The 72,089-nt window shown below is 39.3% G+C and overlaps 1 protein-coding gene and 2 long non-coding RNA genes across 6 annotated transcripts; 1 reads left to right on the top strand and 2 right to left on the bottom strand.

Annotated features, from left to right (window-relative positions):
• Positions 1-26,762: 26,762 nt before the first annotated feature.
• LOC110873896 (PH, RCC1 and FYVE domains-containing protein 1) lies at positions 26,763-32,888 on the top strand. 4 transcript variants are annotated; one of them, XM_022122955.2, is made up of 5 exons: positions 26,763-26,980; positions 28,118-30,106; positions 30,953-31,099; positions 31,176-31,477; positions 32,562-32,888. In XM_022122955.2, exons 2-5 carry the CDS (start codon positions 28,139-28,141, stop codon positions 32,713-32,715), a joined length of 2,571 nt encoding a protein of 856 aa, XP_021978647.1. In that variant the 5' UTR covers positions 26,763-26,980; positions 28,118-28,138; the 3' UTR covers positions 32,716-32,888. The 4 variants fall into 4 exon arrangements, with proteins under 4 accessions (XP_021978647.1, XP_021978617.1, XP_021978623.1 ...); XM_022122925.2 differs by having other exon boundaries at positions 28,110-30,106; XM_022122931.2 differs by having other exon boundaries at positions 26,763-26,985.
• A 2,948-nt stretch (positions 32,889-35,836) lies between these two features.
• LOC118479515 lies at positions 35,837-37,898 on the bottom strand. The gene is made up of 3 exons (XR_004859715.1): positions 37,501-37,898; positions 36,923-36,989; positions 35,837-36,269 (listed from the first exon to the last, which is right to left on the bottom strand). It is a non-coding gene; the product is annotated as an uncharacterized LOC118479515 (long non-coding RNA).
• A 160-nt stretch (positions 37,899-38,058) lies between these two features.
• On the bottom strand, positions 38,059-39,331 carry LOC110938695. Its single transcript, XR_002591603.1, has 2 exons — positions 38,523-39,331; positions 38,059-38,313 (listed from the first exon to the last, which is right to left on the bottom strand). It is a non-coding gene; the product is annotated as an uncharacterized LOC110938695 (long non-coding RNA).
• Between the last annotated feature and the right edge of the window lie 32,758 nt (positions 39,332-72,089).

Below are 72,089 nucleotides of genomic sequence, written 5' to 3'. Positions count from 1 at the left end.
GGCATGTTGAGTGCCTACAAAAGGACCAAATCAACCTTGTCTAACACATATTGAGAAAAATAAAATGTCAAAACAGTCCTAATCATAAGTAATGTGAGATCTGAACTAAAACATGCTCAAACATGGTCAGAATTCTTAAAACATTGCTTCAAAGTGATTATGGACAAGGTATGTTCAAAATAAAATCTCCTAGTGAGTATTTCTGAACATATGAATAAAAAGGGTAAAAAGGGAAAAGGGAAATAAAAATCTCAAAGTGTGGCTATCTCAAAACTTTTGAAATCAAAAGAAAAGAGTATTAGCATAAAACACTTGTGAGGTTAGAATTAGATCTTCAGTGGTCATCATACAACTGTGTGCATTCATCAATACAAAAATTGTTCTGGTAACAATGGCATATTGTAACGCCCCAAAACCCGAATGTTTATATTGTCGTATGTTCCTATAGGACATAACATGAGATAAATAACTAGGCTATTGAACCTAGTTAAAAGGGGTAGCTAAGAATAATAAAGGAATGAATCCTTAGGGGGCAAACATGTTAAAAATAGAACTTGAATGGTTAATTAGGGTTAAAACACAAACACACACACACATTCAGGTGTGTGTGTCGCGTGGATCAGGAAGGAGAAAAAGGGGAAATGTAACACCCCCAAAATACCACCTGCGGAAACCCCGCGAGGCGTGTTACACATCAGAGTCTGAGCCACCAATCACATTGAACCAATAGTAAATACTTAAATAAAACATGTCATTAATCGTCAAGATTAAATGTCAAACACAATATTAATTTCCAAGAGTTATGTAGCGGAAGCATATGATACGTCGTTTAGTAATTGTTTCAAAATAAACTTAAAACCAAGGTAACAATTATAATTATTCCAGTAGCTTCGATGCATGACCACTCCAGCACGCCCAGATAGCAAGTCCATGTTCCAAAGTTAACGACCTACAAGCATGCAAACAAGTGTGTCAGACTACGCTGGTGAGTTCAAGGTGTTGCTTACATGTGAAGTGACCAGATATTAGTTAAATCAACTCGTTGTTTGGTTCAAATGTCGTTGTTAACTTGATTATTGTACTGTATGCAGCGTCAATGATGGGAATGCCTAACCCCAATGCCCTACAGGCATTGGTCAAAGTCAAGGTATCAAACAACCTTGACAAGTTGTAGGAGGTCTTATATCCGCGTTACAAGTTGTCCCAGTAATTAGTTCACGCCCGTCCTTTCGGCCCGGTGTGAGGGTGCCAAACCTAATAGCGCTATCAACTAATTACCCCATTGCCTTACAGGCAATCCGGTAAATGATTGTTTCTATGTTTCAGTTATTTACCCCAAGTTCCCTTCCAAATGTTTACCAGTTGTCCCAAACCACCGGGACGCATGCTTGAGAGAATGCAATGAACTCACCTGGGATTGCTCGGCAGGTTATACCAAAGTTACTTGAATTAAAAGTGATCAAACACGTCCTAACAGGATTACCGTACAAGTCAGGTTGGGTTCAAGTAGAGCACGTATGTTTACACATAGACTAACAAATCATAAGCACGTAAAGTTCATGGCAACACGTTTGATACGTTAACGGTCAAGAGCATATCATATTCATACTTGAACGATTTAAATAACCAAGCCCAAGATAAAGGTCTCGGTCCAATTAACATGGGCAGTCCAATTAGCAGATATGTAAACAAGTCCAATTACTTGGCCCAATCAATTGGGCCCGTGATAGTGTAGGGTCCAAACAGTGTACGTGCATAACTGGTCTCGAGTCGCAACCGGCGATCTCGAGTCGCAACAGGGGGTTACGAGTCGCAACAGCTGGTTACGAGTCGCAACAGGGGTCTCGACTCGTCATGGTCCGGTTACGAGTCGCAACAGGACTCGCAACCTCGGTTGCGACTTGTGCTGCTTGTGCTAGTGTTGTGGTTTCGAGTCGCAACTGGAGGTATCGACTCGCAACCGTGTTGGTCTAACAATTGTAACCATTTTCCTGATTTCATGCAGATCGGTTACAAGCATTTATGCAAATCAATTAACATATTCGGTTTCCATGATTATCAAATCAATTAACAGTTTTCACAAATTAGTTAACCAAAATATCGATCAACGGGCAGTAACAACATGAATCGTATGAACCCTAATCTAATTAAAAATCAACAAGAATAACATATAACATTCAAACTATCCGGTCCAAATCTTTGTGCAATAATCTGAAACTTAACATAATAGTCAATCTAACAAGCATCACCAAACAATCCGAATCAACACATGGCAGCCGATTGACATCTTCATACACATAAACATCATGGTAGCCGATTATCAATTCACAAGAACATCACACAATGCATACAAGTGGGCCGATTATTAGCACATAATTCATTTAACAACATAAACAGTCAATCATGAAACAATGTTAAGCACACTAACCGGTTAATGATGGCAAGAGAGTGATCCGAACAAGAATGTTCCTTGGTGCCGTCGGGTTTCAAGCAAACGAGAGAGAGAGAGAAGTCTAGGGTTTCTTGTGTGAGAATGATTTTGCCAAAGTGTGTAAAGTTTACTAACATCCTAGTGTTATGTGTGTAAGGTATGTGGGCCGAACCCATACATGGGCCGCCCTTATGGTCCGATCACAAAAGAATGCGGCCCCCTCTCTAATGGGCTTGTGCGGTTGTGAGAGGGTTGTGTTGGTTGGTTCATGTTGTGCGGTTTGAGTGATATAAACACATAATGCAAAGCATTCACGTAACATGTGACACATATACACATAATAACGTAACATTCACACAAAATTCACTTTCATAAAAGTCACATATCGTTCACATACGTTACATAAATCACAAAAATAGGTTCTAGATACGAGTTGTCACAGGAAACCCCTAATCATCATAAATTTAGCAAATTCAAGCCCTAGATGTGATCTTGAGTCGATGCATGTCTCGATTTTGGATCATCTATGCATTCTTGAACACAAGGTAAGTAGAATTTTGGTGTTTGATGACTTTGAATGTGATGGGTTATGTTGTAAATCGTGAATTGGTATGAAATTGAGTATGAGTAGGTGTTAATGTCATGATATAGAACCAAGATTATACATGGTTTGGGCTAAATTGATTATTAGAGGTGAAACCCATTTGTTTTGGTAAGAATGGTGACTTGAATGATCATCCATGTTTAATTAATCATGATTGTTGATGTATTATGATGGATAGGATGGATTCTTACTAGAGGAATTGAAAGAAATATGATGATAATATGTTTGAATGTTTATGTGGGAATGATATATGTTATTAGTAGGAGGATTTGATGAGTTATGTATGAAACTAGGAAGAATGTGCTTTAATTAGTTGTACATTATGCTTAGATAGTAGTACGCACGCCAAGTGTTTGAAGAAATGCCTAGTATAAGTTAGTATGTAAAATTACATGATAACAATGGATGAATAAGGATATATGGTGGAAATTATGTGATTTTTAGTAAACCTACATGAAGAAGATGTGTTAGATTGATTCCATGTGGAGATTTTGTTGATTTCATGCCCGGGTAGAAGGGTGCACTAGTGGCTTGTACTATGTGTTTAAATGATGTGATGCACACCATGTGGTTGTTTGATCCGCTAGTTGTGAACTAGAAGTATATGTGAAGCATATGAGATTCCTAAAAAGAATCAATGTTGGCATAGTATAAGGCTAGCTAAATACGTGTTATAGTGTTAGTTGTGGAGTTATAGAAATACTAGCATAAATGGAATGGATTACGTATATGTGCGTGTACGTAGGTAAGTAATTATATGGTTGTATGTGTGCAAGAATATGATTACAAAATGCATAGGATGTCGTTAGTATGGTCCACTACATCAATATGGACATATGTTCTTGAGTTGGAAATTTGTATGCTTGATTGTTGACTTTCTGAAAAGTCAACGAATATGCGAATGGTATGGTTCGACTTATGAATGCTACTGTAAGGTTTAGGAATAATTATGTGTCATGAGTTAGGCTAATGACGTGTTAGACGTGAGTATGTTTAATACGATGAAACGATAGATTACATGAGTTTGAAATGACATGAACTTGGTTGCATGTATTATGCTTGTTAGAAGTGACAAATGAAAGTTAAATGTGAATTATGCGATCGATATGATCGTTAACATGTACAATTACGTATGCTAATATGAATGTGATTTCGATGACATGGAAGTATAGGAATCATGTCGAGACGGGATCAAGCACGGAAGGCTAACGGGTCAAGAAGTGGCAAGAAAACGGATATGAGCATGGATGCATAAGGTAAGTGATTTCCGTAATCACTTCTTAGTTCAAGTAAGTAATAAAGTGTTTTGATTAATTAAACATGATGTTTGAGGTCAAATATGTGTTAAAGTCTTTCGTCGTAAATGATAGGATTAAAGTTGACCAAAATGCCCCCGATGGGTATTTTGGGGTGAACGATCTTAAAAGTAGTTTAGAAACAAGTTATTCGATTAGTGTAATGTTTTGGACAAGTATGCATGTGGGGATGATGGGTTGGTTAGTCATAGACCAATTAATGCGCGAATACCCTTAACGGGTCAAAATAAGCCTTTGAGCGAAAATGGGTTAAGAGGATGCAAGACGTCCGAGAATTTAATCTTTTATGATAGGTACTAATGAAATTATTAAAGTTCATATGAGATTGAGGTCAAATAAACAGATTATGTTGATAAATGCACGAACGGGTCAAATAGTTAGAAAATGATAATATGTCGAATGCTTGTGAGTTAAGAATTTCCTTAATCCAGAGGTGGGATTTTAAGTTAATATGATAGAATGTGAATTTACAAGCATGTAGGAAGAAACGGGAGGTTAAACGGGTAAAAGGTTCAAAAGTTATGCGAATTTTAGTGTGTTCGAACGATAAAAACAACACAGCAGGAAAATCAGCTTTTGAGAGGCCGTCGCCGACGCCCCTTAGGGCCGTCGCCGACGCCTCATGCAAAACCAGTTTTCTCCGACGCCTTATTTCGCTGTCTACGGGGAGTTTGGGCTACGTGTAAATCCAAAGGCCGTCGCCGACGCCCCCTAGGGCCGACGCCGACGCCCTTCCCATGTCCTAAATGCTGAAATTTGTTATTTAAGTCAATTTTTGGGACGTAGGTTTCGGTATGTTAACCGTGGACTACGGTGGATCTCCCAATCATGGTTTTGATCGTACTTGAATGTTTTTGGGCTATAAACCTAAGCTTAGGTCCCATGTAATTAATATATGTGCATGTAGTGATATGTAAGATCTTGAATGTGTATGTAGGGATGTAGGTGCGTATGTGAAGGTGTATATATGTATGTATAAAGGTATGAATAAGCGTACGCATGTACGTAGAAATATAGGAAGGTGTGTATGTATGCAGATGTGTATGTGTGTTTGTATGTAAGTACGTATGTATGCATGAATTGATATGTTAGAACTTTAACATTACTAATTATGCGTTTGAGGTCGGTATGTAATGCAGGAATGAGTACATCGGATTCTTATGAAATTTAAGCCGAATCCGGAACAAGAGAAGGAGAAGGGTTATTCGAATGGATCAAGTTACATTATCGAACGTTATTCAAACTTTAATATATGAGATTAATATTATATGATGTTGTCATCGACTAATTGTTAAGTTGTATGTGATGCCCACAGGTACTACACGGACTTCTTCTTCTGCTGCTAAGGAAGTGAAGCGGACGTAAATCGAGTCAAAAGCAAGATTGTACGGATAGATCGGCCACATAGTTGAAGTATATAATGTCTAGAAAATCTAAATTTTAGTATGAATGTTGCGAATTCTTTTGTAGAACGTTTAACGTTTTTAGAATTTGGAACCTTTGTGAAGGTAGTGTCGTTAATAAGAAAAGAAATTTTAAAGTTCTTTTTCCGCTGCGTCATTTTCTAAGGTCAAACGTGTTAGGGTGTAACAAGTTGGTATCAGAGCCCTGGTTTGAGAGAATCAAGTAACAGGAGGTAAATACTTGAACTCAAACCGGTGTGCTCTCGTGACCAAGAACCCGTGCAATCCAAGACTCGATCGAGGCCTAAAGGCAAAAGCGAATGTAAGTATGTATTAGATTATGTATTCGAAGGAAACTAATAGTATGTTTTGTGAAGGTTAAGCGCAATTGTTGGGAGAGATGATCCGTGAATGCGGTCTAGGACCGGCATCGAGGCGAGTAATGAAACGAATTGACCCCAGGTACATAAACCTAACGTATGGGCGTATGAAATGGTATGGTTAAGCAAGTGAAAGAAAAATTTTGAAAAAATTATGATAACGACATGGTAAATAAGTTTTGAAAATGTGACACGAGCCAAAACTAAATTCTTCGGACATAAGGTGGCGATTATGCGAAGACACGAAACTAGTACGTGGAATGTGTACCTGGCCAGTACACAAGAAACGTATGACGTTCGTGAGACCATGATAATTATTACATGTATGTCCGATAGAGTTTGGTAGCAGCTAGGCGTGTGGGTAATATGGGTAGTAAGAGCCTCGGGGGATTGAGAGTACTTTGTAGGAATGAAAGATGTGAATGCAATGCTTGAATCCGCGAGACGGATTCAAGGAATGAAATATGCGAATGCAATGCTTGAATCCGCGAGACGGATTCAAGGAATGAAATATGCGAATGCGATGCTTGAATCCGCAAGACGGATTCAAGGAATGAAAGATACGAATGCGATGCTTGAATTCGCGAGACGGATTCAAGGAATGAAAGGCATGAATGCAATGTTCAAATCCGCGAAGCGGACTTAAGGTATAAAAAGGCCAAAACTAGTCTACATAAGAGGGGTCAATAGTTTGACCATGATTACGTCAAACAAGACATATAAGTAAATGTAATGCAAATGAACAAAGGAATGAAAAGAAGGAAGATATTCGAATGTGAAGTGATTACATATCAAAACAAATAAATATTCCTTAAGAGATATTATCCAAATTATGTTTAAACTTTTTGTATATATATACATGATTATATTTATGTAAATATGTTGTAGGCAAGAATGGTAGAAGGGATAAATGGGACATACGGGTCAGATGGCGACCGCCATTTGAACTCGGTAGTTAATGATTTGATTTGTCAAGTTTCATGCTCATAAGTGAGCTTGAAGAATGGAGACGCAATGTCACTAACCAGAAAGGAATGATCATCGTAAGGTATGGATAACGAATCAATGGAATTTACTTCCGTCAGATGTGTATAAAAAGAGTCATAACTTAAATAGGAGGTTATGACTCGACTAAAGACTGATGTGTTAGAATAGAATGTATATATACAAACCGTAATGCAAAGATGTAGAATGAATTTCAAAATGTTCGTAATGATCGTCAAGTGGTGTAGAACTTGAATGGCTGTAACTGTGGAAATTCTGATAGAATGTAAGTGATGACAAGTACCGTTAAGAAATACCAACCTTGATGCTTGGCTTGTTGGCCATGTTCATTTGAACAAGACATTGTAGGAAAGATACGCATGGCATAAATAACGATAGTAACCATGGAAATAATGCTTGGTCTTCGTGAATTAAGTACGGATAATTAAGTTTAAGAAGGGTGATTTTAGTTGTAATAATAAGTCCTTGAATGATTATAGTATGCGCATGGTAATATAACGACCCCTCCTATGAGCTTAAAGGTAATCGGAAGTAATGATAGTAATGGGATGTTTAGGATGACTCATAGTGAACAAAATGAAAGATAGCATATGATGCATGAGTAGTATGAAATAAATCGATTTATTTCGAATAGCATATGCTTAAATAGAAAGTTAGAAACAAACCACAGACTTAGGTTTGTACGATTAATAATTATATACAATTGGAATAAATTCGATAAATGAAACGTTAGTGATGATATGTGTTAAGAGCTAGTATTATAAAGTAAAAGACACTAATAAGAGCTCTGGAGCAGAATCTGACATAAGTATAACTATGAAAGTAAATTACTTAATATAAGGGCATAGGAACGATGTGTACAATTACGTTCTTGCATGAATAAAACATTTGCCAAGATCCCGAATGCGTTTAGGTTGTAGTAAGTATTGTGGATGAACAACTTGAAAGGGGTAAGGGTAGGATTGGTCTAGTTTGAATGAAGAAGGTTTCGGGGACGAAACCTTATTTAAGGGGGGTAGACTTGTAACGCCCCAAAACCCGAATGTTTATATTGTCGTATGTTCCTATAGGACATAACATGAGATAAATAACTAGGCTATTGAACCTAGTTAAAAGGGGTAGCTAAGAATAATAAAGGAATGAATCCTTAGGGGCAAACATGTTAAAAATAGAACTTGAATGGTTAATTAGGGTTAAAACACAAACACACACACATTCAGGTGTGTGTGTCGCGTGGATCAGGAAGGAGAAAAAGGGGAAACCCCTAATCATCATAAATTTAGCAAATTCAAGCCCTAGATGTGATCTTGAGTCGATGCATGTCTCGATTTTGGATCATCTATGCATTCTTGAACACAAGGTAAGTAGAATTTTGGTGTTTGATGACTTTGAATGTGATGGGTTATGTTGTAAATCGTGAATTGGTATGAAATTGAGTATGAGTAGGTGTTAATGTCATGATATAGAACCAAGATTATACATGGTTTGGGCTAAATTGATGATTAGAGGTGAAACCCATTTGTTTTGGTAAGAATGGTGACTTGAATGATCATCCATGTTTAATTAATCATGATTGTTGATGTATTATGATGGATAGGATGGATTCTTACTAGAGGAATTGAAAGAAATATGATGATAATATGTTTGAATGTTTATGTAGGAATGATATATGTTATTAGTAGGAGGATTTGATGAGTTATGTATGAAACTAGGAAGAATGTGCTTTAATTAGTTGTACATTATGCTTAGATAGTAGTACGCACGCCAAGTGTTTGAAGAAATGCCTAGTATAAGTTAGTATGTAAAATTACATGATAACAATGGATGAATAAGGATATATGGTGGAAATTATGTGATTTTTAGTAAACCTACATGAAGAAGATGTGTTAGATTGATTCCATGTGGAGATTTTGTTGATTTCATGCCCGGGTAGAAGGGTGCACTAGTGGCTTGTACTATGTGTTTAAATGATGTGATGCACACCATGTGGTTGTTTGATCCGCTAGTTGTGAACTAGAAGTATATGTGAAGCATATGAGATTCCTAAAAAGAATCAATGTTGGAATAGTATAAGGCTAGCTAAATACGTGTTATAGTGTTAGTTGTGGAGTTATAGAAATACTAGCATAAATGGAATGGATTACGTATATGTGCGTGTACGTAGGTAAGTAATTATATGGTTGTATGTGTGCAAGAATATGATTACAAAATGCATAGGATGTCGTTAGTATGGTCCACTACATCAATATGGACATATGTTCTTGAGTTGGAAATTTGTATGCTTGATTGTTGACTTTCTGAAAAGTCAACGAATATGCGAATGGTATGGTTCGACTTATGAATGCTACTGTAAGGTTTAGGAATAATTATGTGTCATGAGTTAGGCTAATGACGTGTTAGACGTGAGTATGTTTAATACGATGAAACGATAGATTACATGAGTTTGAAATGACATGAACTTGGTTGCATGTATTATGCTTGTTAGAAGTGACAAATGAAAGTTAAATGTGAATTATGCGATCGATATGATCGTTAACATGTACAATTGCGTATGCTAATATGAATGTGATTTCGATGACATGGAAGTATAGGAATCATGTCGAGACGGGATCAAGCACGGAAGGCTAACGGGTCAAGAAGTGGCAAGAAAACGGATATGAGCATGGATGCATAAGGTAAGTGATTTCCGTAATCACTTCTTAGTTCAAGTAAGTAATAAAGTGTTTTGATTAATTAAACATGATGTTTGAGGTCAAATATGTGTTAAAGTCTTTCGTCGTAAATGATAGGATTAAAGTTGACCAAAATGCCCCCGATGGGTATTTTGGGGTGAACGATCTTAAAAGTAGTTTAGAAACAAGTTATTCGATTAGTGTAATGTTTTGGACAAGTATGCATGTGGGGATGATGGGTTGGTTAGTCATAGACCAATTAATGCGCGAATACCCTTAACGGGTCAAAATAAGCCTTTGAGCGAAAATGGGTTAAGAGGATGCAAGACGTCCGAGAATTTAATCTTTTATGATAGGTACCAATGAAATTATTAAAGTTCATATGAGATTGAGGTCAAATAAACAGATTATGTTGATAAATGCACGAACGGGTCAAATAGTTAGAAAATGATAATATGTCGAATGCTTGTGAGTTAAGAATTTCCTTAATCCGGAGGTGGGATTTTAAGTTAATATGATAGAATGTGAATTTACAAGCATGTAGGAAGAAACGGGAGGTTAAACGGGTAAAAGGTTCAAAAGTTATGCGAATTTTAGTGTGTTCGAACGATAAAAACAACACAGCAGGAAAATCAGCTTTTGAGAGGCCGTCGCCGACGCCCCTTAGGGCCGTCGCCGACGCCCCTTAGGGCCGTCGCCGACGCCTCATGCAAAACCAGTTTTCTCCGACGCCTTATTTCACTGTCTACGGGGAGTTTGGGCTACGTGTAAATCCAAAGGCCGTCGCCGACGCCCTTCCCATGTCCTAAATGCTGAAATTTGTTATTTAAGTCAATTTTTGGGACGTAGGTTTCGGTATGTTAACCGTGGACTACGGTGGATCTCCCAATCATGGTTTTGATCGTACTTGAATGTTTTTGGGCTATAAACCTAAGCTTAGGTCCCATGTAATTAATATATGTGCATGTAGTGATATGTAAGATCTTGAATGTGTATGTAGGGATGTAGGTGCGTATGTGAAGGTGTATATATGTATGTATAAAGGTATGAATAAGCGTACGCATGTACGTAGAAATATAGGAAGGTGTGTATGTATGCAGATGTGTATGTGTGTTTGTATGTAAGTACGTATGTATGCATGAATTGATATGTTAGAACTTTAACATTACTAATTATGCGTTTGAGGTCGGTATGTAATGCAGGAATGAGTACATCGGATTCTTATGAAATTTAAGCCGAATCCGGAACAAGAGAAGGAGAAGGGTTATTCGAATGGATCAAGTTACATTATCGAACGTTATTCAAACTTTAATATATGAGATTAATGTTATATGATGTTGTCATCGACTAATGGTTAAGTTGTATGTGATGCCCACAGGTACTACACGGACTTCTTCTTCTGCTGCTAAGGAAGTGAAGCGGACGTAAATCGAGTCAAAAGCAAGATTGTACGGATAGATCGGCCACATAGTTGAAGTATATAATGTCTAGAAAATCTAAATTTTAGTATGAATGTTGCGAATTCTTTTGTAGAACGTTTAACGTTTTTAGAATTTGGAACCTTTGTGAAGGTAGTGTCGTTAATAAGAAAAGAAATTTTAAAGTTCTTTTTCCGCTGCGTCATTTTCTAAGGTCAAACGTGTTAGGGTGTAACACATATCCAGTGATTGTGCGTAAAAGAAATTTACAATCAATTAACAAGAAAATGATCCAAATAATGGTCAGAATAACTTGAGAATAATTTGATCATTTACTTGAAAAGAGTGTCAGATCCTTTTGATTATCTCCAAAACATCCTTGAATTTTTTTTAAGGTGTTTTCCTTTTAATAAAACCAGATGCATTTTAATTTCTATAAAATGTATTTTGAACTTTTACTCATTTTTAATAGTGAAAGTTCATCTCTGGTCAGGATGTAATCTCCTTATTTTTTTGTGTGAAATTACTATCCTTAAAACTGGTCAAAAGGAAATGACTCACACGTCAAGGTCATGTTGAGCTCAAGTTTAGTCTGTCACAGATCAGAAATTGATTGTAAATTCATTTTTTTGAACTACTAAGACACTCATGTTCTAGTAATTAGACATAAAATGAGTTGTTCTAAGTAGAGCAAGACTTCATCATCTGGGATGCTAAACCACTGTCTGAAAAATAGACAGATGGCAAAACCTTGAACAAAATTTCTGAAAATGACTGCTGACAACTTAATCTTGATATGATACATCTAAAATGTATCTTGTTAAGAATAGCATTACTGTAAACAACAGATGATAGATAAGATATTGTGTTTTCACAAAGACAAAAATCAATATCTACATCTAAACCAACAGATGCTAAAATTATTTGTTAAATGTCAAAACACTGATGCACAAGGAGTTGCTAAAAATGATTTCTATCCACTGCTGTTCTTTAAATGCTGTTGTGCTTTAACATCTGCTCTCTAAAGTCTGTCCACTGCTAAAGTGTCAACCTCTGTTCTTCAAAAAAAAAAACACTGATGTTTAAAATCATTGTTTCATCCACTGTTACAACCACTGCTTCATTTTATTACCGTTGTAACTACTGATGCTTGATTCATCAGTAGTTGTCAAAACAACTGTCTTCCATCATTTTCCATTTCATCAGATGTTTGACACGTGTTCAGTTTTTAGCCTTCAGATCAAAATAACCGCTGCCACATCAGCAATCACTTTTTCCCTAAATAAAACCCTGATTAAATCCAAACAGAGGATTACACTGTCGAATTGAGTTCCAAACATTCTCTTCACAAAACAGTTTCCCTCTCATAACTCCAAAAATCTTCTTCGATATTCATCATCAAAAATGACGAAGCCAAAATCGAAATCAAAAACAAAACCTTCATCATCTTCATCCAAAACAGCAGAAGCCACTGAAATGGCCGCTGAAACCATGGAGATACGCTACAAAGCTCCACACAATTATGTGGGTATACTCATAAAACCCACCGATAACCACACATTCGACTCCATCCTTGACATTCTCTCTGCATCAAAGTACAAAACTTTGATAACAGCAGACGCTCCGATTTACCTTGATACCCAGAGAGAGTTCTGGAAAAATGCCACCCGTGAAAAACAAGGAGATATCACCGCCGCCATCAACTCCTCGATACAGGGTAAGAAGGTAAAAATCTCTCCAAAATCCATCTCTGAAACCTTTAAACTCGATGATTTAAATGGAAAAACTTCTTTTACAAAAGACGAGTTGGTAAAGGATTTCATGAACAGGGGTTATGCAGAACAACCAAAGGTAGATACCCTACAAAAGGGTTACTTCCCTTCTGCACCCAGATTTTTATTTCACACACTGCTCATGTGTGTTTCAAATAAAACAACGTCCTTCAATGAGATACCAACAAAAATCCAATGCCTGGGGTATGCAATTTTAAACGACAAAAACTTTAACTACTCCCAGGTAATATTTGATGATTTGGTAAAGAACGTTGATAATAAAGCTTTTCTGCTCTTTCTGAGATTTCTAAGCTATTATTTTGAACAAACATTTGTAGAGAAAGAAGCAGAACTGCCCAAACAAGGTGTCTCATTCAAAATAAACTTTTTAACAAAAGAAACTTTTTCAAGAATGATGGCACCAATAAAATCAAAAACAAAAGAGGCAGAGCAGGTTTTAGAAACTGCCACTGACCCTGAAGCAACCACTGCTGAGCCCACTGCTCCAGGTGATCAAAGTAGCACACCCACTGCTTTGAAACCAACACCTGCCACCAAAAAGACCAAAAGAAAAACATCCAGAAAACCCACCAAACCCACACCAAAGGCAACTCTGGAAGATGAGATCCCAGAGTTAATGCCAGTGACAACACAAAAGTCACAAGAAACCACTGCTGCTACTTCCTCACAGCAGTTGGAAGAAAGATCTCATCCCCAGCCTAAAACTCCTCCTGCATCCTCACAAAAGGGTCAGTTTGTAAGCACAGGGACACCACATTATGAAGCTCTGTATCCACTCGGATCCATCTTCCACAGTCCTGATCCCAAGGACATGTCTCTTTCTACCCCCACACCCTCACCAATAATATTACCACAATCAATAATGCCCCTGTTGCATGCAGTTGATATGGCACAGACACAAACCAGTTCCTCTCAATCACCTATTACTGAGAGTATACCTCCACAAGTGACTGGGTCTGATGTGCATACCTCTGCTATCCCAGCAACAGTTGAGGAGGTTACACCCCTTGAGTTACAAGTAACTCTTGGTGGTAGTTCAAGTGGAGCAGCAACTACAACTGATGGATCAACAGATCTTCAGTTGGACAGTTGTTTCATTAGTAAGACTCCCTTGAAGGCAATTTCTTCCATAGCACCAATGAAAGCCACCAGTGAGTATGTTTTACCTACTGGTATTTTCCAAAGGCTAACAAGTGCTGAAGAAAGAAGTCCCCAGTACCAAGAACAAGGGGCATCAATGGATGATATTTGGGATTCACTTCCTAAGTCAAACATTGATACAACCACTGCTGGTGGGGATTCAGATGATCCTGTTAATTCAGGTGATGATTCAAGATATAATGAATTGACGGCCAGAGTTGAAAACCTGGAATCTTCAGTTGCAGAAATAAAAGATATGGTGCAGCAGCTGTTACAAGCTCAAATAGCCCAATCATCTGCTCCTCCTGCTCAAGCACCTGCTCCACAAGCATTTGCTGCAAATGAGCTCTGGAACATCCTCCAACCACTGCTTGAACAACAACAACAAATGGCTGCTAAAAAGCATGCTCTTCAAGTGCAAATGTTGACCAACATGGTTGAATCTCGGTTTAAAGATACTCAAGCTGATATCAAGGCTATAAAGGCCAGCATTCAACAGAATGCTCAAAGTGAGAAAGCTCCATCTGCCATTTTCTTCATGGATACACCCCTGGCAGATAATGCCAAAAAGGGGGAGAAAAACAGGTTGAAAAAGAAAGGTATAGAAGATGGGATGCACATTGAACCTGAGAAACCCAAAACAGCTGATACACTAGCAGTTACAAAAACTGCTGCAAGTAGCCAAACAGCTGCCATCTCATCAACACACACACCTCCAACACACACCACCTCACCACACACCATCACAACTACTGTTCCACCACCACCTGTGTCTACAACACAAAAATCCTCATCAAAACCAAAAACCACCAAACCACCATCATCCAAAGTCACACCACCATTGCCTCCTGCCATAAAGCAGAAGACAGCAGATGTTACAACATCTGCTGTAGTGACAACAGTGATTGAAGCACCAGTTGTTTCAACCACTGTTAGTCAATCACAATCCACTACCATCCAATCTCAAACCACTGATCCACCCAAAACATCATCAGCCTCTTCTTCAAAAAGGAGAAGGGTCTTCATTCCTGATGATGAGTCACCACCACCATCACCACCTTCAAATATCATTTCCCATTCTCCATCCCCTGCTCAAAAGCAGAAGACAACAACTGATACATCAGTAGTTGTAATAACAACAGCAGTTGAGACACCAGTTGTTTCAACCACTGTTAGTCAGACATCCACAACTGCCCTAATTCTTCCTATATCACAACCACAGCTCCTAAAAAGAAAAAGAAAGCCAATCACTGCTGATGAAGGTAGTCATGATCCAAATGCTGCAAAGTATCCACTGGAACTAGAAGCCATCAAAGATGAGATGAGGCAGTTTTACACAGAAGCAGACCTATCAAAAAGAAAATTCTCCTCACTCATCGGCTATATAGCTCCAAAAGATATAAATGATTATCTCAAGATAAAGGCAAGGCAAGCTAAAGTTAAAGCCAAGGTTGACAGTGAGAAAGATAGGCTAAGCGAAGAAGGCATTGCGAATAGACTGGAGTTCTACCTTGCAAAGGTTAAGCAGATGGAAGAATATGCACAAGAGCTTGACAAAGAAAAGGCTGATCAAAAGAAGAGATTGAGAGATCAACTTCTAGCCTTCATCATGAAAGAAAAATTCTATTCTGCTGAAGAATCCCAGCTTAAAGAATGGCCTTTAGTAGCTTTGAAGCATGAGGCTGAAAGGATCCAAAGAATCAAAAATGATCCCTCAAAGAAGAAAACTGCTCCAAACTGGAGTAAGTACAAAAGACTCATTGCTGATCTCACTGCTGAGTATAAAAGAAAAAAAGGGAGTTGGTGGATGCTAAGATAGGCACTGCTGAAGCCATATCAAAATGGTCTAGGCAACAAACTGATGAGGCTTATGAAAGACTTGAGAAGCAGAGGATGAAAGCCTCTAACTCTCCTAAAAGGTCTGACTACAAAAAGCTTCAAGAGCAAGTCAAACTTTTCGAAACACAGATCAGCACAGCAGAAGATTTTGTCACAAAGCTGAGTAAAGAAAAGAAGGAAATGCTATCTGCTGGAGTAGATAAGAACAAAGAAGCTGAACAGATTGAAGAAGCTATGAAGAAAATAGCTTCAGATAAAGAAAGATTGGCTAAACTACAAGTCCTTGCCAAAAAGGTTAAAGTAGTAAGCCAAAAGTCATCAGCAGGCATCACAAACTGTGAGCTGATTGACAAAGAAGTTGAAGCAGATATAGCTGAAGCCAACAAGATCATTGAACAAGCATTCATACGAGTGTCTGAAGCTCATGATGCTGCTCTTCACTTCTTCAGGCCAATAACTTCAAGTTCATCAAATAATAAAGCTCTCCCAAGAAACCCATTGAGTTCAAAAATACTAAAGTGGATGTATGATCAAAAGACCCACGTATTGACTTTGCTCAGATTCAATGGTGAAGTGAAGCATATATCAAGGAATCAGGCACTAGGCCTAAGTGCTGAAGATCTACAGGATCTCCTTGAGCTTACACTGTGCAGGGATGAGGATGATACAAGTTCCAAGGATTTTGAGAAAGAATTTAAAAGAAAAGCAATGGAACTTCTGATGAAAAATAAAGGTCCTGAATAAGGAAGGGTTTTGGCATTATCTGTTTCAGGGGGAGATTGTTGGGATTGAACCCTAACAGAGGAACAGATAATGTAAAGCCAAAACCGGATCCCATCAGTGGACTCCTAATAAGCAGCAGTTTACTCTAATCTCTCCCCTTGACAGTGGTTATCTAACAGCTGATAAATGTTAAGTGCTGCTCAACTACAACAACTGATAAACCAAACTCTGATGATTACCTAACAACTGTTGAAGACAAACTCTGTTGCTCTATCTACTGCTGTTTCCTAAGTGCTGCTGAAGATTCAAGCACTGCCCTCTCAAAGACTGATCACCTTTGAAGAAAGCACTGAAGACTCAACATCTGTGCTAAGGCTACAACAGTGGAACGTGAAGCAGTAGTTTTCCTTATGTCTTGTATGTTAGTGAATATCAGATGTTACATAACAGTAGTTTGTATAGGACAATATTTGTAGTTTGTTAGGTCGTTAGATGTCACTATCATGGTGACGTCAGCTGAAGTATATCAGTAGTTTGGTTTGCCTATAAGTATGACAGTACTCTGTACTGTTATACTTGATCGTTTTGAGTGAGTTCTTCTCCTCAATTCATCCTTTCATCTTGTGCAACCAACTCTGGTGTATCAGGCTGAGGGAGAGTTTAGATTGTAAGCTTTTACTGTAATCTTTTGCTTATTTGTAAATCATTTGATTCAATGAAAAGCAATTGTTTATCAATCTCTACTTTCCTTTTGTTTGTGTTTACAAAGTTTGCTACCCATTTCCGCTGCACTTCATCATTTTATGCAAACAAACACAAATCATGACAGCCTCAGATCCTAACAGTGGTGGATGCAAGCATAAAGTTAGAAAAATACTCAAGAAGATTAAATGGTACACAACTGAAGGTTCAGTGCACGAAAAGTTTCTTATGAACGATATGTATCAGGAAGCTCAACTTGAACGGACGATATGTATCAATAACTTGTGGATGGTCCTTGTTTTTCCATGTATGTGACAAAACAAGGATAGTTCTAATCATCACAGAAGACGTGTCGGGTTCTTCTGCTAGTTATTCGGAATGTTTCGAATCATCACAGAAGACGTGTCGGGTTCTTCTGCTAGTACTTCCGAGATCTGAACCAACAGAAATCAACAATTTCCAACAAATTGTCAGATTAGGAAGCTCAACTTGAACGGACGATATGTATCTTCTATCATGCGACGGACACAATTATTGCAAGTTAAATCCACAATCAACGTATACAGGTGCAAGAGAATGGCGAGTTATTTTCAGTTATTTCTGTTGATCCACAAATTCCATTGTTTAAATCAGAATCAGGTTCTCAAGACAAGGATCGTTCTAATAGATTAAAGAGAATAAACCAAGGATGTTGGGAATTCGCATAAACATATATTCATTTCATAACCTCCTCTAATAAATCAACCACAACTCACCCGAGATGAAACCGAACCAAGAATACTTCAAACATTCTAAACCCTACCTGGAAACAAACCAACAAAATCCTGATAGTGAAAAACATCAGCAACCATTTTTTCTTTTCCTTCAATTTCGAGAACACTTCGACAGGGACACAAAGGCACTCTAAGTGGCGCAGCCGCATCCGTAACAAATCTGACAAAACAAGGATCGTTCTAATAGATTAAAGAGAATAAACCAAGTACAAAATCATCTGCTTTCTGAATCTAAATCGAATGTTAACTTTGACTCATAAACCCTTGAATCCCAACGCTTCTCTAAAAGAGCCTGTATTAGAAACCATCCTATGTCTTTTACCAACCCAAGAGGCAGCAAGGACAGATAATACTTCATTTTTCGAGAAACTATACTGTCAAGAAACTCACATCTTTTAATACTTCATTTGTCGAGAAACCATACTATCAAGAAACTAACATCTTTGAATACTTCATTTGTCAGATAATACTTCATTTGTCGAGAAACCATACTGTCAAGAAACTAACATCTTTTAATACTTCATTTGTAACCGTAAGGATGATGCAAATTTGTACGTAAAGATCTCTACACAAACTCTTTTACATCTTTTAACCAATTGTCCATCACTTAAGACCTTGAAAGATTTGTTGAAATCGAAGAAAAGAGTAACTAGCAGAAGACGTGTCGGGTTCTTCCAACAAATTGTGTATGTGCTTGTGCTGTATAAACCGGTGATGAATTTGTGTATCTAAATCAGGTTCTCTGCCTTAGATCTTCATTCCTTGTGATACATGAACGTTGTATTCTTATCTTTTAGAAGAGTTGGTATTGAACCAAGAATACTTCAAACATTCTAAACCCTACCTGCAAACAAACCAACAAAATCCTGATAGTCTTCTATGATGATTCGAAACATTCACGAACCACAATGGACTCAGACTCATACTACTCACCCTCCCCTGAGGAAAAGTTTCCCCGACGACTCAAGATAAAGCAGTTGGTTTGTGTTCATATAAGCGTTGTTTATCACCCTGTGTGAGAATTGGAAGCGCGACCACTAGCAGAAGAACCCGACACGTCTTCTATGATGATTCGAAACATTCACGAACAACAATGGACTCAGACTCATTGTTGCGAATTTGGTTTCTTCGGTACAGGCTGATGAAACCGAAGAATCAGACTCCTTACAACTCTCATCAAATGCCTCACCCTTCCTTTTATTCTGTAAATATTAAATAAAGAATAACACCGTGCCCGTAGTCCCGCGTGGATGTTTTATTTTTTTTCTACTTTTAGAAAGGTTTGAGCACCTCACGACTGTAAAATATCTCGTGTGATTAACACCTTAAATCCCTTAAATACTTTGAGAAAAATCTAATTTTCGAAGAATACAGGCCGTATACGAGTTCGTATACATTGTAAATGGTAATATTTTTTGTCCTCTCTCCTCCACTCACAACTACTTTAAAAAAAATATTAAAAATTAATAGGAGTGAGCAACGTCACCAAAAATATACAGATAAATGGTAATATTTTTTGTCTCCTCCACTCACAACTACTTTTTATAATAGACAGAAATCACTCACATAAAAATACTAAACGGGATGTAAATGCTCTAATATTCACATTCTACTTGGTTTCTAAGGGTGATCGGGGTGTAATTCGGTGACCCCTTCGGTGAGGTAGAATGCCGATTAGGGGGGTGCTGCCAACACTTAGGTGAGGTAGAGAGAGGGAGTGAAATGGGTGAGGATTCACCGAAGAGAGGGGGAGGAGAGAGGGATGAGAGAGGATGAGTGGACCAATGAGAGATTTTCTTGCTTTTTTTTTTTTAATAAAAAACCAAGTCACCTAAGAGGGGAGTGCCGCCATCAATTTAGGGTGTTAGGGGAGTTTAAGAGGGGAGTTGACGTGGCACACGAATATTGGTTTGGCGTAAGAGAGGGGACTCACCTCTTAGGTAAGCACCCCTTACACCCTAATGTTTTATATGGATTTAGACGACACGTTGTGGTTCAAATTCCTTTGGGTGGTTTTTGCCACGTGAACGTCTCGTCAACATGGTTTTTTTAACCATAAAAGGGTGTAATGGTTATTTATTTAAAAAAATAAGCCAATAGTAGACATAGTGGGTACGGCTATTAATATGGGTTTTTTTAACCATAAAAGGGTGTAACTGGCTCGTGATTTAAGACATGTTGGGAAGGATACTCATTACGCATAATCTTAAGACTCTGCAATCATACAAGAGACAGTGGAGAATTTCTTTTCCTCACTTGTTTTAATTCCATATATTTTCATAATATAAATTTGTAACAAATTGTTGCATTATGTGTTGTACCCCATGTTTGGGGGCTTTTTAAAAAAAAATTGTGATTCTTCATTTTCAACCCAAAAGTGTTAATCTTTGTATTTTAACACTTTTATTTTGTTTAGTTTTAACCCAAAACTTTTTTATTTACAACTTTGGTCCCCATACTTTTTTATCTTTCGCAAGTTTTTCGTTTTACGTTTCGTTCTAAATTTTGCGAGCTAATACGTCCCAACGTGCGTGTGTGGTTCAACGTTTTTCGTCTATTTTTTCACATTTGACAGGTATGTCGCAATGTGTCTACTTTCCCCCCTTTGGCAAGTTCGCTACAACGGACGGATCCTACATTGACTTAGTTATTCTTTTCTACGTTATTTTGCGAGTTAACACGGCGCAACGTGCGTGTGTGATTCAACGTTTTTACGTCTATTTTTTTTTCCATGTAACAAGTTCGTCGCAACGCGTGTGTCCTAAATCGACATAGTTATTTTTTTCATGTTATATGTTTCGTTCTTATATTTCCGCATTAACACGCCGCAACTTCAGTATTGGTGGTCGCTACCAGCGGTGTGGCATTGATGTTATTTGGCATAGTTTTAGGCCCCCGCCGCAACGCGGGGGTGCTTAATTCTAGTTTTATTTAATTTGCTTATCATTTATTGATTATGTAAATCGCTTAAAAATGGTATATATTTCATTGTATAACCAGCTCATCCAAACGTAGGAAACGATATTGATCCTCGATCACACAATTTATAGCTAAGATTAATTTAATAGGCAGTTTAGTTCTTAAAAGTGAGTAAAGATCTAGAAGGGGTGTATGTGTGTACATTGGTATATTCTACCATTGTAAGATTTTTTTAAGTTTCTCTTATTTTTTAAAAGTTCAAACTTTTTTATATTATATTAATATTTAATTACTTCATAATATCAAACTAGAATTACGACCCGCCGCAATGCAGCGGGGATTCTTTAGTTATAACTAAATCGATTTAGGATAAGCACGTTATGTTGAACCCGTCAAACGGGAAAAACGTAGATGATGTAAAAATGTTCACCCACACACGCACGTTGCGTCTTGTTAACTCGCAAAATTTAGAACGAAACGTAAAAACGCTAAACCAAAGACGCACGTTGCGATGTGTTAAGTCACAAAATATAGAACGAAGCATATAGCGAAAAATTTGCGGAAAATGAAAACTATAAAGGACCAAAGTTGAAAGTAAAATAAGTTGTGAGGATAGATTGCAAAAGATAAAAAGTTTTGTGTTAAAAGTAAAAAAAACAAATAGTTTTTGGTTAAAAGTAATTTGTGAAATACTTTTGGGTGAAAAGTAAAAAAATCAATTTTTTTAAAAAACCTCCAAAACCAAGGTTACAACAACCATATGTATAATCATTTTTTCTTTGAAAAAACTCCAAAGTCAAGATTACAACACATAAGTAAAAAAAATCAAAGTGATTAAATCGCAAAAGATGGAAACTTTTGAATTAGAAGTAAAAAATCAAATTAATCAAAGGGGTTAACTTACCAAAAATTAAAACTTTAAAGTTAAATTGTCAAAGATTAAAACTTTAGTGTTAAAAAGGAAACAAAGATTAAAAATTTTAAACTTAAATTGTCAAATATTAAAACTTTAGGGTAAATTGTCAAAGATTAAAACTATAGGGTTAAAAGAAAACAAAAATTAGAAGTTTAAACTTAAATTGTCAAACATTAAAACTTTAGGGTTAAAAAGAAAATTTTCTATTTTTTTTTGAAAAACTCCCAAAGCCTAACTTACAACACATATATACACATATAAGTTGCTTCTTTATAGTGTGTTTAAATATGTTTTTCTCGTATCCTATCGATATAACATAACATTCTAAACAGTTTTTAGAGACAAAACTATCAAAATCATATTAGATTTATTACAACTTTCTAGACATAGTCCTTTCAACTCTTAGAAGTTGTAATGTTGCCCTTGTTAACTCGTAATTGATAAAACAATCACTGGACTTTCAAAAATTGCTTAACAGACCCTTCACGTCTAACTTATTGGACCTATATTTAGGGCTGGCTATAGAGGGAGTGAAATAATAAAAGGAAACTTCTTAGAAGTTAGTCCACCTTATAAGACCATGTGTAGTGGTAGAAGGTTATAATGCCCCCACCATGGGGCATTATACGACACGTGGCGTCCTAGTCAGCAAGGGGGCTTTATAGCAAAAGTGGTGTAGTGGGTATAATGCCCCATTCAATCATTTACCAATTTTTTTTTTTTTTTTTAATTTAAAACATGCACATGCAAGTTGAAGACACACGAAATATTGGGCATAAGTCAAAAGTTGTCAGACATGTGGGAAAATTTGATTGGTCTAGTTAAACTTCATTGGCATTATTCAAAAAGTTGTCAGGGCCATGTTGCTAGTCAAACTCCAAACCAGCGTTTTAAATAAAACGCCTGCAACCAAATTTTCCAAAAAGAACGCCCCATAACGCCTACCGTAATGGTAGGCGGGGCGTTATCGGGCGTTATTTTTGAATTTTTTTTAAAAAAAACGCCCCACTACACATGGTCTAATCAAGTCATTGGTTGCACCATCTTGTCACAATTGTTTATCATTACTTACCATGAAAGATATTCATGTAAAACCATATTAGCACACGGGGAACCATGTGCGTGTTTCTGTTATTACCATCCGTATACCATTACCATAACACAATCGGTATGGCGCAAATCGAACCCCAGAACTCCGCTCGATTATGGGCCGACTCCTGCATCTTAAATAAAAGTCACTCTCTTTAGCATCATGAATCCTGATCTGATGTGATGCAACCACAAACAAACACCCTTCCACTTGTTCAATCAAGATTGAACCCAACACAGGCCCCGCGTAAATCTTGCAATTTTTCAGCCGGTTTATAAATGAAGTCCAAAAACATCCTTTCAGTCTCACCTCACAGTTGGTTAGATCTGATAGCACAAATTCTCCAATCTCTGAACCTTTAAATTCCTTTGTTAATATCTCATTTTCTTTACTCCTGAACCCCGGTGAATCTTTAACCTTGTAACTCGATTGTTGTTCTCTCTCATTCTCGATGGCTTCTTTGGTAATAGTGTTGGCGGGTTCTGGGTTTTTTGCGGGTCTGTTTTTGAATGATAACTTTTTTCTCGGTTTGACTTTTGAAGTGACTGAATCTAATGTTTGTTTGAGGTCAGAGATGGTTTTGAGGGACGAACGGACTTCATATGGGGGGTAAAAAGGTTTTCAGTATCGAGTTTTTCGAGTTCGGTGATAGAGAGAGATATCTTTTCGAGTTCGGGTTTGAGATCTTGGGCCGGATTCGTATCTGAGATTTGTTGAACTTGGGTAAGGGAGGACTTGATTGCTTGTTTGGAGTTTGTGAAAAGTAAGAGAAATGATTTGGTGGACTCAAATGACGGATCTTTTGGGTCAGTTTTGTTAGAAACACGCAGTTGGTGGAGGTTTGAAAGGCGTTCGATCATGGCTGCATGTTTGCGTTGGATGGTTGGATCGTTGGTGGTCGAGAGAGCTTGTTGGTCATTCATTGTTGTTGGGAGCTAAAACTGCACAATGTCCAACAGTGATAAAATATAAATCTAGGCTTATATTTTAAGTGTCTCTAATGCATTGGCCCCTTTGACACTTGAAAATCCTAAATTCAAAATGAATATTAACAAATAACAATGTATGTATATAATGACCATTTTTACTTGTATACACATCTAATGACCATAATGCAAAGTAACCACAAGTCAACCAAAGTGCATGCATGGTTGTTGATAATAAAATTCTCAAATTAGACCTGGCAAACGGGTCGGTTCATGGGTCAAAACAGGTTTCCGGTCGGGTCGGGTTGATTACAAAAATGTTTTTTAAGAGATTGTACATCAAGGGGCAATTTTGTCGGGTTAAAATGGGTCCAGGTTGGTTCGGGTTAAGTACGGGTCAATACTTTTTGACACCCAATCATTGCAATAGCGCAATTGCACAAACATTACAATATGAAAATACGCAATTAAAGATTAAAACAACAACAAAAAGAAAGACCGGCCTCATAGAAGTACGCTGCTACGCAGACTCTGAATTTTAGAGAATTGTTAATGACCCGATGCAGCAGCGTTGATTCATAAACAACTTAGCGGTAAACAATCTATTTCCTTATTCAAAATTGACAAATTAGACACTTGTTTAATACTTTAATTGAAAACTAGAGATGGTATTTGATGTATTTTTCATAGAGAAAGCAGGTTGCAGTGACGAATTAATGTCAACTCTTCTGTCAATGGCTTTATTCAAGAGAGGTTCTCGACTTCTCGTGATGTATATATATGTTCACACCCACCAACTGTTTGACATAATTCCTCAAAGAGTTGTTTTCAAGTTGACCATAAACAGGCTATCTAATTTTGGAAATCAAGATCCAATTTCATCACAACATAAATTACTACAAAATCAGTAAAAAGAAAAAAAAACATGAAGATAAAATTCACATATATACGTTTTCGTTTAGAAATTTTTGGGTATTTAAACAAAAGTAGACAAGCCAACCAAAACGATAACTACGAAATATTTGCTGGTGTTTTAGACACAAAGCAGTTTAGTTGAGAAAAAAATCACAAGGTGGTTTTTATAAGAAAACTTCATGAAATATGAAATAAAAATGGTATTGTTTGAGTTTCTAATAACACAATTTAGTTTGGTTTTTTCATGGTTCCAAGATTTGATAGTCCCAAGTTACTCAGTTTTGCACAAGAGTGAATTCAATTTTTTCTTCTTATGGGTCACTATTTTTCAGTGCTCGGATTTCTAATAACGTGATGTCAAAGATCAGGTCGACTTGGTTCAGATAGAATCACATTCCTTTAACCACAAATGCATCTTTGACTACATTCGATAAGCAAATAATAGACCAAGCAAAATAGTCTATCCGAATTTACAATATACTAGTTTTCATATTGCTCAAACCAGTCAAGTCGAACACATCTTATTTACCACAAACAAAAAAAAAAGAGTTAAATGTGATTTTAGTCCCTGTTGTTTGGGTCATTTTGACAGTTTATTCCAAATGTTTCATTTTTCGCATATGGGTCCAAAAAGGTTTTATCGTTGCCATTTTAGTTCACTAGGTTAACTTCATCCATTTTTTCGGTTAACGAGAAGAACAATTCGGTTATTTTATATGTAATTATGTGAACTAGAAAGGCAATTCGGCCATATAAAATGACCGAATTGCCTTTCTCGTTAACAGAAATAATGGATGAAGTTAACTCAGTGGACTAAAATGACAACGGTGAAAGCTTTTTGGATCCACATGCGAAAAATGAAATCTTTGGACTAAACTGGCAAAACAGTCCAAATCACAGAGACTAAAATGACATTTAACTCGAAAAAAAAGTAAAAACAAATCATTGTGGAAAATCGTAACTTTTTGGTTAAGATGGACCTCGGTGTAACACTACGCAAAGGTAGGGCTGTTCATGAGCCGAGCCGAACCGAGCCGAGCCGAGCTAGGGCAAGCTCGGGCTCGACTCGATTATAAACCGAGTTGGCTCGGTTCGGCTCGGATTTGAAACTGAGCTGAAAATCTAAGCTCGGGCTCGGCTTGGTTTTAAACCGAACTGGCTCGGCTCGGCTTGTTTGGCTCGATTTTAAAAGTAAAAATTAATACATAACTCTCAAAATTTAGTATTCTAAAATATTATTCAATACTTCAAAAGAACATATTCAAAATAAGTTCAACCTAATACATTACAAGCCAAAATCACGTTCAACAACACAAAATAAGTTTTATATTTCAAGTAAATACAATATTTATTCATTAGCACGACAATTAATCTTTAAATATGTCATAGATATCAAACTACAAGCCTAAATACATGTAAATAATAATCACGTTTTTGTAATATATTATATGTATATAAAAATAAAATATATTATAAGTAAAATAATTCGAGCTAAGCCGAGTCGAGCTACCAAGCGAGCCAAACCGAGCCAATTTGGCTCGTCATGAGCCGAGCCAGGCTCACTTTCTAACCGAGCCGAGCCGGCTCGGCTTACTTTCAAAATGAAGGCATATCGAGCGAGTTTTTTTCGAGCTAAATCTAAGTGACCTTCGAACGAGTTTCGAGTAAACTCCGAGCCGCGAGCTTTTTGGACAGCCCTACGCATACGCAAAATAAATCTTGATAATTTAATTGGTAAAACAAATAAATAATGGTGAGAAATGAATGAAAAGTAAATATAACAGGGGTAGAGAAACAAACAGTGATTGACCTCCAAACCAGGATAACCGATGGTTTTTTTAACCACCATTGCCGATGATCACCTTCTTCGATCAAAACTCTGGCTTTCAACGTTTCGTCCTCTTCATCCTTATCTCTTTCACCTACAATTAAATCAACGAATACAACCCTGTTTCAACCCACCGACCAACAACCACCGACAACATTCCAACCATAACCGCTGCGTACGATCCACTGTAAGGTTCGGTACTTGTAATTACCAATATTTTATTCCAAACTTGTTCATTTCCTAATTTTATATTCAATTGCTTCTATAAAATGTTTATTATAATTTGAAGCTGTAAAAATATTTTATATTCTGTTGTTGTAGTAAAACAGAAACTACAAAATTTTGATACTTTATTATAATCTTTTGGATATAATCTATACTTGAGAATTCCTTAAGGTTGTGAAATTTTGTAGCTTGAGATATGGAAAGAGTGCTAGTGTTAGATTGTTATAATTAGGGATATTGTTGATATTTGATTGTGAATGATGCTACTAGGGAGTGTTTAATTATAGTGGATCAACATTGAGAGAAGTTCAATTAAGACGACTATTATATAGGTACAGTTTACAATACTACAAACAAACGTACCCAGTAATATCCCACTTGTAAAGTAGGGTCTAGGAAAGTGAGGTGAGGGAAAACCTTACCTCTATCCCTCTGGAGATAGAGAGGCTGCTCGCAGTTTGACACATGGCTCAACAAATCTTTTTTTTTTAACGTTATAGAATACAAATAAAATGTATACTAGTAAACGAAATAAAAAAGCGGAAGAAATAAAAGAAGGGAAAATTACAAAACTAGCCATTGACCAAAACCACTTTCAAAACTAGCCACCTCCCGTGTCCTTGGAGCGACGCGATGCGTCTGTGGGTTCACATCATGCGTCTGGAATTATGCAATGAAAACACTCAGTGTCCATTTTTTTATTGGGTTTCAATGTCGTGGCTCCACAGACGCATCCCGTGCATGATGCGTCGCTCCAAGGACGCGGGGGGTGGCTAGTTTTGAAAGTGGTTTTGGTCAATGGCTAGTTTCGTAGATTTCCCATAAAAGAATCACAAAGAACCTACAAACTACCTAGCAGAACACTATATGCCTAGAAAATTTCTTAAAATTTTGGTAGTTTAGTAAGCATCACAGAGTGACATACTGGAGTGGTCCATGATATAACGGTGAATTTTCTCTTAAAATGTGGAAAAATGTTGTTTATGCGGACTATATACCACCAATCATAGGATAGTGAACTTGATTCCTGTCTTTTATCATTTCGTTTTCTTATTTCTGAATCTGCAGGACTAATAGTTTTCTGTTTTAAGTTTCACAGTTCTCAAATGCGGCATAAAACATGCAAATAAGAACAAGCAATGTTGCAGACGGTTTCAGGATTAGTGTTTCAAACACACCTAGTTGTTCAAATCACACTTCTGGTTATGATGACATAGAATCATTAGGAGACGTTTTTCTTTGGGGAGAGATATGCTCCGACGTGTGTTCAAGTGATGGATCCGTAAACGCATTTCCATCAAAAACCGATGTTACCATTCCTCGACTTCTAGAGTCGAACGTAGTTATAGATGTCCACCAAATTGCTTGCGGCGTTAGACATTATTCTCTTGTAACAAAGCAAGGCGAGCTTTTTACTTGGGGCGAGGAGTCTGGCGGCAGGCTCGGTCACGGGCTCGAAAAAGACTTTGGTCGCCCACGCCTCGTTGAATTTCTAGCGGTTACGAATGTTGATTATGTTGCGTGTGGTGAGTTTCACACGTGCGCGATATCTACATCCGGTGATTTGTATACATGGGGGGATGGGTCCCACAATTCCGGACTTCTCGGTCATGGAACCGATGCGAGCCATTGGATACCGAAACGAGTTTCTGGACCTCTAGAAGGGTTAGTGGTTTGTTCGGTTGCTTGTAGCACGTGGCATACGGCTCTGGCGACTGTTGATGGTAGGCTTTTCACTTTTGGAGACGGGACGTTTGGTGTTTTAGGGCATGGAGATCGAGAGAGCTTGAAATATCCGGTGGAAGTTCAGTCGTTAAACGGGTTGAAGGCGTTAAAAGTTGCGTGTGGGGTATGGCACACTGCTGCAATTGTCGAGATCACAAACCAGCATGGCGGACATTCAACGTCCCGAAAGCTCTTCACATGGGGTGATGGCGAAAAACATAGATTGGGTCATGGAAACAAGGAAACGTACTTAAAACCGAAGTGTATATCCGCTTTAATGGACTACAACTTTCATCAACTCGCGTGTGGTAATACGATGACCTTAGCTCTTACAACATCCGGCCATGTTTTCTCCTTCGGTAGTACTTCATACGGTCAACTCGGGAACCCACAATCAGACGGGAAATTGCCTGCGATGGTGCAAGACGAGTTGGTCGGTGAGTTTGTCGAAGAAATCGCATGCGGAGCATACCATGCAGCTGTTTTAACGTCAAGAAGCGAAATATTCACATGGGGAATGGGTGCAAACGGAAGACTTGGCCATGGGGATTTCGAAGACCGCAAAACACCAACGTTAGTCGAATCGTTAAAAGATAGAGTCGTTAAAAGCATATCTTGCGGCGCAAGTTTCACTGCTAGTATATGCATTCATAAGTGGATGTCCGGAGCAGATCAGTCGGTTTGCTCCGGATGTAAACAAGCGTTCGGTTTCACAAGAAAGAGACATAACTGTTACAACTGCGGGCTTGTACATTGTCATGCTTGTAGTTCTCGAAAGGCTTTAAAAGCCGCACAGGCTCCGATTCCTGGAAAACCTCATCGTGTTTGCGACTCGTGTTACGCGAAACTTATAAAGAAACCGCCTGATGTCGGGATCGGGATTGGCAATTCATCTAGTTATCATAGAAGATTTAGTAACCAACCGGGCCAAGATGGAAATAGAGGACCGGGCCGGACTTCGAGGCTTTTAATGTCGCCGAACATCGAACCGGCGAAATACCTTGAGATAATGTCAGCGATGTACGGGCCAAAATCGGGTTCTTGTTCTTCAGTAAGATCTTCTCAAGTTCCGTCGTCTCAACAGTTAAAGGATATTACGTTTCCGAGTTCGATCGGTAGTGCTTTTAGACCGGGTGTCACGGCATCATCTTTTCAGATGCAGCCGCCGTTTCTGCCGTCACCGCGGCTGCCGTCGCAACCTCAACCTCCACCTCTGCCGACCAACAGCAGGTCGGCTTCACCGTATTCGAGACGACCGAATCCTCCGTCTTCTGGTTCTCCGATGTTCTCAAGGGGTGTTATTGATAATCTTAACAAATCAAATGAGCTATTGAACCAACAAGTGTCCAAGTTGCAGGGCCAAGTACGTACATTTTCTTCGGGGCAGAGCCATACAAACACCACTTGCACACTATCTAGACACTACTGATATGTCATACGGGCCCGTATGGCCCATATGGCTCGTCATATGACGGGAAAAATGGTCGTATAGGGCGAAGTCGAAAAGGTCATATGGATTGTATGAGATGGTGGTCACCAAATCATACAACCATAATGATGTTTTTGACCGACAAAAAAGTGACTGATGTGACAACTAACGAAGTTATATATGACCATTTGAGTAAAATGGCATTTCGTCCCGGAGGTTTGGCCAGTTTTGTGACTTTCGTCCAAAGGTTTGTTTTTCTGCATCTAAAATTAAAAGGTTTGAAACGTTGTCATTTTCATCCGGCTCGTCAAGTCCATCCATTTTTCTCCGTTAAGTCAGGGGTATTTTCGCCTTTTTTTAGCTTAAAGGGCAATTTGGTCTTTTTCTTTTATCACTTAATGTAGAAGCATTTAGCATAATGTGATATAGACTGAATTGCCTTTTAAGTTAACAAAAAAGACGGAAATACCCTTGACTTAACGGGGAAAAATGGATGGACTTAACGAGCCGGATGAAAAGGGCAAGATTTAAACCTTTTGAGTTTAGATGCAGAGAAACAAACCTTTGGACGAAAGTCGCAAACTGACAAACCTCAGGGACGAAAATGACATTTTACTCATGACCATTTTCTCCTGAACATATGGCCTATATGGTTCATACGGTCGTATGATATTACAAGCACACTGGTGTACACTATTGGGGGTGGTGTCTATATAGCAACCCCCTTTTCTTCTATACGTGTTTTGCCACTTGAAATGACATATTACCGTTAAACGGTAGGTAAAAACGTTAAAGAAGAACAACGAACGCCAAGATGCACAGATTCAAAAATTGCAAACTTATGCCGAAGAATCGGCAACATTAGCATCCGACCGAAATGCCAAGTGTCAAGTTGCTGTGGATGTCCTCAAATTCGTCAGATCTCAGGTATAAGAGATTGAAATACACATAATATCCTTTTATAAACAAGTTCTTGATGAAAATAAATACTGTTTTATGCTAGCTAAACACGTTGACAGAGAAGCTGCCTCCTGATGATGAAAGCATAAAAGCGTTGACTTTTAAACTAGATGACTTTCTACAATCCGCTCCGTCAAGGAAATTCTCAAACCGAAAGCATCCTAAGGTTGAAGAGAGTGAGGAGGTGACATCACACAATGAATCTTCTGCTGGTGAAACAAGCAAAGACGGTAGCGCACATAGAGCAGAAAAGAAAGAAGTAATTGAACAATTTGAACCAGGTGTATATGTAACTCTCATCCAACTTTCAAACGGTACCAAAATATTCAAGCGCGTTAGATTCAGGTACTTGGCTCTTGGATTCTCATGATTCCTTTTGTACTACTTTTGTTGGGCTGTAAATGAACCGAACGTCACTAAGGAATGAACATGTTCATTAACGTTTCACAAACACTTACTGAACGAGATTTCTTGTTCGTGTTCGTTCATTAAGGAAATGAACATGTTCGTGAACACTTACTGAACATAAACGAACGCAAACAAATGTTCATGAACTTAAATGAACACAAACGAACGTTTCATATTTATTTTAAAATAAAATTTGCATTATTCTTCAGAAAATTAGATTATGAAGAATCCATAAAAAATAACTAAGTACTTAACATAACTATAACTATCTGAACATAGTTGACAATTATCACAAACATAATTAACACAAGAGTAAATTACAAAAATCGTCCTTTATGTATGTCACTTATTGCAAACTGTGTCCTTTGTCTTCAATAATTACAGAAAACGTACTTGATGTTTGCAGATTTTTGTGGTTAAATCTGACCAAATGGACCCCACATGAGAGTAAAATGACCAAAATACCCTCATGTGGGGTCCATTTGGTTAGATTTAACCACAAAAAATTAACTGAGTTAGGGTTAAAGGACATAACTTGCAAGTGTTTGCAAACATCGAGTACGTTTTCTGTAATTATTGAAGACAAAGGACACAGTTTGCAATAAGTTACATACATAAAGGACGATTTTTGTAATTTACTCTTAACACAAAATGAAATTGAAATGATCAAATGAGGGATGTTGGCGGAGGCATATGGTATAACTATGGTTTCAAAATTTTAAAAACTTTAACCAATAAAATAGAAATATAAGATAGGAAAACCTTTAAACGAATGAACACAAATGAACATGAACGAACACATTTCCGGACGTTCACAAACATAAATGAACAAATGCAACCTTTGTTCATGTTCGTTTGTTTAACATATCGAGTGAAACTTCTTGTTCGTGTTTGTTCCTTTATTAAACGAACGAACATAAACGAACTTTCTCACGAGCGGTTCACGAACTGTTCACTGAACGTTCGGTTCATTTACAACCCTACTACTTAGAATTTTCTCATCGATATATCTAAAATGCAGCAAAAGACGGTTTGTGGCAGAGCAGGCGGAAGAATGGTGGAAGGAAAACAAAGATAGGGTGTTCAAGAAGTATAGCCGGTCAAAGTCAAACAGCGGCCCAAGTACATCTGCGGCTCAACCGCCACCTGAACAGGAACCATCCACGTCTACATAGCTTAGCCACTTAACGTTACCGACTTCATTTTTGGTGCAGCGTGTCGCACTTCACTAGATTAGATAATTTATCCCTTTTTACTAATTTGGGTCACATGTGAAAGGGGTATAATATTATATTTCTAACATGTTAACTAATTTATAGTTAAGATAAAAAAAATATAACCCGAGGAATATCCTGTTACTACTGAGTTACGAACTTGAAAATAAAATATCTGATACCTTTATGTCATTATGTGTATGCCTTTCGGATGATTTGTTATTCTTTAAATATTGGCGTAATCTTCGCAGCCGCGTTTCTCCTAAAGTCATGTGCTATCTAGTGGTAACTGTGATAATGGCAGGTGACTTGTGGGGATTTGATGTTCGATTATATCAAGTATTCTATGATTTATGGATTGTGAATGTCATCTTCGTATCTTAGATCAAGCGGTTCACTCACTTTTTTACGTGTGAAGTATATGAGAAAACTATCGGTAACTTTCTTCCCCAAGCGACAGGTAAGGATTCAGATTTATTTATATCTATGGTGAGCATACTCGCATTCGGTTCACTTAGTGATAACATCCACTGTTGCATGCTCTCATTACTTTCATTTCCTTTGCAGCCGAGGGTGCTGAGAATGGTCTTGAGTTCACTATTGTAAGACCTTGAACGGATTTGATTCCGGGGATTGATGGTCTCGGTGAGGGTATTCCAGCATGCTTTAGCAACGTATGTTCAGTTTCATCTTTTCGAGTTCAAAATTTCCATTAATTTGAGCTTTTTTCATCATATTTTTCTTGACAATCCTTTCAGAATCTGCTCATGCGTGAGCCTTTAAAGCTTGTGGATGGCGGTCAATCACACAGTCGCAGAGGACCTTTGTTTATATTAAGGATGCTATTGAAGCTGATCATGATGATTGTATGTTATAGATAAGGCCAACAATTCTTGACACGACACGAAAAAGAAAAACAGCCCGACAGTTGACGTCGCCAGCCACATCGACCAGGTAAGCCTATCAATTTTGCTATAACATACATACACATTCATCCTGTAATATCTTCTTATACAAATTTTTAGCTAAACACACGTACAAGCTTCATGTTAAATATTTGTATGTGTAAATCTAAAAACCTCTCCGTAAAAGTAGAATGGCAGATTTACATGAGCATTAATAACTGTCGGTAAACACATTAGCGAATGAACAAAAACTGAACATTTAAATATGCATGGTTTCCCAAAAGTTTCAATGTATGTACTATACATATGCACCTGTTTGATTGATTCCTTAGACATTAAATTGATGAATAATTTCATTTACTTAGGTTATGGATAGAAAACAGATTATTAGCTAGGGGACTTGGGCCACAACCGGATTGGGATTCGAGTAGGTGCTATCCGTTCGGCTACAGTGCCGGCGGGTAGGGGTTTGGGGTAGTAGAGGGAGATGTAAAAAGTGGCCGATGTTTTTCCCAAGAACATCAACCACAATGGTCTCTTGTTTCATGTGTTTTTTGATGGTAATTTGTTTTATACCAGGTTTGACTGTGGTGTGTATTTATGATCAAATAAACGGACTTTTGAAGCAAGTGGTTTTTATTCATCAAAGCCGCAGCAAATGACAAATGACAAGAAGACAGATGTAGTGTTGTCGGAGTTTCGTTAGTCAATGACGTTTGGTTAGTGTATGATGGATGATGTTTGGTTAAGGAGTCATCCATTGAAACTTCAATTATGCTGCTGAATCTGTGTAGTAGATTTACATAACATTAGGGGAGTGGGGGTGGTCACTAGTGATAGAATTCCATCACTCACAAACATCCAATCAAGTTCCGCCATGTCATCAACCACTGTTCTATCACTCACAAGCTTTTTTTAGTGGCGGTGGTCATCACTAGTGATGGAATTCCATCACTCACAACTTTTTTTTTATTTTTTAAATTAGAAATTAACAATAAAACACTAAATTATAAATTTCATTAAAATTAAAAAATAAATTATATAGCAAAATAAAAAACAACTAAACATTGGAAAAAAAAAACTTAAATTAAACGGGTGGCATCTCCCAACCCCACCTTTCGCAAATCTCACGCTTTTGTTGAATTACAACCGCCTTAAACGGTTCATTGAGAAGGGCAATTAAAATTTATATAAAGATGAGGGACAGGGACCTGAATTGCAATTAAAGGAAAGCTATTTAAAAATAGCTAACAAAAGTTGAGGGGCTAATTTGCACTTTTCATCAAAGTTGCTATTAATTCACTTTCATAAAACGACAAAACAACAAAAGTGAATTGTTTTCAACTCTTTTCAACGCGTGATGTAAACAACGCGTTTATATTTCAACGCGTTAAAAAGGCGGCGGATCACGGACCACCCCCACTCCTCTTATACAAATGATTTGAATCAACAAAGTTTGGTGACTAAAACGCAGTAACATTGATGTTTTTAAGCGATAATAATTCTCATAGTTATTTTTGAATGTCTATTGATTTTGAAACTGTTATACTTTTTTTATTTGTGTCACGGTATCTCTTCTCAATTCGTATTGAGTTTATAGGTTATACAACTAATAATGATTGAGCCTGGAACTTTACCGAGAAGCTTATAGTATTTTTTATATTGACAAAAAGATAAAAGTTTTTGAATTTCTTCATATTTTAGTTAAAGGTTAACTAGAAAGTTATGACTAATGTAAGATATTCAAACAAATTTCAATAAAAAAAGGTAATAGAACGTACTTCAACTCGGATTCATTCACCTAAAGTGGGTCACCAAGCCAAGGCGTTGTAATACAATATAACGACGGTTGAAGAATTGTTGGATGTGTCGCGCATCCGTTTTGTTATTTTTTTTTTCGTTTTCACTGTTGGTTCGTTAATAATGGACTGAGCGAGCCCAAATGTTTAGACGTCCAGTTCAGTTGCTTCAGTCCAGTAGTCGTAAGATTAGGTAAAAATTGTTTCGATTTTCTTTTATTTGCTTTTCAGAAATTGTGTGAGCATATCCTTTTTTTTTTTAATTTTTTTTTGTCTTAAAATCATCAAATGGGAGGGTCTTACGCGAACCAACATGATTTAATGAGGGTGTAAGACCTATCTAAAATTAACACGAGTTTAATTCTAAATACACATTTTATGTGAAAATACAACCCTTCAAAAACTTTGTCAAGTTACGTTCTTACATGACTAAAGGATTCAAAATATAGTATCAAGTGTTTACAACTTTCATTTTTAAACTAAACAAAAGAAAGACATCGCGGAAGCTTCTTTAAGTATGTGTTCGGTTCACTTCGTTGCTTGATCGGCATTTGGATGGTAGCTACATTCACCTAATGTCAAAACCAACTTAAAAGTTAGTTTTGATAACATAGAAACAAGAATAAACAAGTTCCAATATCAAATAAACGAAATCAAAAATAAAAATTCAGATCTAAGTCTCTCGCGCCACGCGAGAGATTTCTTTAATTCGTTCGGGGGCCGCGACAGGGCCCGCGTGTCGCGCCAGCATTTACTCATCCCCTCGCGTGCCACGGGGGAGTCTGTTTTCCAGCGGTTCCACTCTCTGGACCTGCATATTTGCCCAACTCCATTTTTACAAAAATAACAAACTTCAAATTGCCATAACTTTTTATCTACAAGTCCGTTTTAGGTGATTCTTTTTCCTACGCCTCCGTAATTAAAATACGGATCCATTTATCCTATTTACTCGCATCGAAACCCGGTTTATAAGCGAATGGATTATAAATACCTGTTTCAATTATTCGACTCGTTTGATTTCTACTTTATATTACATGTTTACCATTCATAATTAATTCTAAGCATTTTTACCCATTCCCGGGCTATCAAACATTAGCGTACCGCTCCCATCACCCGGTTTGCGTACGCATTAACGCAATGCTTGATATCAATGATTTGAGCTTGCATTTTTGAACAATTTTGACATAATCATTTTTCTAAACTAACGTCCCATATTCAAGGGCTCATTCACACCAGATTTAGCGTATCCGTTTCACGGCTTATGCGTTCATAATACCCCTTCAATGTGTGACATTCATGTCACTTCTACCACTATTGTTTTAAAACATAATTTGACCCGTTTTATTGTCCAGTGAGCTTCATCACTTCAATGACATATCAAACGTGTATATTACGCTACGACAACCTTTACAAACTATAGTCAAACATATTATGCATAATGTGACGAAACTAAAAGTTACGTACCTTTAAAGCTTTCCTTTCAAGCGCGTATCTAATCTGGCTTATCCGCTTGAAGACTCGGTTTCCTTGCCTATAGAGTTCACCCAACAACTTGTTTAGAACTCTAATTATATCATATAACGCATAGTTCGCCATAACATTTAAATATGCGTTTTTGTTTAAAATTTCAACACTTAGTTTTCATGTAGGCGTTTTAACGAACATCTAATGGGCATAATCTTACATATTCACAATCAAGTTCATAACTAGTTCTTTTTGCCAATTTTAAACATTATTTTCAATTTCAAATGTCTAGTTTACACATCAATATCTAGACTTACTTCCCGGAGCTCAAATAACACTAGTTTGATAATCATAATTCTAGTGTTCATCATGTTTCTACAAAACGCATTTAACACATAAATGGATGATTATGAATTTCATAAGTTGAACACCAATTCAACAAGCTATTGACTAGGGCTTACTCTTAGACATGATTTCATTCCTAATTTCATCCAAACATCAAACATTCAAGCTCAAATTTCGATTTCTTATGTTCATCAAAATTTCAAGATGTAACTAGAAGATGAAATTCAACATACCTTGTGATCCCTTCACTGAGCTTGGATTTCGATTTGGCTTCTCAATTGATCAATTTTTGCAAGGGTTAGGTTGGAGGAACCCTTGTTCGCCCCTGTGCTTTCTACGACCAGAACACACACTTAGTGTGTGTGTTTTGGTTTTTATGTTTTATTTAATAAAAATCATTTTCAGTTTTGTCACTTTTTGGCCCGTCAACTTTCCTCAAGTTTTATATAATGTGTTTTAACCCTAATTTTTCCTATTATTTCAAGATTTTTAACTAACTAGGTTATTTATTCCTAGTTATTTTATCTCGACCATTACCGTCTTTTATTTATAATATAAAGTATATGTTTCCGGGGTGTTACAGAGGGGGTGGTGTAGCACATAAATAATGGTCCTATGTGGCAAATCATGAGCCAACCATGACCCTCATACCTCTTAGCCTTATAATGAACGAATATATTACAACCAAAATTCAAACAAATAATAATAATAATAAATAAACTAACAAGACGAGTATAATTAATAATAATAATAATAATAATAATAAATAAATAAACTAACAAGACGAGTACTGGCAAGAAATATATATATAGAAACCCAATATAATCAATTAAATTGTATCACACCAAGCAAGAAATATTAAAACCAACAAGACGAGCACTGGCAAGTGTACGTTAAAGAACAAACTTAATTAATTTCATATATAGATAGATATAATTAGATCCATCCATCTTCTGCCCTTTCTTTCTTATCTCAGCCGTCAACTTCCTAAACCTCGTCTCTTTGAAGTTCCTGGCTCGAACAGCCTCTTCGAAGTCAATTCTTGGCTGTAAATTAAAGATAATGCGTATTAATTAAACCAATCGATCACATGCAATCTGTTACTTCAAACAAATGATCTTCAATTCAATCGAATCACATATCATTATATTGTTTATATATATATATATATATATATATATATATATATATATATATATATATATATCAGTATCACAATCACAAACGTACTATTGAAAGTTTGAAACTAGGTTACCTGACATGATCGCCATACAACTCCACTGTTGATTCAAAATCACAATGCTCACACTTTTTTGTTAGAGGAATCCTCAAACGATTTCTTGGTCTACGCATGATGATGGATTCTAGGGTTTCTTTGTTTCTGAATACTACGTACTATGGTTTCTTTCTTTTTTGAGCGGTTTGTTTCGTAGTGGGGTTTGAGTGAGTATATACGGAAGAAGTTAATCTTGAATCTATTCTAACAAGAAGTGCTACGTCATCATGTACATGAAAGTTGTTTTAAAATTGGAACGGATACCCGTATTTTTGAGTTGTATGTTTGTTTGTTTGCATGAAGAAACATAGGAGCTACATGTTTTTATTTTTCATGCAATTAATAACATAATTTCCAAAGCTTTTAGGAAAAATGGCGAGTGTTTTTCTTTTTTCTATGGCAGGTAAAAAACCAACGTATTGTATTTGGGTGCATAAAAACGAGTCACCAGGGGCTGAATGAGGTTCGTTTAGCAACCAAAGAAGATCGATCAGGGAAGTTTTTCGTGAAAAAATCTTATCAGTGTTACTTTCTTTTCTGTTATATACAAGGGGGAAAAGGCAAACGATGGTTCCGGTCAACCGATGTCATAGGGAGTATCCTTGGGAAAACGATAGTGACATGTGATCGGTTCGTTTCGGTGGTGGTAAACCCTATTAAACATTAGCAATTTGTCAATCCAGGTTAGATCAAGACCATGTCCTTCCAGCCAAGGATAAGAACATAATTACCAGTGTAGGTTGTTCTTTTAGAAAATTAAATTAGTAGAATTACTAACAATATATATATATATATATATATATATATATAATTCTATGTCTAATATTATTTACTATAATATTTACATTTTCTAAGGTGAAAAGTGGAATTTTTGTTCGGTTTTCGAAAATTATATAAAATAGATGCAAAATGTTCACGCAAGTAGGTAAATGGTGGAATTGCATCCTAACCATTACAAGTGTCTCCCTTAACACAAGATCACTCAAACATGTGGTTAGTTTGGTGTCTTGGTTTGGTTTTGGCGAATTAGCCCAAACGGGTCAAACAAATGCGTGAACATGAACTAGAAGTAAAAGATATGAATGTAAAAGTATAATGTAAATGTTAGAAGTTAGGTACGACATGAATGTAAATTGTTATTAGACAAGACATGAATGTAAATTGTTAGCGGATAGTGTATTAGTTTAGTCATATAAAATTAGACGATATTAAGTTAGGCATTTTAATAATTGATCATGGTTAGTATTGTAAGATGGAAATGACATAATTAAATATTAAAAAAACATGTAAAAGAAAAACCCAAGATTAATCCTTGTTTTGGTGATGCGCCATCTTTGTTTACCATGGTAAACATTTGGTGACATTCCATAAGGATTTCTCCAATATGGGGAAGTATGAAAACACAAAGAAAAACAAGAAGAAAAGAAGAAGGTGAAAGGAGATGGAACTCACTTTCAAGAGGAAAGAAGATTTTTTTTGAGAAATGGCAAAGAAAAGTGGTGGAATAAGTGTGCTATTTATAGGAGAGAGATTAGGGTTTAAGGTGGTGAAAGAAATATGGAAAGTTGAAAATTGGCCCATTTATATATTTTTTTTCTTTTTGGGCCTAATGTCATGGGCTTATTTGTTTTATGCATTTTTTTTATTATTTGTATAAATTTTAGTTTCTAACATAATTTATAAACATAGTATGACACAATAGTTGATTGATTGGGTCTCGAATATCGAATTTACACAACATAAGTCGGTTTTCGAATGATTTAAATGTGTTTTGATAATTATATAAATAACACTTATATTTGATTGAACAATTATTGAGAAAGAAAAAAAAATCCATTAGGATCATATGTCTCAGATTACAATGGTTGAATACGAAAACACAGAAATGAATAATACAATAATTGCAGAATGTTACACATAATATGTTATTAATAAATTTATAAAAAAAAATCACGCCTGATGTGTGGTCGAAAACCGGTGTTCCTATATGTTTAAGTTTATGTTTTTACATAGCTTTTAGTTTCGAATAGCCTACTTTTGATTGGAATTATGTTTTGCAGGTCTAACGGAGTTTAAGGAGATTTTCGGAGCACCGGGAGCGAACGGGATCATCCGGAAATGCGAAACACGGAAAAACAGGAAAACATACCCTATAGGGGCATCGGCGACGCCCCGCGTCGTCAAGAAATGGCATAGGCAGCGAATTAGGGCGTTAGTAGGAAAATGCAATTTCTAGGGGGCGTCGGCGACGCCAGGGGGGGCGTAGGCTACTGTCCCTAGAAAGTGCATTTTTCTAAATTTCCTTTGTTTTGCGTTTTTTGGACGAATTAAAACCCAATTTTAGGGTCTTTTGATGGGGGTTACGAGTTTTTGAACATTATCTATCATTCTTGGAGCCAAGATCATCATCTCCTTCACCTCGAACCTACCTCTAACATCCCTAATCTCTAACCCATCACAAAACGCATTTCCTAACCCTAATCCACCATCACCATCACCATCACCATCATCATCAACCTTTCCACCATCATTCTCATACATCCACACTCACCATCCAAACCCTAACCTTCATCATTCCTCCAATTCCTCCAAGACTCAAGGTCATGGCTCGGTGTTCATGTTCGTCATCCGGTGATCGCGTTCCTTCAACCATGAGCAGTTAGAGTCCTTGGTTTCACCCCGGTGTAGATTGTTGTAAGATTTTCTAGGGTTTATACATTTGTGTTTAGTTTGATTTTGTGACAAGTTGTTTAGTATCTGAAACCTTTGATAATTGTCTTGCATTTGTTTCGAATTCATAAATTGTCGAGTTATGATAAAATTTGACTTTGCGAAATGGTTATGTGCAATTATGCCTTATCTTAGGTTAGGATTTACATGTTCTTGGTAAAGAAGTGCATTGCGGTCCGTTGTCTATGACGTTGATAGCTTTTGCCACCTAAGCCATGTGACACTAAATTCGTTAATCACTATATGCAAGTGAATCAAGTTAAAACGTGTAAGAACCCTAGGTCTTGCAATTATCGAACTGGGTGTGATCCGTATTCCCAATTCTTGTTTTCAATCAAGTAATCTAGTTTTTGCAATAATTAAGTAATCAAGTCTTTTATAGTTAATAGTAACTTGTCTATTTACCCTGATACCTTTTTCAACCAACCAAATAAACAAAGAAGATTAGCAAGCTTCATAAGTACTTTGTACATTTGTTTGTAAATAGTCTAACTAATCGAACAATTAGGGTGATACTGACCACATGCTTTTCGTAGATACGATACTCGACTTACCCTAGCTACTTAGGTCAATTGGGTTTTTGACTGACCGGGACGACACAGTCTATCAATGCCCCCGGGGAGATTTCGATCGGCCTTGCACACATCATTCATGATCATATACCCTTTGGCTAAAATCCTAATCGCCCCCAATAAAATTTTGGTTGAACCCCCAATCACCCTCACGAAAGTATATCCTACGTCCGCCATTGTATACACCTGAAGATTTACCCGAATATAATGGTTAGCTGGTAGATCGGCCCTCGCAATCTGCTGCTACACATTCCACAATGGAGAATAAGATCTGTGAGATAGGCCTGAATTTGTTCTCTTGTTTTGTTTTGAATAACTCCACTTGCATTTTCTTCGGTTGGTGTTGACTGAGATCGCCGGTTGGGTTTGCAGCAAGTCAATCCTAACATTGAAACAAGTCTTCTCACAAGAAAGTTTTGATTGTCTTTGGCCATTCTTGGATTTTGATTGTTTTTTTTCGATGTTTGTGAATCTTAGTGATGAATTGAATGATTATTTATAGTTAATTTCTAGCATGCACGTGGGATTTTGATAACTAGATTTTGTTACTAATTAAAAAATCTCAATATCCATTCCTTAATTAGAACTAATATAAACTTCCTTATTTAATTAAATAAGGTAGGTGGAAAATAGAAAATTCTTAGTGGGTGAAAAATATACTCAAATTTTGTAATATAAATCGAGAGAGATGAATAGATTTTAATTTGCTAGAATAGAAAATTGATGTAATTTTGAAGTTTCTTTGGTGTAGTCTTTTTGATATATTATTATCATGCCATTGGAGAAAAACTTATATTCATCTATAGTTTATATTTTAGGAAAAATAGTCATCTCCCATATCTCATCTTAATATAATATATGTAATATGATATTCAAGTACATATGAACCTAAATTAACTTAACCAATACCTTTAAAATTAACCTAATTAAGTTAAATACTAATGAGGTTTCCATTATTTTTAATTTTATTTGTAAATCTAAACTGATTGCAATTACTTTTTACACAGGTATTTTTATTTATTAGGTAAGAGATTTGGAAGGTGATTGATTAATATCTCCCACAAAAAAGTTTTCTAATTACTCGTCTAGATAAAATGGAAATCTATCGAGGTTTCCATTATTTTTAATTTTATTTGTAAATCTAAACTGATTGCAATTACTTTTTACACAGGTATTTTTATTTATTAGGTAAGAGATTTGGAAGGTGATTGATTAATATCTCCCACAAAAAAGTTTTCTAATTACTCGTCTAGATAAAATGGAAATCTATCGGCTTGAGGAACAAATAATAACAAAAGCAAAACCAATGTGAGGTGGTGAAACAAATAATTTACTGGTCTCGTCAAGTAGGGTTAATCTCTTCTTTCCGAGGATCGGTGGCTTGACCGTCAGCTGGGCCGTCTCCTGCACAAGGAAAACACACCGTGACTCGTAACAAGGAGGAAGGGGTGGGGGGTGCCCCTTGTTACCACTCTTCGGCGTGAGAATCAGTAATTTGCTTGAGAAGCAAAGTGTGTGATAGTAGTAGTTGTGAGGGAGTTGAGAAGCGATACGTCAAACCTGGTTTGGGGTTGGTATTTATAGCCGAGGAGTGGAGGAGGGGACAAACTGACGACGTGCCGCCCTTATGCAGGTGTATCAGGCTTGTCGGTTGTGGGGGTGAAGCCACGTCCTACTGCAGTGTCAGTCTGTTGCTTACGTATGGACTGACAGGCGACCGCCAGTGGTGCTACTTGCTCTGTGGTGTCAGTCCCACTTGCCTTATGGGCAGGATGCGGTGTCGCGCCGCATCTCTGCCTGCGGTAACTACTGTTGTTCCCGCGTTCTCATTCTGGCTAAGTCTGCGGGATGCGGTGCCAAGCCGCATCGCCACTTGTGGTGACTGTTGCTGTTGTCCAGATCCCTTGCATTGATGAAAACGTTCACAGGATGCGGTGCGAGGCCGCATCGCTATGCGTACACCCATTTTCATACACCAGGTAAGGAGATATTCATAGGATGCGGTGTCAGGCCGCATCGCTTATGCCTATCTTTATTTTCCCATCTTTTGACAGATTAGATTCGACCTCTGTGTTCGCGCATGCCCGCACGGACACAGATAAGTTCTTGCTGGTGGGGGTTTTTGATAAGGGTAATGGTCACTCGCGGTCGTGCTGACGCGAGATCTGGGACCATACCCCTTCAAGTCCCCCAGTCTAGTGTTGCTCCCTTATGCAAGTTGCATGTGGGAGGAGTACTGGACTATGGTGTCTAGAAGGTAGTTCGTAGTTTGGAGAAGATTCTAGGCCATGTAGATGGCTCATGCTTCTAGAAAATCAAGCCGGGGATCCGGTAGAGTCATGTGACGTCTCTTCCGTACCGGTGAGCAAGTTTCGTCTAATGCGAAATTCTCAGCCTAGGGTTTTGATTTGGTAGTATGGTCTACCTTTTTCTGATGTCATCAAGGTTGGTTGCCACCTGTTGGTGTGTCGAACCAACCTCTGAGATTGTGACTGAAGATGTCAGCAGGCTTCGAACCAACCTTTGTGACGGTGACGGAAGACATCCGCGGTCGCAAATCTAGTTGTAACCTCTGCGGTAGCTGATGCAATGCTGTGAGTGCCTTTGCTCAAGCTCTATGTTCAACAATTGGACATGTAATGATGATCCCTATTTTGTGGGGTGTTCATGTTCTTCCAATTAGCTCTCAAGTAACCGCACGTCCTTTGCGGTTACCTCGTTGCTTTACATTGCTGGCCATGTTTGGCCGAACAATGTGAGGTACTTGCGTCATTGTTGGCCGTGTTTGGTCGAACAATGTGAATCTGGATAATGGTCAAATAAACATGGTCATAGGCATGGCTGTGCCACCATTGTTTATTCTATCCAGCTCATAAGTGGGTAAACAAAGTCATAAGCAGACTTGTTACCACTGTTCCTTGGCTTGTTGCTCAAGGAGATCCCCTTAGATGATTGGGAATTTCGTCTGCACTTGTTCTGTAGCCACTTTCCTTCACGCTTCAATGGGAAGCAGTTCAGTTTTCCTGGAAGTAATTTCGTTCATCCGCGTGATGACTTAGTTGTGGCTCTTCCATAGCTACCGATTGTGGAGCTTAATGTGTAACCGCAGTGACTCATGAGTGTCCGCGGCTGGTAACAGAAGACTCGCTTTAAAAGAGTGTTAATCTTGGATGTGGCTCTTGAAGGATCAGGAGTCAGGGTTGCTGATGTGCGGTCGCTCATCATACTTATCTTTTTCCCTAACAAGAAGCTGTTTGCGCACCCTCTGTGGTTGTGAACCGGACACAAGGGATTTGAAGCTTGAAGAAGTTGGAAGGGAATGCGGTTGGCTTCATCCTGAGAAGCGGTTTTCGCAGTCCAAAGAACAACGCTGGTTCTGAGTGTCTGACACACCTGTACGGGCTCGTGTGTGTCTTCTCCACATATTCCACGTGTGCTCGTGGGTTCATGCGGATATTGATTTATCCCCTTTACATAGTGTAAATATATTTTTCTTCTATTTTTTGAGGGGTATGTAAAAAACGACATGTGGTATGGGTTATGGTGCGGTATACCAGAGAAACCGCATGCCGCTTATTTTTGGATAATGTTGTCGCTTTTTTGTTGCATACGTGGCTGAACGCACGTGTGAGTTGGTGAAAGTTGGTAGGATTTACTGGCATGTGCTGAAACGAAAGGACGTTTGTACTGCCCAATGTCATAAATGCATTGTAGTAGGAGTGTAAAAGTCTCTTTTGTCAGGCGCGTGGGCGGCCACTCGCGCGTGGTAATCGTCAGCGGAACCGTCGCTGAACACGTGGCATCGCATAACTCGCTCTTTTCAAACGTGATGATTCGGTTACTGCCTCGCATTAATTACGATGAGTATGTAAGGGGAAACCGTTTGTGGTTTCCCCTCACTTGTTCAAAATTTCAAAAATTTTCGGCGAGAGAAAGAGAGTATCCTTCGTCTTCTCCGAGAACTTGTTTGATATTCCAGTGAGGTTTCTGAGTTTTTTGAACTCATCTTCTTGTTTCTGTCTCTATTACTTCAATGACTGAACCATCGAATCCACACAATGCTGAGGGTGAAAACCCAAATCCCTCTTCACCGGCGGCGGCGGAAGAGGAAGAAGAAGGTGGTGGTGGCCCCGGCGGGGGCCTACCAGTGTTGAAGTGGTCAAAGAGTCAGTTTGATATCCTGATGACCAGTATTCAAATGCCCCAAGAGTATGGGGTTATCCACCCACATGAAGGTGAGACCGGTGCCGATGCTCCGGCCGGTTACGTCACCATGTGGGCCGATTTCTTCGGTGATGGTAACCTCCGGTTACCATTGACTGTGTTTGTTGCTGAGATTTTGGAGTATTACAAGCTCCATATCTCCCAACTGAGTCCGTTTGGCATGCTCCGGATTCGGAATTTTGAGTATACCTTTCGTGCTATCGGAATAGAGCCTACTGTTGAAAACTTCCGGCGGTTTTACCAGTTAATAGTGAATACTGGTTTCTTTTCTTTTGGTCAGCGTTATGGTAGCCCCAAGCTGATGACCCCTCCCAAGGGTATCACGAAGTGGAAAACCAGATTCTTTTATGTTAATGCTGCCGCGATCGTTGCCAGGATGACTTTTCGCAATGTGAACGAGACGATCTTAGCGGAAAGCATTGAGGTTCCTAGTGCGAAGACGGTGGAGTGGTTCCCAAAATTGAAGACCATTGAGTTTAAGAAGTTGGACAAGTCGCAGTTGTGGGTGCTGCGGATGATGTTGACCAGGCCTGATAGGAAAGCAAGGCTCGTTGTGCGGGAGAAGAATGGTGGTAAGTGTTTTTACCCTTGTGCGGTTTCCTTACTTCCTTGTGTGTTACTGATTTGTTAGTGTACTATCAGAGGACGCTGCCCTGTGGAGGATATTTGATCCGAACTTCACGGGCAAGGTTCAGATACTTCGGTGTGCGGAAGGTGAAGAAGGTTTTAATTTGACCATTCGCACCAACTTCCGCATTCCTGATCGCGTGGGGCTGAAAGCACCCCTGCCGCAAGGGAAAGGTATAGTCTATGAGCTTCTTATTTGCTTTGCAAAGAAGTTCATCTTTGTGATTTGCTTGTTTGATGGTCTGAACGCAGGTAATCTTGGGGCTTTGGGAGAGTTTGACGCGAAGGCCGCTCACAAGAAGCATGTGGAGAAAGCTGTGCGGGGTCGCTGTTGGTGCACTTACGTCTGCTGACTACGTCTTTCATTGAGTCTTGAAGTTGAACAGATCAAATATGGCACGGAAACCTAGAAATACATGTTTGTATAGGGTTCGCTTATCAGTCACTAGGTTAGGTCCGCTCATGTGTCATATATTGTCTAGGTTCGCTTATTCGGTCATTGACTGGATTCGCTTATATGGCATGAAGCCAGGTTCGCTTATATGGTTGTCCATATAAGCGAACCCAACTCAGTATATATAGGGGATGTTTAGAGCGATCCTAGATAAACAGTTTATGGTGTATTTTGTTCCGGCATGCTGCTGAAGTGCTGTCAAACCTTGTAATCGCGTTCAATATCAATAATACAGCAAGTTTAAAGTGAATACAGCTTCAATAGCATCGAATTATTAGTTTCCGCCTTTTAATTCGGATACGAACTTCTCTGAACGACTCAAACAGGGCCGAGAACGATCCTACAATTGGTATCAGAGCACAGGAGGAGGAGTTCTTGCCATTTTAGCTGCATTTCTTCTGATTTTCTACATTTTCTTCACGTTTTCAAAATTTTTTACGGTAAAACCAGCTCAAAATCACACAGTGCACTCGGAATCATGAATTAACAAACCCTTGAAGTTTTCAGAACTAAAATCGACCTAGAAAGTTGATTTTTAGGTGGTTCGCTCATACGGATTTGCGCAAAAGTGACATCAGCATATCTGGTTCGCTCAAAGGGACTGGTTCGCTTGAAATTACAGGATAGGTTCGCTCCAAATCACTACACTGGTCCGCTCCAAAGACATCAGACTGGTCCGCTCCAAAATCAACTGGTCCGCTTATCCGGTAAATTGATCGGTTCGCTCGAATGGTTTAGTTGTTTGGTTCGCTTTTTGGTCCAATCAAGAGATCCGCTCGACCGGTTTGTTCAGTTGGTCCGCTTATTCGGACAATTCATTGATCCGCTCATTGGATATTTCACCTGGTTCGCTCATTTGTTCAAACAGTTGGTCCGCGCATAAAGACACTGTATTGGTTCACTTTTGGGAACAGTTATAGTATCGCTCTTGTGTCAGTTTTGCTTTTGTGAACGAAGTGTTAAAATTTGATAGTTGTGAACGATGGATATTGAATTTTATAACGCTTTTGCTACTCCAACCTCGATTACTCAAAGTGCTTTGATCCACAATGAAACTGGAACGTCTCAAAGACCACCTAAACTCATGGATATTGATGATTATAACGTGTGGTCGGAACGATTCGGAAATTGGGTTGAAGCTTATCATCTAGATGCTTGGGAACACACTGAAGAGCCATATGTTAAGCCCGCAAAGAATGATGTTGTGAATGGTACTCCTTTAACACTTAGAGAGATGAGTACAGCAGATAAAAAGAAATATCGCGATGAAAAGCTTATGGTGAGTCTGCTTCAGCAAGCTATAAAAGAAGATATCTTGATACTGCTTCAACATGACGGAACTGCATATTCAATGTGGACAGAATTGGAAGCAAAGTTTACGGGAAGTGATGATATGTTAAAGAACAAAATGTCTCTCATGAAGAAAGAATTTGATTTATTTCCGGATTGAAAAATGAAAACACCAAGCAAATTATTGATAGATATTGTAACTTGGTTAGAAATATGACGAAACTTGGTGTCAAGAAAGATACTGATGAATTAATTGAAAAACTTGCAGATGCGCTTCCATATGAAACATGGGGAACATTTTTGATGATGCTGAGGTCCAACAAAGCAGAATATAAAAAGATGACACTAGGAGACTTTATAAAGCATCTGGAAGCTCAAGAGATGGAGCAGAGGAAGATCGCTAGGATGAAGAACTACGATGGAGAACAGGATATCAGTCTGTACTACAAGCATGGTGCTACTGATTCAACAAAGTATTCTCCTAAGATCGAAACTGCTTACAGTGTTAAAGATTCTCCTGAGAAGAAGGCATCTCAAGGATCAAGCAACAGCACAAGATTTTCATCTTTCGATCCTAATATCTCTGTAACAAAGAATGGTAGAAAACTTCAGTGTAACATTGTGTTAAGCCTTGAAAATGATCAAGACTACACTGAAGAAATTGCAAAAAATCAAATGTCTTTGTTGGGGATGATTTTAGAGTCTTATAGTTGTTTTGTTGCAGGAAAGATCGGAAATCCAATGCTCACGAAAGAGGATTACGATCAAATTGATGCTGAAGAGATGGAATTAATGGATATAAAATGGTGTATGGCGAGTGTGATGAGACGTGCTGAAAAGTTTAAACAAATTACTGGCCGTGATGATTTTCATGACGCAAACGTTTCAGCTTTGGGTTTTGATAAATCTAAAGTTACGTGTTTTCGTTGCAGGGAGAAGGGGCATTTCAAGAGGGAGTGCAAAAACCGTGAAGCTACCGGTGCCCAGAACCCTTTCGGAAACAACGACTATCACAAGAAGGCCATCTATCATCAAATCACACCACCAGCACAACAACAGACACAAACCGTTCATGGGAGAGATGTGGTTGATAAAAGAGCATGTGTTGTTAGTCAGGGAAAATATGATAATTTTACCTGGGAAAAGTATCTTCCAAAAGACAGCAAAGTGTGTTTGGCTGAACAAGATGATGAGAAGTTGGCTGAAGATTTTACCTGGGATGATTTTTGTCCAGATCAAGATCTCATGGCTAAAGAGATGTCCAAAAACACTTCTCATGCTTTCTTTGCTAATGCTTATGATTTGAAATGTGCAGAAAGGTGCAGAAAAGTCATGGAAGCTGCTGAAGAAAAACGAAGAAGGAATAGAGAAGAGGCAGAAGAGGAAGAGAGATTGAAGGAAGAAACGAAAGCTGAGAAAAGAAGAAGAGCTGAGTTTTTACAACCGAGCAGAAGTGTCAAAGAAGTTCCAGAATATGAAATAAAGATTGATGCAGAACAAGTTGAAGTTTCTGATAAGTGCTTAAACTGTGATTCGTTAATCAAACAAAACAATGAGTTGTTGCACAACATTCACAAGTTGAAAGAATCGTATGATACAATGAACAGAAAGATTAACAAATATACTGATTCGAGTGGTGAACAAGCAGTAGCGATGAACACGTTGAAAGTAGCTTATCTTAGACAGCTGGATGATGCTAACTTTCATATCAAGATATGTGCTGATTTAGAGTTGGAGCTGGCAACACAGAAGATAGAGACTGAGAAAGTTGAAAAATTGTTAGACAGTTACTCATGTTCGTCTTTTGTTGTTGACAGGATTTATCCCGTGGTGGAGAATTTGAAAACGTTTGAAGAAGTGAAGATGTCTGAAGAAGAGAAAATTGTGACTGAAGATGAAGAAAAAGTGAAAACTTCTGGTAAGAAATCAAGTGTGGTCTAGAATAGATGTCCGCCCCCGGTTGAATATGGATTTATGCCTCGAAATCCGAATTCTGAAAGAGTCAATAAAGCAATCAATTTACAATGGGAGTCTGGGCCGTCGGATAACTTGCCAGAAAATATTGATATCACGTATACGTCATCAGACACTGATCATGAGTCAAATTTGATAAAAAGTGTGGTAGATCAGGTGTTAGACAAAGATGACAATGAGGAGTCAAAACCGGAGTCCAAATCCGAGTCAAAGTCTGGATCAAATACATCAAAGCCGACAAATAAAAAGGACAAACGGGTTTATGATAAAGAGTTTTTACTTTCAAAATCTAATTTGAATGATGAATCGGTCAAAGTGGCATATACTTTGAAAGGTTCTGACAAATTATATTCAGATGAAAGTTTTCCAATAAGAAGTGTCAGACTTGAAATGATTCAAAAGGTTTTCAAAATAATAGAAATTAATATTTCTGAAATAAAAGGTTTTAATCTTAATGGAAAACCTGAACAATACACTTCAAGAGATCAACAAAGAATCAACAAGAAAATGGGTTACAATTGTGGTTATAGTTTCCGACAGAAACCAAACCATAATCGTAATTTCAAAAAGAAAGGTCTTGGTTTTATTCCACCGAAAAGCTATAAAAATGAGAAAATGTATAAACCAAAAACTATGTTTGTTTCAGGGAAAACTACAGAAGCTGAAAAAGAAAAATCATTCAAAAATCAGACGAATCAAGAGTTCCCTGCTAAAAAGCAAGAGGACATGAAGAAGAAGGAAGATCCAAAGAAGGTTGAAAAGAGATCTTGTTTTCAGTGTAAAGCTGTGGGTCATGTTGCGAAAGATTGTCCAAAGACATTTCAACCAAAACAAGAAGTCTCAAGAAAAATGAAAGAAAAAATTGTTGAGAAGACTGAACTGTCAACCCGGAAGTTCACAGGTTTTGAGAATTCAACTTATGAAAAAGGAGAATCTTCAAAGAGTGCTTCCAAAAGAATAGACAATGCCACAAATCAGAAATGGGTTGTAAAAGGTTCAGGTAAAAAGTCTGGTGATGATTCTGATTCCATAAAATCAGAGGAGCCACATGTTGAGAAAAAGATTGTAAGAAAAGTTTCGAAAGTGGACGATGTGAATTTTCCGCCACTGAATGCTAAAAATTACAAATCTAAAATTGGAAAAGTTGAAATTTCAAATCAATTTTATTCTGACAAGAAGAAAATTGATGTTGAAAAAACTTTCAACGGAAATGTAAAACGCATCTTTGGAAAAATGGTCAGTGGTAAGGCCCAAAGCATTAAAGATTTTTATGCTTCCAAATGATGGGTTTACAAGTCGGTTGAAAGAAACGATGAAAACGATGAGGTTACACCCAAGGAAGGTCAGGCTTGGGTGGATATATTTTTCAAAGAATAAAACCTGACTTGCCGGAGATCCCAAGTTGGTATCGTGGATCATGAATCGGCATCCTTCTAAATCTGTGTTTGAGGTTTTTGCAGGACTTGCCGGAACTCCCAGGTTTGTAAGCGAGGAGTAGGAATCGGCATCTTGAGAATTCAACCAAAAGATGGTAATTGGTTGAAAAACAGGTTTGATAAGCTTATTTGCTAAATCCTACAAGTGGTTGTATGTTTGTGGATGTTATAAGTAGTTCAGAATGAGAACTAGTTGATCGTACAAGTGGTTAAATCAAGGTCATTAATTTGAACTTGAGTTAACTATTATTCATAAGATTGGTAAAACAATATGGTGATTTGAACCCCAATTTTACAAAAGGTAAAAACAACTAAACTTATTTTCCGGAAAAACCATTCTGATTAAAACAAACTTAAGTGTTTTGAAATCACTATGGGAAAATAGTTTGTTGTGAGGGGGAGTTCTGATTGTTTAAGCCGAAAGGATGGAGAATTGAAGTGTTTCGATATCAGTTGTCATGTTCTGTACAGTTTGTTTTCAATTTTTACTATATGTTTTTGAATTTTAGGGGGAGTAAGAATTTTTTTTAGAAAATCCAAAAACATCAGAAAAATTTGAAAAAAACCAAAAACATGATAAAATTGAAAAATGAGTTTTTGTTGCATAAAAGAGGAAATGATAGTACATCAGTGGACTATCACAGCACGCTAAAGAATTGTAAAGTCAAAATGTGATAAACAATCTTACTGCGGATGTGTCAGTAGATTTTCGCACATTTAGTAAATTGAAACGAGATATAAACCTAAATCAAACTTACTTAATTCGTGGGTAACTATTCTTGAATATATGGGTAACCCCCGAAATCTTGTTTGAAAGGTCCCGTATTCTGAGATACTAGGTCTTTATACTCAGTGATATCTGGGGTATTATTCCGGGACTTCTGCTGTATGGAAATCTTGACCTAGTCCCCGAATAATACTTTCTGCATAAGCTTGAAAAAGCGCTGCCCTCAGCAATCTGATTAAACAATAAAATTGATAGTCATTGCTGTTGTAAAAAAGATCCTCTAAAGGGGACCCACCAAAAGTCGAGCCGTCATCTCTCTGCTGAACGGAAGTTCTGACCTGAGCTCTCACGGTTTCGCATCTACCCCTTTACAGATATCATCTGTGGTATACTCACCTGTAAGACTGAATATTTGGGATCTGGATACGGGAGTATATTCAAGTGGAGTGATACACAATTAAGTTTAAGTCTCTAAAACATTAATGTCGTATCTCGAATCAATTGAAGTCTGTGTGAAAATTTGAGTGGACAAACATACTGACAATCTAGGTAAATTGTTTAGAACTTAATATGTAATCAAGCTTAACGGTGTTTGTGATATGTTTCATAACTGATATGATCCTCTTGCACAAACTCACAAAAATATTGTTTGTAAATATTTCATTTATGCATTTACTTTCTTCCAGAAAATTCAAAAAGACTTTTGGTTTGTTTTAGCATAAATTTTGAAAAAGCCAAAAAGATTTTAGACAACTGGTGTTGAGATGCTGATCTTCAAAATTCAAAGTGCTAAACTTGAAGAACTGGTTTGGGAGAGTGTATGTGAAGTTGGTAAATTTGTTTTGAAAACGCTGGCAATTGATTCTGAATGCAAAATCATTATTATAGCTTATCAACATAGTTTCTGGAAAGTTTGAAAGTTTAATTTTTAATAGAAACTTATGGTTAGGTAGAGATTGTGCATGTTTTAAGCCAGGTGACAATTATGTGATGAAGTGCCAGGTTACGATTTTGAACCTGATGAAGTTGTGAATTCCAGACTACGATCCCAGCTGTGTGAGAGGGGGAGTCTGAAGACACCGAGTCAACGTTCAAGAGGAAAGAGTTTGTTGATGATGAAAATAGAGAACGAGGATTCTTGAAATGACAGATATTTCAGAGGCAAATTGTCGACTGATGAAGATTGTAGATTGACGTGTGCGAAGACTCTATGAAGACTCCGTCAACATCCGAGGGGGAGTCTGTTGGTGCACTTACGTCTGCTGACTACGTCTTTCATTGAGTCTTGAAGTTGAACAGATCAAATATGGCACGGAAACCTAGAAATACATGTTTGTATAGGGTTCGCTTATCAGTCACTAGGTTAGGTCCGCTCATGTGTCATATATTGTCTAGGTTCGCTTATTCGGTCATTGACTGGATTCGCTTATATGGCATGAAGCCAGGTTCGCTTATATGGTTGTCCATATAAGCGAACCCAACTCAGTATATATAGGGGATGTTTAGAGCGATCCTAGATAAACAGTTTATGGTGTATTTTGTTCCGGCATGCTGCTGAAGTGCTGTCAAACCTTGTAATCGCGTTCAATATCAATAATACAGCAAGTTTAAAGTGAATACAGCTTCAATAGCACCGAATTATTAGTTTCCGCCTCTTAATTCGGATACGAACTTCTCTGAACGACTAAAACAGGGCCGAGAACGATCCTACAGTCGCCAGAGGAAAAGACCTGAACCCGCAGTTGTTCCTCCTTTGGTGTTGCACGCGGCAGGTATATCTTGTTCTCGTTTCCGCAGATACACCGATTACGTGGTAGTGTCTGACACCCTAGAGGGTTTGGGTGTTCCAGGTGGTGGTGCGGCGGCAGGTGGATCCTCTGCGGGTTCCAAGCCTGCCGACGAGAAGAATAAAAGGAGGGCAGAGGAGAAGGCTGCCGGTGCCGGTGAGAAGAAACGTTCGAGGTTGCAAACGAAACGGACAACTGCTGTTTCTCAGGCGAAGCCTGTGGTTGTGCCTGGTAAGTGAATCGTAACATTACAAGTGTTTGTCATTGTAACTTGTAATTGATAGTTATTTTTGCTTTGTTCGCAGAACCACAAGATGAAGGTTTCGGTTTGTTTGATGCTCCTCTCCCCACCCCCCGCCGCATGAAATGGCTGCGGATGCGGGGGTTAATAAAGAATTTGGACGAAGCCCTTCCATCAAAGTGGTGACTGAGCCTTCTGTGCAGGCGGGGGATGCTGGGAAGAAACCCGTGGATCAAATTTTGACACGGTGGATTCTCATGACAATCTGATTTCTCCGCAGGATACTGATGATTTGAACCTGAAGTTTGCTGATGTTGAGAAGCAAAAATCTCCTGCTGCTGAGAAGGCTTCCGGTTCCGCTTCTGGGGTACGGGTTTTAAAGGACCCTCCATTCAGCCCGATGAGTCTGAATTGGAGTATTACTACCGTACCTATACGGAAGACCGGGCTGTGAATTACCATCATCCGTCTTGGAATGTCATGCAAGGGGATGATGTTTCAACCGATCCCTCTGCCTGCAGGGAAATTCTGAGTGGTTTGGGCACCCCGTTTGAGGTTATTCGGGCCCGCATCCTGCCTCGTGAGCTTCGGATCAACCAACTTTCTTCCATGCTTGTTGGCAGTACCATAATGGCGAATGCCATTATGGAAGACTACAAGGTGTTGGGGCGCAAGAAGGAAGAAAATGCTCGCTTGCAGGCTGAGGCTGAGGCGTTGGTTAAAGCTGCTCGGGAGGGTGCGGAGCAGCTTGAAAGGGAGAAGGCTGCGTTTGAGAAGCACAAGCAGACTGAGGAGTGGGCTGCAACTGCCGGCCTAAAACAGGTTCGTACTAGGGGTGCAAATGAGCCGAGCGGCTCGCGAGCTACTCGAGATCGGCTCAAGAAAAAGCTCAAAACGAGCCGAGCCTTATCGAGCCCGAGCCGAGCTTGATCCTAAAATAAAGCTCGTTTGTTTATCGAGCCCGAGCTCGAGCCTCACATGTGAAGCTCGTTAGGCTCGTCGAGCCTTATCGAGCCTTAGTGTAAATGAGCCGAGTCGATCAGAGCTTATATAAACTTGTTTACAAGCCGACCTCGAACCTAAAAATAAGCTTATTTAGTAAACGAACCCGAGTCCGAGCTTCACTTATCGAGCTCGCGAGCCTAAAAAGTCTACTATTTATATTATTTTTACTTAATATATTAATTAATAGATAATAAACAAGCCGAGCCCGAGCCGAGCTCGAGCTTGAGAAAATACCAACGAGCTGAGCTCAAGCTTTGAAAACAAAGCTCGAATCAAGCCGAGCTCGAGCCCGAGCTTTCATAAGTTAATCGAGCTCGAGCTCGAGCCTGGTCGAGCTCGGGCTCGGCTCGGCTCATTTGCACCCCTAGTTCGTACTCTTGATAAGTTGCTTTCTGATGAGCACAAGAGTTGGAAAGAATCACTTTCTGATGAGCGCAAGCGCTGGAAAGAATATTGGGCAAAACAGAATGAAAAGTTGTTTCGTGTTCGCCTGGATGTCACCAATCTCAAAGCAGCGAACGCTGCTTTGATGAAGGAGAAGACGGCAGCTGGGGGGGTTGCCAAAGAGGCCAAGGAGGCGGAGGGCCGCGCTGTCAAGGCTCTTGAAGAGGCAAATGCTGACTGTACCAATTTAAACAAGACTGTTGAGGGCCTCCAGGTATGAGTTGTTTTTGCTCTTGAATTTGTATCTTTCTTTCACAAGTATGTTTGTTTATCTTTGTATATTTATGTTTTCTTTGTTGTTGAAAGGCTGAAGTGCAGAGCCGGGTGACCATGCTTGCGGAGGTCACTGCACGCGCGGCCGAAGCCGAAGTGCGGGCAAGGGAGGCTGTCGAGGCTAGAGATAGCCTGACTTCTTCCTTTGAGCAGTTGAAGGCTGATCGTGATTGGATGCGTTATCACGGTATCAGGCATGTAAGTACCCGTTGCCTTTGCTATCTTTTTAGGTTTGCCTTTGCTAACCTTATTGCTTGTACTTTGCAGATTGTTAGTGCTATCCTCGACGCACCTGAGAATGCAGCTGCTGTAGAGGAGATTAGGCTGTGCGCGCGGGAGGCTGGTTTTAAATCTGGCTACAACCGATGTATCAGTCATATGAACCTTTTATCCCAAGGCAAATTTACCGATGAACGGTCTGGGTTCCATGGCGTAGATACTGAAGTGCGTCTTGCTGCCGATCTTGCAGCGTACAACGACATGTCCATTTCCGCCCTGGAGGAAGTTGATAAATGCTTGGACGCGGAAGACTATGTAGACCGCTTGCGGTTGTTGTATGGTGATGTGGAAGAGGAGGAAGAGACCGCTGGTGATGGAAAGGGTGATGCGGGTACCAGCGGTACAAAGAAGGACTAGGTTGGCCTGCGTGCCCTTTTTTGTTTCCTCAATGTAAATGTTAAAAACCGTTATGTAAATTTCTTGTGCACCGCGAAGGTGTAGAAATTTTTTGAATATAAAGTTTAATCGTTTAGTTCAATTTGTACAAGTGTTTTTTATTACTTGCATGTTTGAACGTGTATGAGTTAATGTTATTGTGAATAGCATTAAGTCTGAATTTGCCTTTTGCATATCTAGGTGATATGCAAGTATGTGTGGCTCAAAGTATGTAAAAAAAACTCTTTTACTTTCTTTGTGTGAGCGTGTATATGGATGACTCTGTTGGCTGTAAAGCGCAGTTGAGTATACTTTATACCTTTGTCGTATGAATATTAGTCAATTCCTGTTTTCATCTCGTTAAGGTTTAGGAATTGTGTAGGTTTTGTGAAAACCGTACGTGTGTATCCAGCCGGATAGACACTTAACGTTTTGCCGTTGCTGGCCTATTACAATATTTGTGTGTGGTTACCACTTTGTGTGGGTATCGCGAATGAAGATTTTGCCAATCTGTTTTTGCAGATACCGCAAAGTGGAACACGCATTTGTAATAGAAGGAAACAAACAATATTGCACTGAATCGTTCATTTATTTATTTGCAAATGGCCTGCGGCCAGATATGTAAAAACATGGCTTACATGTAACAACGTCGAAGCTGTTGTGCATTCCATGTGCGTGCGATAGTTTCGCCCTCTAACGTTTGTAGTTTGTATGCGCCTTTGCCCAGGACCTCCTGGATGAGGTAGGGTCCTTCCCACTTGGGGGCAAGTTTCCCTGGGTGCTCAGCGTTAGATGCTTCGTTATCGCGAAGGACGTAGTCTCCTGAGTTAAAAGTACAAACGCGGACACGTGAATTGTAGTACTTTTCAAGCTTGGTCTTGTCATTGGCCTCGTTGATGGCAGCGTTTTCACGCCTTTCTTCTAGGAGGTCCAAATCAAGCCTGCGCTCCTCACTGTTGTCTATTTTGTCGATAGCCAACATTCGGGGTGAGGGGAGACCTATTTTCACGGGGATCACCGCTTCTGAGCCGTAGACAAGGCTGAAGGGTGTCTCACCGTGACTTATTTTTAGGCTTGTCCTGTGGGCCCATAAAATACTTGGGGGTTCATCGACCCAGCCGCGCCTGGCTGTTCCCAACCGTGCTTTGATGCCTTCGACTAAACTTTTATTGATACTCTCGACTTGGCCATTCCCTTGCGGATGTGCCACTGAGGAGAATATGTGTTCAATGTTTAGTTCCTTTAGCCATTCTTGAAAGTCGTCGGCAGCGAAGTTGGTGTCGTTGTCGGTAACGATGAACATCGGTAGACCGAAACGGCAGATGATATGTTCCCAGACGAATTTCCTTGTTATCATAGCGGTGGTTAAGGCGAGTGGTTTTGCCTCTACCCATTTTGTGAAGTAATCGACGGCCACTATGATAAATTTCACCGCACCTGGTGCGTCCGGAAATGGTCCCACCACGTCGATTGCCCATTTTTGGAATGGCCATGAGGTGGTGACGGGGATCAGGTTGTTCTTGGGGCGTAAAGTCTTGGGGGCATGCCGCCGATAATTAAAACACTTGCGCTAGACTTTGACCGCATTCAGATGCATATCGGGCCAGTAGTACCCGGCGTTCATAATCTTGGCCACCACCATGCGTGGGCCCGCGTGTATGCCACAGATTCTCTCGTGTATCTCTCTGATTAGGTATGTGGCATCTTGGGGGTCGACGCATCATAGAAGTGGCCCCAGGTATGATTTACGGTATAAGATACCGTCTCCCATTTGATAATGACACGCTTTGTATTGCAACTTACGTGCCTCTGCCTTGCTTTTGGGAGTAACACCTGATTGCAAGTATGCAATGATTGGTGTCATCCAGGATGTTGTATCGTACTGGATGACATTGACTTGGCGCATGGGTACTGAAGGATTTTGCAGAATCTCAATGCGTATCTCCTTTGCCAGGTGTTGGAAGTTGGTGGATGCGAGTTTTGAGAGGGCATCCGCAGGTTTGTTTTCACTTCTGTTGATATGGCAGATATTGAAGGAAGTGAATTTTGATTTCAGTTGCAAGGCCTGTTCGATGTAGAGGATCATAATATCCCCTTTTGCAGCATAGTCACCGCGCACATGCCCTGCAACCAATAGTGAGTCGACGTGTGCTTCCAAATGTTGGACGCCGAGTTTGACTGCCAAACGTAGCCCTGCCAGTAGAGCCTCATACTCTGCCTCGTTATTTGTGCTTTTGAAATTGAGGCGGATTGCATAGGTAAGCTCTTAGCCGTCGGGGCTGATGAGTCGCAGACCCGCACCTGCACCATCCTCGTTGGATGCACCATCGGTATATAGTGCCCAGGTTTCTGAGGAAGATGGTGGTGGTGTAGGGTTTTGTTCTTCTTCGCATTCCTGAATGCGATTTGCCTGTACTTCGGCAACGAAATCAGCTAGAACCTGGCCTTTGATTGCGGGGCGCAGCTTATAGTTCAGCGTGTGTACGCCCAGCTCAATTGCCCATTTTGCTAATCTCTTAGAGATGTCGGGTTTTGATAGGATCGGGCCGATCCTATAGTTGGTTAGCACCGTGATGACGTGGTTTGCAAAGTAACGTCGTAACCATCTTGATGCGTGCACTAGTGCCAGTAGCAACTTCTCTATGATGGAGTATCTTGTCTCTGGGTCGTTGAGCATTTTGCTGATACAGTAGATGGGTGTTTGAACTCCCTCCCACTCTACTATGAGTACCGCCCCTACCGCGTTGTTCGCAACAGATAGGTACAAGATAAGTGGTTCTTTCTTGCGTGGTGCGGTTAGAGTTGGGAGTTGTATCAAACACTCTTTCATCTCCCGGAAAGCGTTTTCGGCCTCTGCGGTCCATTGGAATTGCTCCTTTTTAAGCAGTTCCGCGGGGTCTTGATGAAAGGATAAGACTTAGCTGCATGGTTGGCTAAGAATCTATTCAGTGCGGCTAGCCTGCCGGCTAGTCGTTGCATTTCTTTCATCGTGGAAGGCGATGGCATGCGCTCGATCGCCTGAACTTTTTCCGGGTTCACCTTGAATCCATCTTTGGTGACGATGAATCCAAGGAACTTGCCTTCCTCCATTCCAAACGAGCATTTCCCTGGATTCAGCTTCATATTGACGCTTCGCAGAGTTTGGAATGTTCTTTCAATATCGGTGAGCATGGTATCCTCCTCCATACTCATGACGACCAGTTCGTCCATATAGATTTCGACACTTTTGCTGATTTGACCACGAAAAGTGTCATTTATCAACTTTTGATAGGTTGCGCCCGCGTTGCGCAACCCGAACGACATTTTTGTGTAACAGTAATTCCCGGTAGGTGTGCGGAATGTCGTTTTATCTTCGTCCTCGATTGCCATCTGTATTTGGTGATAGCCTTTGTAACAATCGAGGAAGCACATCCATCGAAATGGTGCGAGGTTATCAACTTTCTCGTCGATCTCCGGAAGTGCGTAACAATCCTTGGGGCAAGCTTTGTTGAGATCTTTATAATCGACGCACATGCGCCAACCCCCGGTTGGTTTTTCTACCATGACTGGGTTGGATAACCACGTCTGGTACTTGACATCCTGCAGGATGCCTGCAGAGAGCAGTTCTTGGACCTGCTCATGTATCGCCTCATTCTTTGCGGATCCAAGGTGGCGTTGGCCTTGGATCACTAGCTTGATACGTGGCAAGGTATTCAAGAAATGTTGCGCAATTTCGCGTGGCACCCCTGTCATGTCTGCGGGTGTCCACGCAAAAATATCCTGGTTCCTGAAGAGGAGCTGCTTCAGGCGCGCTTTTATGCTGTGGGACAAGGCGTGGCCCAACGTGACTGTTTGCTCTAGGTGTCTTGCGTTAAGAACTCATTTTTCTGGTTGGGTGTAGGCCTTGCTATCTTGGTCGAACGCAGGTCGTCAAATGACATGACCTCTCTGCGTGCATAGATTATCGCGACCCCTGTTTCGGTTGGGAAACCGACAGCAGAGTGGGGTACAGACGTAATCATGTTGAAGTCGCCTTGGGACTCTCTCCTGAGGAGCACGTCGTATTTGGAGTGTGAGGTAAAACCATGAAGTTTACCTCCTCCGTTCATGTGTGCCTTCCGTTGGTGAGGCGCACAGGAAAAGTGATTTGGCCCAGGGGGAATACGGTTTCCCCTGCAAACCCGGCCAAAGGGTAGTCTACCGGCTGCAACCGATCCTTGTCCTCTTGATCGAATTGGTTGAATCACTGCTCGTATATGATGTCAGATGTACTGCCCGGGTCGATAAATAGTCGCTCAGTGCAGTAGTGAGCCAGTTAGCCTGTAATAACGACGGCGCGCCTGTCGCGCGGTCCGACTCGGACTTTTGGGAAGGCCACTTGCTCGTCTTTCCTGTCATTGTCCGGTCTTCTTGCCGCCTTGCGCGGCCTTCCTTTTCCTCCATTGATCATGTGGGTTGAGGCCACGCACATGGTCCTTTTACCCGTGGAGGTGCCCTCGTTATGAGGGGTGATGCGCTTGGATTGTTTTTGCGCGGCTGGCAGCAGATGTTGCAGCTTCCCCTCCTTTAGGGCTCGCTCAATCTCCAGTCGGAGACTGATGCAGTTGTTTGTTGTGTGGCCCGAGTCCTTGTGATATTCACAGTAGAGTGTGAGATCCTGGTTCTTCTTGGACTTCATCGGTTGGGCCGGTCGCAGGAATTGCGCGTTCGTAAGGAGGACGTCTCTTAGCGACTGGTTGATCTCGGTCCAGTTACGGTCCCGAGATTCCTTCTTCGACGCTCGGTTTTCACGTTGGGCGTTGATTGTTGCCCTTGCGTCGGGCTGGTTATTACGCGGGACATATGGTTTGTGGTCGCTGCCGCGATTCCATGTGTCTCGGTTGCACTTGTTGTTGCGCTTGGGTTCTTGGCGGGAGGACTGGCCTTCCTCTTGGGGTTGTGCCTTTGTGACATGCGGCTTGAGGGACCGCTGAGTCTGGGCGTACGTCTTGACTGCGGCCATGACGTTTTCCCATTTCTTTGGCAAGCCTTCATTGCCAGAGATGGTCATAACCATTTCTTCGTCCTTGACGGCTCGAATGAAATGGTTGCGTGCCATCTGGTCTGAAACGCCGCCTATCTCCAGGCTCTCTTTGTTGTACTGGACGACAAACGACTCAAGAGATTCGTTGTCTTCGCGCCAGATGTTCATGACGTCCATAGAATCACGTTCGTGACGTCGCTGCTGGCTAAAATGTGCGAGGAACTTTGCTTGCAAGTCCTCAAATGAGGCCAGTGATCCCACTGGCAAAGAATCGAACCAAGCCCTTGCCAGACCCGTGAGTGTCTGAGGGAAAAAATGACACCAGGTGGGCTCGTCCCCCCTGCCGTTGCACCCTGCGCCAGTGAAGATGTTCATGTGATCGTCCGGGTCAGACGAACCATTGTATTTCCCAATGCTTAATGGGAATTTAGTGGTGGTGACATCGGCGTGGGCAATCTCTGGGCGAACTTGGAGTTTTCGGCCGCAGATTTTGGCCTGTAGGGTTGGCTCTGGTGGCGCTTTACAGCGCGGAGATATGTGGTGCGGGGTTGAGTGGGAGGAACATAATTGCATCCTCCTGGTCTACTCCCCGCAGTATGTATGGTCGTCCGGATCGGTACGGCCATATCCTTCATGGTGGGATTGAGGTCCCAGCCGGCTATGGATGCCGGAGCCGCGATGGGCTATGGATTGTCGCCTGTTTTCGCCCTGAGGGCACAGGCGGCTATGTATTGGGCCCCTGCTGCGGGACCCGTATGAGGAATCATACTCATTAATTGTGCGGACCTTACAGTAAGAGGAGCCGCAGTCTTCTCGCCTACTTCGGGAGGCTGGGTGCGTGGGGGCCCTGCCATCGTATTGTAAAATATGACCCGCAGGTGTATGTGGGGCCGGGGTAGGCCTGACAGGTACTTGCGCTTCTGCGCAAGCTTTGTTGTATGCTGCGGCCAGCATAGCTTGTTGTTGGTCATACCAAGCATGGAGGTTCGTGCCTGGAGGTATCACAGAAGCATACTGTGACAAATCTTGTGCGAACGTAAGGGATGCGCCCCCTTGCGTTGATGTGCCAACATGGCTAGTATTGGGGGGTGGAGGAATGGTCCCCGCATGCCCTGGGTTTGCGGGGTTTAGGCTATCCCCGGTAGTGTTGTTTAGACGATCAGACATGATCTTGGGAAAGAAAAAGGGATGTGGAAAAAAGTGCTAAGAGTAGCGGTAGGCGCCAATTGTGAAACAGTGGTTAACCAAGAGAGGTTAATTCACTGGTCTCGTCAAGTAGGGTTAATCCCTTCTTTTCGAGGATCGGTGGCTTGACCGTCAGCTGGGCCATCTCCTGCACAAGGAAAACACACTGTGACTCGTAACAAGGAGGAAGGGGTGGGGGGTGCCCCTTGTTACCACTCTCCGGCGTGAGAATTAGTAATTTACTTGAGAAGCAAAGTGTGTGATAGTAGTAGTTGTGAGGGAGTTGAGAAGCGATACCTCAAACCTGGTTTGGGGTTGGTATTTATAGCCGAGGAGTGGAGGAGGGGACAGATTGACGACATGCCGCCCTTATGCAGGTGTGTCAGGCTTGTCGGTTGTGGGGGTGAAGCCACGTCCTACTGCAGTGTCAGTCTGTTGCTTACGTATGGACTGACAGGCGACTGCCAGTGGTGCCACTTGCTCTGTGGTGTCACTCCCACTTGCCTTATGGGCATGATGCGGTGTCGCGCCGCATCTCTGCCTGCGGTAACTACTGTTGTTCTCGCGTTCTCATTCTGGCTAAGTCTACGGGATGCGGTGCCAGGCCGCATCGCCACTTGTGGTGACTGTTGCTGTTTTCCAGATCCCTTGCATTGATGAAAACGTTCACAGGATGCGGTGCGAGGCCCCATCGCTATGTGTACACCCATTTTCATACACCAGGTAAGGAGATATTCATAGGATGCGGTGCCAGGCCGCATCGCTTATGCCTATCTTTATTTTCCCATCTTTTGACAGATTGGATTCGACCTCTGTGTTCACGCATGCCCGCACGGACACAGATAAGTTCTTGCTGGTGGGGTTTTTGATAAGGGTAACGGCCACTCGCAGTCGTGCTGACGCGAGATCTAGGACCATACCCCTTCATGAGGCTAGCTCATTTGTTAGAGGCATATACATCTCAGAGTAGTCTCATGGTCAAATCTTGACAAATGAGTTGTTTACAATTGCTGGTGTAAAAATAGAATAGAAGAAAAAATTTCCGTTGAGAAAAATATATCAAAAGCAAACGTATATAAATAAGTAATAAATACAGATTGAATCAAGCCTCCTAAAGTGAACTTAGGGTTGTTGAAATGCCTGGATTTCGCTTTTATTGATACGATCAAGCCTTGTAATGAACTAGTAGAATATTATGAGTTTTAGGACCTATCAATTGATATGGATATATCGATAAGACTATGGGGTATGGGGCGGGGTTGGGGCGTGGGTTGGCCATAAACGCCCAAGTCACCACCTTGGGTGGGTTTGGGTTTCGGCGTGGTCCCATTGGCGGGGGTTTCAGCCCGGGCGTGAGGTGGGGCTACGAGCCTGACATGGCGGGATCTGATTGGCCAACAAAACTAGCCGTTTAGGCTAGCCGTTGGGCATTAATTTAAAAAAAAAAAAACTTTTTTCCTATATAAATACCTTACTATATTTAACATTTTTCTCACACAATATCAAACACACAAAACACAATCTTGCCATGAGTTCTTCAAGTTCAAGTGAATCGTCATCATCATCTGACGATGGTGCGGAAATATTTCTACAAACGATCGCGACGGTGGTGAAAGCTATCGTGAAAGACGATGAGGAAGAGACTTCGAAACCTAAACGGAGGAGGTACATCGCTCGTGAACGGCACGCCGCTAACAATTTGTTGGTAAGCAATTATTTCTCAGCGGAACCTAAGTATGATGAAAAAATGTTTAGGCGTCGTTTTCGTATGAGTAGAAACTTATTTTTAAGGATATCTAAAGATCTTGAGGAGAAGTATGTTTATTTCCAACAAAAACCGGATGTAACCGGGCAATTAGGATTTAGTACGTGGCAAAAGGTCAGGCCACACTTAGACAGTTAGCGTACGGCAATTGTTCGGACATTATGGATGACTATTTAAAAATGTCTGCACGTGTAGCTAGAGAAAGTCTTCACAACTTTTATTTGTGTATTTTAGAACTTTATAAGAAAAGATATTTGAGAAAGCCCTCGTTCAATGACATGCAACAAATATTGGAACATCACGCAGATTATCATGGGCTACCTCGGATGCTAGGTAGTTTAGATTGTATGAAATGGCCTTGGGAACTTTGTCCAATCGCATGGCAAGGCGCTCACACGAGTGGATTTCACGGGATGCCAGCCATCATGCTTGAAGCGGTTGCGTCCCAAAATCTTTGGATATGGAATGCGTTCTTCGGTATGCCAGGTTCACATAACGATATTACCACCACTCGCCCCTTTTCAATGATCGGGTAAATGGTATAGGACCCAAAGGAAGTTTCTTTATAAACGGGGTTGAGTACGTGTATGGGTACTACCTAGTTGTTGGGATTTACCCGGAGTGGGGGTTTTCGTAAAATCGTTCACAAGACACGTTATCATAGATCCAAAGAGATTAAAGTTTAACAGGGTCCAAATGGCTGCACGTAAAGACGTCGAGCGAGCGTTCGGTGTTTTGAAGAAAAGGTCGCGAATATTGGCAATGCCTTGTCGACTATGGGACAAGGATCAAATTGGAAACGTGATGTACGCATGTATCATTCTTCACAACATGATTTTGGAGGATGAAGGTAGAGCGGCCGTAACCTACTATGATGACGATGACCCCCAACCAGATAACGTAACAGTTACAGATGAAGATAAATCGCAAATGAATTTTTGATCAAGTCAAGGGATATACATCACAACCTTCGATCTGATTTGGTGGATCATGTTTCAACAATTCCTGGGTTCGAAACCGACGAAGACGACGAAGAATGATTGTTTTTATTTTGATACTATGTTTTTTTTGTAATTATTATGTATGTTTATGTAGTTTTTAATGGTTTATACATATATATATATATATATAGAGAGAGAGAGAGAGAGAGAGTGGGGATCCTACGGAAAGTGTGTTTTTCCTAGAAAGTCTAGGAAGCGATCTGGGCCATCCAGTGGGTGTGTTTAATGATTGAGATCATCTTGGTGGCATTTTGGTAATATGTGTTTCTTAAAAATAGGATTATTTAATTAATCAGGGGTAGATATGTCATTTAGCTTGTTTTAAATATGGAAATAATTGTCATTCCATAAACACACCACATTTTTTGCAATTTTTTTTTCTCTCTCTCCCTTTCTCTCTCTCTCTCTCTCTCTCTCTCTCTCTCTCTCTTCCTTCTATCCTTCATGAAGAAACACATCGTATTAATCTGCTTGCTGTTAAAACACAACTGTATGAATCTGCTTGCTGTTAAAACACAATGTCAAGAAATCCTCCAGCATTACCAACATGAATGCTAAAACACAACTGTATTAATCTGCTTGCTGTTAAAACACAACTGTATGAATCTGAATGCTAAAACACAACTGTATGAATCTGCTTGCTGTTAAAACACAACTGTATGAATCTGAATGCTAAAACACAACTGTATGAATCTGATTGCTGTTAAAACACAACTATATGAATCTGAATGGTAAAACACAGCGTCAAGAAATCCTCCAGCATTACCAACATGAATGCTAAAACACAACCGTATGAATCTGCTTGCTATTAAAACACAACTGTATGAATCTGAATGCTAAAACACAACTGTATGAATCTGATTGCTGTTAAAACACAACTGTATGAATCTAAATGCTAAAACACAACTGTATGAATCTGCTTGCTGTTAAAACACATCAGCAAGAACAAGCTGATGGTTTTGCAGTTAAATGTTAATAACCATCCCCACAATCAACAAGTGTGTTTAAAGCCATGATTTTTCTCTCTGAAAAGTTTATTGAATACGAATACTGGTGGTGAAGAAGAAAACGATAGAAAGAATTGTATATACATATGATTTGAATGAGATTTGGATTAGAAACAACAATAATTCCGAAAATCAGGGACAAAATCGGTTACATTAGAGATCATGCAATGTTAGTTAATGAAGATAAATTCCAAATATAAAATTAAAATGTGAAATTATATGATTGCCCTTTTAGTTAAAACCCCTCAATGACACATGTCCAATTCTTATTGCTTCCTAGACTTTCTATGAAAAATAGACTTTCCACCCAACTCCTACTATATATATATATATATATATATATATATATATATATATGGTAGGGATATGGTAAAAAGTGTTTAAAATGTGAGAAGGGTAAGAAGTGTTTTAAACCATTGGATATTTGATCTAATGGTTGAGATCAATAGGGTATAAAAATGTAAATTGTGTTTTAATTAGAGGGACCTTATGTAAAATTGAAGGGCAATAGTGTCTTTTTCAATGTTTCAAATATGGTAACCGTATTCTACACAACCAAAAACACCTATATTCACTCCTTTTTCCTTAAATATCGGAATTAATGACCAAGATCTAAATCGGAAGCCTCTTTGTTTTATATAAGATTCAATGCGTGGTGTTTTACGTTTAGAATAACTGTAATCAGATTCATGACGTGGTGTTTTATCTGGAGACATTGTTCATGGCGTGGTGTTTTATCTGGAGACATTGTTCATGGTGTGATGTTTTATCTGGAGACACTGTTCATGGCGTGGTGTTTTAAACATCTGGAGACATTGTTCATGGCGTGGTGTTTTATCTGGAGGCATTGTTCATGGTGTGGTGTTTTATCTGGAGACATTGTTCATGGCGTGGTGTTTTATCTGGAGACACTGTTCATGGCGTGGTGTTTTAAACATCTGGAGACATTGTTCATGGCGTGGTGTTTTATCTGGAGACATTGTTCATGGTGTGGTGTTTTATCTGGAGACATTGTTCATGGCGTGGTGTTTTAAACATCTGGAGACATTGTTCATGGCGTGGTGTTTTGTCTCCAGATGTTTAAAACACCACGCCATGAACAATGTCTCCAGATAAAACACCACTCCATGATTCAAGTCATGGTGTTTTATCTGGAATCCAAAAAACATTAAAACACCAATTCAAGATCGAAGCTTTATGTATATAACCCTTTAATATTATAAAACCTCACGAGTATACTTGCATCACCATGATCTGTTGTGTGTATTTCGAGAATTAAATAAAACTTGAGAATTGCAATGATCAAAATCCTTACGTTCATCAATTAAATAATGGCGTCAATTTTATAATGAGAATTACGATCAGTATATAGGAGATCATGTATAAACCAAAAAGATATGTATCTCCTAAGGGGGTGTTTGTTTTTTCTTCAAACATCTTCAAGGGGGCTGATGTCTGCAGGCGCGCAGACGTTACCCTTGAAGACTGTTTGTTTTTCCTTTTCAACAGATCTGAACTCAGCTTTTTTCATCTTAAAAAATAAGTTATGGACCCCTTCTTAAAACATCTTCACACCTCCCTCAAACATCAGCCCTTCCCACCACCGCTCCTCCTCCTTCTCCGACCTCCCTCTTCTCCTCCGGCGACCTACCTCCTCCTCCGGCGACCTCCCTCTTCTCCTCCGGCGACTTCCCTCTTCTCCTCCGGCGACCTACCTCTTCTCCGACCTCCCTCCTCCTCTGGCGACCTACCTCCTTCTCCGGCGACCTCCCTCCTCCTCCTCCGGTGACCAGCTCCTTCTCCGACCTCCCTCTTCTCCTCCGCTGGATCGAAGTGGAATGTGAATGTTTCGTCATTGTTTGATGCGCTTCAGACCAGTATCAACTTATAAAAACAAACAGTCTTATATTTTCAGCTTGTAGATCTTCAGACCACATCTTCAGTTGCAGACATAAAAACAGATGAAATCAGCTTGCAGACAATTTATGTCTGCAAAAACAAACAGCACCTAAATTAACTCCAAAACCGTTACACACAATTAATTGATAAGAAAGGTAAATTACTAATGTACCCTTTTGAATTAATTAAGATAAAGGACATTTGTCATCCCCAAATTATTTCTCACACTTCTTACAAAAGTAGGACTTTGTACAGGATCCTTTACCTATATATATATATATATATATATATATATATATATATATATATATATATATATATAGAGAGAGAGAGAGAGAGAGGCCGGTTAACGTACAATAGGGCTTATCGTACATTACGTACGCGATAACCCTAGCCGTCAGATCTTCATCTCCCATGCGATTTAATACCTCCATGTGAACTGTACGAGCTGTGCGAATTCAATCTTCCACATGCGATTTTCTTCATCTACACACCCCATGCCATTTTTCACATTACCCCATGCTAACCATCTTTTCACATGCGATATTCAATTTTCCACATGCGATTCTACACACCCCATGCCATTTTTCACATTACCCCATGCTAGCCATTTTTTCACATGCGATATTCAATTTTCCACATGCGATTCTACACACCCAATGCCATTTTTCACATTACCCCATGCCATTTTTTTACATGCGATATTCAATTTTCCACATGCGATTCTACACACCCCATGCCATTTTTCACATTACCCCATGCTAGCCATTTTTTCACATGCGATATTCAATCTTCCACATGCGATTCTACACACCCCATGCCATTTTTCACATTACCCCATGCCATTTTTTCACATGCGATATTCAAATCTTCCACATGCGATTTTGTCCATCTACACACCCCATGCCATTTTTCACACTACCCCATGCTAACCATTTTTTCACATGCGATATGTATTGAATTCGCACCAGATCTGCACCTGATCGAACGGCTGGGATGATCGCGTACGTATCGTACGATAAGCGCATTTGTATTTTACTCTTTACCTATATATATATATATATATATATATATATTATTAAAAAATGATGTGGCTTGGCCACGCCAGCCCAGCCACACCCACCATACCCCTATGAACTTGGGTTTGTGTATTGAGTGCCCCATAATCCACGTGTCAACCCATGCCCCAAACTCTCGCCCCATCATACCCCACGGTCTAATATCAATTGATATGGATTTATTGTTAATATCTAACATATGCATAATAAGGGTTAAATTATTCTACAAAGACTCTTAATTGTAAAAAGAATTTATAGAGTGTCAAGTGTCCAATAACCTAAATCCTAAACCCACTATACCACCACCCAAAACCTAAACACCCCCTCCCTCACCCCGCAAAAAAAAAAAAAAAAAAAAAAAAAAAAAAAAAAAAAACGATACCTCACTAAAAAACCTAACCCCCTCCCTCCAAAAAAAAAAAAACCTACCCCCCTCACAAAAAAAAAAAAAAAAAAAAAAAAACCCTAACCCCACCCCACTTCCACCCCCAAAAACCTAAAATTTGGTGGGGGGGTGGGTGTTTAGGTTTTTTTTCTTTTTTTTGTAGTGGGTTTTTTTAGAAGCTTTTGTACCCTCGCATTTTTATTTGATCCTAATCCTGCATAATAAATTCGTGAACAAAATCTATACAAGGCCTGAATCAGTCATTGATAAAAAAAAAAACCGTATTGGAACAAGAAACCGATCACTTTCTCTTCAAAACTCAACTGGTCATTACAATGCCCGGTTTTTGACATTTTTGACCATACATGTAACTACACCTTGTCTATGTACAGTGGCGGACCCAGGATTTTTGGATAATGGGGTCCCATTTTTCCGCAGTTCAAATTTTTTGGATCGGTCGTTGTTCGGGTCGGATCGAGAAACATAATAGAAAACAATATCATAACTAAACTACAAGTTTCATTTACTATACATTCAGCTATTAAAATACCTAATTTTAAATTCAAGTTTAACTCATTTGCTACACATTCAGCTATTAAAATACCCAATTTTAAAGTCAACTTTAAATAAAAAAAAAACCCTAAAAAACAAAAGAAACAGGTATTGAACCCGGGACCTTTTAATTGTAAACAAGGGGTTTTACCAATGCACCAGGCTCACTCTAATTATTATGGGGTCCAACTAAATTATTTTATGGGTTCCATAGAAAATTTTATATACCGTTTCTACTACTTTTTATAAAAAGATTGGGGTCCGGGGACCCCGTTCCGCTTAACGTGGGTCCGCCCCTGTCTATGTATACTTGAACAATTAACTGATCAATAATGCCACCAGGAATGACTAGAAAGCCTTTCTAACTATATTTCGCGCAATATGTATGGACCTATGCCATAGACTAAACCAAAAAGTTGGAAGATAAAAGTTTTGTTTAGCATACTGAAAACTCTTCCGGTTTCTTGAATCACACTATGTTTAAGGATGAAGATCACACCATCCTTCTCTTCTTGAAGAATCACGTGCTTTTGACCTGTTTCGTAGGTGAATGAAGAAGTAACATGATCGATGGTAACCCTGACATGGTCGTATAGCTAGTTGGAAGACAAAAACATAGGCTGCATCGCTGCGACCACATCTTGTTTCGTGATCGGCTTTCTTAATGAATAAAAACACTGTGTCTCTAATGACCATTTTTAAGAAAAAATTAAATGGTCTTTTTTTTACTTAAATGGCCCTAAATTCAAAACGAATAAAAAAATCTTTCTGACTTTAAAGACATGCTTGCTATAAGTTTTTAAAAGGTAGAACAAATGAGAATGTCGTGTGTATAATTATTTTATTTTATTTTATTTTTTTTGTGTGAGAAAACCTTCATGTCTAGACATGAGAGCTTACTGGTTTAAAAAGTCAACTCAGTCAAAGTTTTAAAAAGCTTTGTGGGTGAGTGGGTCTGCTAAAAAAATGAGTTGGCTCGGCTGACTGGGTCTAGTTAATTACACAGATGGTTCTTGTGCTTTGCACATATTTCATCAATGCCCCCAAGTTACACCGATGCTCTTTGTGGTACGAATTGTGTAACTATGGTGGTTCTCACTAGCTAACCCCGTTAAATTTACCTGTTAAGTTCGTGTAAAATGACCGAACTACCCTCAATATTTAAAAACACAAATAAATAAATTTATCAAATAAAAACTTAATTAATGGGTAAGGTTATTGTAAAAAAAGACCAAAAGTGTGAGAAAGTTAAGA

Source organism: Helianthus annuus, chromosome 1 (assembly GCF_002127325.2).
Source record: "Helianthus annuus cultivar XRQ/B chromosome 1, HanXRQr2.0-SUNRISE, whole genome shotgun sequence".
Lineage (NCBI taxonomy): Eukaryota > Viridiplantae > Streptophyta > Magnoliopsida > Asterales > Asteraceae > Helianthus > Helianthus annuus.
Note: the sequence above shows the minus strand (reverse complement) of the source record. Positions and strands in the feature narration are given on the sequence as shown.

What these genes read in the sequence shown, in the direction of transcription:
- LOC110873896 (XM_022122955.2), top strand. Translation starts at nt 28,139, where the DNA reads ATGCAAATAAGAACAAGCAATGTTGCAGACGGTTTCAGGATTAGTGTT. An exon ending in TCAAATTCGTCAGATCTCAG is followed by an intron (nt 31,100 to 31,175) that starts GTATAAGAGATT and finishes GTTTTATGCTAG; the next exon opens with CTAAACACGTTGACAGAGAA. An exon ending in TTCAAGCGCGTTAGATTCAG is followed by an intron (nt 31,478 to 32,561) that starts GTACTTGGCTCT and finishes TCTAAAATGCAG; the next exon opens with CAAAAGACGGTTTGTGGCAG.